General features: G+C 43.6%; 1 protein-coding gene, 1 long non-coding RNA gene and 1 other non-coding gene across 6 annotated transcripts; 2 read left to right on the forward strand and 1 right to left on the reverse strand.

Annotated features, from left to right (window-relative positions):
* The first annotated feature begins 29,015 nt into the window (after nucleotides 1–29,015).
* On the forward strand, nucleotides 29,016–37,309 carry LOC133509143 (uncharacterized). 4 transcript variants are annotated; one of them, XM_061835894.1, is made up of 4 exons: nucleotides 29,016–29,152; nucleotides 29,448–34,359; nucleotides 34,655–34,939; nucleotides 36,500–37,309. In XM_061835894.1, the coding sequence occupies exon 2, from the start codon at nucleotides 31,320–31,322 to the stop codon at nucleotides 32,478–32,480; it is 1,161 nt and encodes a 386-aa protein (XP_061691878.1). In that variant the 5' UTR covers nucleotides 29,016–29,152; nucleotides 29,448–31,319; the 3' UTR covers nucleotides 32,481–34,359; nucleotides 34,655–34,939; nucleotides 36,500–37,309. The 4 variants fall into 3 exon arrangements, with proteins under 4 accessions (XP_061691878.1, XP_061691877.1, XP_061691879.1 ...); XM_061835893.1 differs by having other exon boundaries at nucleotides 34,655–37,309; XM_061835892.1 differs by lacking the exon at nucleotides 34,655–34,939.
* A 1,454-nt stretch (nucleotides 37,310–38,763) lies between these two features.
* LOC133508904 (uncharacterized) lies at nucleotides 38,764–40,816 on the forward strand. The gene is made up of 4 exons (XR_009797180.1): nucleotides 38,764–39,164; nucleotides 39,724–39,781; nucleotides 40,278–40,300; nucleotides 40,597–40,816. It is a non-coding gene; the product is annotated as an uncharacterized LOC133508904 (long non-coding RNA).
* Nucleotides 40,817–67,375: 26,559 nt separating this feature from the next.
* Nucleotides 67,376–67,448, reverse strand: trnat-ggu (transfer RNA threonine (anticodon GGU)). The gene has a single exon. It is a non-coding gene; the product is annotated as a tRNA-Thr (tRNA).
* Nucleotides 67,449–72,089: the final 4,641 nt, after the last annotated feature.

Genomic DNA, 72,089 nt, shown 5'->3' on the forward strand with positions numbered 1-72,089 from the left:
ACCACCGTGCCGCCCACAAAATATCATTTGGGAAAAATGATTCATCTACTTCCTAAAGCGTTTGATATCATTCAGGGGGCAAGTCAGTTGCAGCCTTCGCCACTTAATGTTTTGGGGTGAGACAGGACACACACAGGATTGGTCGCCAACCAATTGACATTTTGTCTTTAAATAAGCTAAGTCAAAAGGTTTGAGGATGTTGACAAGCAACCACAGAACCCCGAGTAAAAGCGCCTCAGAGAGATATTGCAATGTAACGCCAACCCAGGCTCTACTAACTATAAGGCATACATTTTAAAGCCTTGATCCAGAACACAGCTCGTAACCAGCCAAGACTGGAGTTGCTGTCAGATCACCAATTAGTCTCCAGTCCAGAGAGATTTGGATCTAAATTGCTGTCTTTTTTGTCCTTATATCTTTGTCCCATCTTAAAGCCGATACTTTTGATACTGTATGTTGTTGCTGTTGTTGTTCTTGTGCTCTCTTTTCTCTCCTTCTGCCCCCTCTCAAACCTTATCGAGTCTGACAGCATTTCCAAGAAATATTAGACATTAATGAAGAGGATATAATTAGCCCATTTGAACCAATTAATGCTTCCAGACGGCAGGCTTATGTTGATACCACACATGCCGAGACATCTTGCTCATTTATACATTAATTACTGCAGTTTAATTAATGGCCTCATTAGATATATCCATCCATATCCTACACCGTCAATCCAATGCAGAGGCTAGAACCCATCCAGGTTGTTTATGGAGGAGAGGTTGGGTACACCCTCAATTGATCACCAGTCAGTCACAGGACTAATAAACATTCACACTATAACTTTACATTTTTGAGTTTTCAGACAAAGGAGCAGAAAGTACACAGCATTGTGTCCGATAGGAAAAGAAGTCCAATGACTTCTTACACTTGGTTGCAATTTCATGGGGTAGATGGTTGTGGTAATATTCCCATATTTACTATGTCAAAACATATATAAATGAATTTGTTCATTTGAGTTTAATGAAGATGAATGACCACTCAAATTAGCACTTGAAGAAAAAAAAATCCCCCAAAAAGAAGAATTTTCAAATTCAAATATATATTTGCAATGGCTGTCTAAATCGTGTAGGCTCTATAGCTTGAAAAAAAGGAAAATACCTCAAGGTGTTTCTGAGTTTGCTCCTATATGTCATGGTCCAAGCTGCTTATCCTCACAAAGGTTGCAGGAAAGCTGGAGCCTATCCCAACTTGCTTCGGGCTAAAGGCGGCACACCCTGAACTGGTCCCCAGGCAGTTGCAGGGCAGATAATAACACGATCACTCAGTGGGAATCAATCCCACGGTGCCCGCACCAAAGGCAGGTGTGTGTGCCACTACACCATCAGTGACTCCTTGTTCCTATATGTTGTCCCTCATTCTATATTCAAATATGACAAAGGCAAAATGCATATGTAAGATTACACATATTGAAATCAGTCAGTCAATAAACTGTTAAATTGGATTATATTCTGACATTGTTGAATCTGTGTGACTGGTTAGCGCAGTGGTTCCCCAACTTTTTTTGCAGTGCCCCCCTTTTTGGAGATGGTATTTTCAGCGCCACTCCCCGGTTTACAGCCATTATTACCTGGGAACCCACAAAAACATGAAAAAAAGCTGGGTGCCATAAAGGCGTACGACCCCTGATTGAAAACTACTGGGTTAGCACAACTGCCTCACATCTTAAATCCAGGCTCGCCTGTGTGGATTTTGCAAGTTCCCTGCATGCCTGTGTGGGTTTTCTCCGGGCACCCCAGTTTCCTCCCACATTCCAAAAACATGCAGCATTAATTGGACACTCTAAATTGCTCCTAAGTGTGTTCGTGAGTGCGACTGTTGGTCTCTATGTACCCTGTGATTGGCTGGCGACTGTTGGTCTCTATGTACCTTGTGATTGGCTGGCAACCAGTTCAGGGTGTACCCCGGCTCCTGCCCGTTGACAGCTGGGATAGGCTCCACGACCCACGTGAGGGTAAGCAGTAAAGAAAATGGAATGATGGATAATGCATCATGAAGTAAAATGCGCACTCGCAAAGTCGACCTAAAAAAAAATCTGAGAAACCCTTCTACTAACGTATAATGCGCACCACCAATTTGCTGCTATCCACACGCTCAAAATATCAGGAATTATCTGTAAATCTATTTTGCTAGATTTGTACTTTTGTTGTTTGTACTTGTATTGTTTTTCAAAAAAAAAAACAACAACAATCATTAATAATCATCTTTGTGACTGTGCTGTTGTCGCGGTAATATATCTCTCTGGATAGGCCACAGGACATGCTTGTCCTGGTCCCTGTTATTGTCAGAATAGAATCCCTTAACCAACTAAAATAAATGCTCAATGATTTCATCACCTTTTATGAATACTGTTGATAACATATTACAGTCTGAAAAAAATGAAAAATGTAACACTGTTTAAAGGAAGACTCTCCTCAAAATTGATATGTACAATAAAACCTCCAATGTCAATTAATATTATTGTTACATATATTTTGGACATTAATTTAAAATAAAAATTGCAAATAAAGAACATATTTGAAATCAAAGCAAAATCTGGGTATGTGCCAGCTTTCAGAGCCAAAAGTGGAAGAAACATCCTTGACTCCGCCCCTGACGTCTCCGGTGCTTAGCATGACAGACCATTCGTTCCAGCTGAGTCAAGATGCCGACTTGTTCTGCACCATAACTGACAAAACGCACCCAAATTAGTCCTTCTTTAACCTCCCGTGGGGTCAACCTGACAGGATAAAGCTGTGACTGTCACAGTTGAGGCTCATTCATCAGAAGTGAAATTTGCACGCATTTAATCATTACTGGTTAATAGCCTCTCGTGCTGGTAGGTAAAACAACAACGTACGTTATGAGGCGCAGCTGTTCAATCGCGGACTTCCATGTGAGGAGTTTGTGTGTTCTCCCAGTGTCTGCATTTTTGTAAACTTGCCACCTGCCCGTTGACAGCTGGGATAGGCTCCAGCTATGTAATTTGAGCTTTCATTGTTTTCATAGCGACCTAACACCACCTCAATGTTTGGGAACTCCACAGCTCTCCCTCATCCCAAATCTCTTCCATGTGCTTTTTGATTAATTATTTCGTCGGCTCGTGCGGCTAAGAAAATGTAAGGATGGATATATACGTGTAAGCACACAACACTTCCCGGTTACTATTTATGCCGATGCGCACATGCAAACCCCCCAACCCCCTCCCCACGACCCGCCGGTGGTCGAACTCGAGAAATGGAGTGCTTGAAAAGTACAATTTGGGAAAGGAAGAAAAAGTCTGGCTACGCCTGCTTGTATAATCTCTACGTTGAAACCAACTCCTCACAAAAGCATCAAATCTCCGCGGTCCATATAATGGGGGTGTTATTGTTGTCGTCAACACCACGCTCCCCCTGACACATCGACTTCTGCCTGTGTCCATTCTGGCTCAAATGCTTGAACACTGTACATAGTTATTTTTGTTTTGTTTGTTCAATGGCAGGAGTAGTGATAGCACAGAGCGTCTACTCGGTATTACACTCGCTTTGTTGGCTCTGAGCACACAACACTTCCTGGTTACTATTTACGCCGATCGGCGCGTACACCCCACCCCCACCCCCCACCCTGACGGTCCTTTGCGAGAGGTTGACTGCTTGAAAAGTACAATTTGGGGGGGAAAAAAAGTCTGGCCACCTATGCTCTACAATCTTTAGAGCGAAACCTACTCCTCAGAAAATAATCAAAATTCCACGGTCCATATAATTTGACTGTTATTGTTCGTCGTTAGTGCCACCCCCCCTCTATAACACATCAAGTGTTGGATGTGTGTATTCGGGCTCAAGCGCACAGGCTTGAACATTGTACATCATGCTATTTTTGTTTTGTTTGTTTGTAATAATTTTCCACAAAAATCATCAACAAAATGCCAGATAGTGGATGTTCTGTGTTCGGTGAAACGTATCAGCGAGCAATGGTGGATCAGAACCGGAAGCACTGCAGGTGTGGAAAATGCTGATTGGCTGTCAGTTTTCCAGATAGGCTCATTGGAATGACATGACCTGCAAACACAAAATGAGGAGGAAAGTGGCTTTGTCGGAAGAAGAAGAAGAGGAAGCCACAGAGCCTACAACTGAATGTGGGGACTATGACAGGAAAAGGTCAGGAGTTGGTTGACAGGACGATTAGGAGAAAGGTTGATAAATTGTGCAAGCAAGAGACTAGGTGGAAAGGTAGAAAGGCTAGAAGTAATCTGAAGGAGGTTTCTGACTGCAAAGTAGTGGTAGGAGAGAGTGTAGCTCAACACCACCAAGGAAAATTGAGAAGACAAAGGTAGAGCAGAGAACCAGGTGGTGGAAGCTGAGAAAGGAAGAATGCTGTACAGCCTTCCAGAAAGAGGTGAGACAGGCTCTCAATGGACAGGAGGAGGTCCCATAAGCCTGGACTACTACATCCAAGGTGATAAGAAAGACAGGCAGGAGGGTACTTGGTTTGTCTTCTGATAGGAAAGAGGAGAAGGAGACCTGGTGGTATTTATTCAATGCTTTGTACAAAAGCCTTTGCTTGCAATGAGAGGTTCAAGAAACCTCCTGTATGGAGAAACTAGTTGTGATTTTCACCCATTCTTCCACACAAGCAGTCTTGACGGTTCGGTGGGCTTCTTTTATGACCCTCGAGTTTGAGTTCTTTCTGTGTATTTTTTGATCAAATTCCAAGTCAAGTGATTGGCTGGGCCATTCGAGCAACTTTATTTTATTCCTCTGAAGCCAATTGAGCATTTCCTTGTCAGGATGATTTTGATCATTATTGAAATGTCCACCCTTGTTTCATATTCATTATCCTCTGGATGCCAGCATATATTGGTCAAGAATGTTTCAGTACATTTGAAAATTCATCCTTCATTCAATAATGGGACAATTTCCAGTACCATTTGCTGAAACGTAGCCCCACACTATCACCTCCAAACTTTACTGTTGGCATGGTGCAATTTGGACATGAGCTTGAATCCTTGCACAACCCATCCATCCATCCATCCATACATCCACCAATCCATCCATCCATTCATCCATCCATCCATCCATCCACTTTCTTAGCCGCTTATACTCACAAGGGTCACTGGAATCCTGGAGTCTATTCCAGCTGTCATGTGTCGCGATCATTTCATTTCAGGTAGGAATTATTCTTCTCAATCTCAAATTATCTTCTTCTTCTTCTTTTCCTTTCGGCTTGTCCCGTTAGGGGTCGCCACAGCATGTCATCTTTTGCCATCTTAGCCAATCTCCTGCATCTTCCTCTCTAACCCCAACTGCCCTCATGTCTTCCCTCACCACATCCATAAACCTTCTCTTTGGTCTTCCTCTCGCTCTTTTGCCTGGGAGCTCAATCCTCAGCATCCTTCTACCAATATACTCACTCTCTCGCCTCTGAACATGTCCAAACCATCGAAGTCTGCTCTCTCGAATCTTGTCTCCAAAACATCCAGCTTTGGCTGTCCATCTAATGAGCTCATTTCTATTCCTATCCAACCTGGTAACTCCGAGCGAGAACCTCAACATCTTCATTTCTGCCACCTCCAGTTCAGCTTCCTGTTGTTTCTTCAGTGCCACCGTCTCTAATCCGTACATCATGGCCGGCCTCACCACTGTTTTGTAAACTTTGCCCTTCATCCTAGCAGAGACTCTTCTGTCAAATAACACACCAGCTGTTCCAACCTGCTTGGACCAGTTTCTTCACTTCCTTACCACACTCACCATTGCTCTGGATTGTTGACCCTAAATATTTGAAGTCGTCCACCCTCGCTATCTCTTCTCCCTGTAGCCTCACTCTTCCCCCTCCACTTTTGTCATTCACACACAGATATTCTGTTTTACTTCGGCTAATCTTCATTCCTCTCCTTTCCAGTGCATGTCTCCATCTTTCTAATTGTTCCTCTGCATGCTCCCTGCTTTCACTGCATATCACAATATCATCTGCGAACATCATGGTCCAAGGGGATTCCAGTCTAACCTCATCTGTCAGCCTATCCATTACCACTGCAAACAGGAAGGGGCTCAGAGCTGATCCCTGGTGCAGTCCCACCTCCACCTTAAATTCTTCTGTCACACCTAAAGCACAACTCACCATTGTTCTGCTGCCATCATACATGTCCTGTACTATTTTAACATACTTCTCTGCCACACCAGACTTACGCTTGCAGTACCACAGTTCCTCTCTTGGTACTCTGTCATAGGCTTTCTCTAGATCCACAAAGACACAATGTAGCTCCTTCTGACCTTCTCTGTACTTTTCCACGAGCATCCTCAAGGCAAATAATGCATCTGTGGTACTCTTTCTAGGCATGAAACCATACTGTTGCTCGCAGATACTTACTTCTGTCCTGAGTCTAGCCTCCACTACTCTTTCCCATAACTTCATTGTGTGGCTCATCAACTTTATTCCTCTATAGTTCCCACAGCTCTGAACATCCCCTTTGTTCTTAAAAATGGGAACTAGAACACTTTTCCTCCATTCTTCAGGCATCTTTTCACCCGCTAGTATTCTGTTGAATAAGTTGGTCAAAAACTCCACAGCCATCTCTCCAAATTGCTTCCATACCTCTACCGGTATGTCATCAGGACCAACTGCCTTTCCATTTTTCATCCTTTGTAGTGCCTTTCTGACTTCCCCCTTAGTAATCATTTCCACTTCCTGGTCCTTCACTCTTGCCTCTTCAACTCTTCCTTCTCTCTCATTTTCTTAATTCATCAACTTCTCAAAGTATTCTTTCCATCTAATTAGCACACTACCGGCACCAGTCAACACATTTCCATCTCTATCCTTAATCACCCTAACCTTCTGCACATCCTTCCCATCACTATCCCTCTGTCTGGCCAACCTGTAGAGATCCTTTTCTCCTTCTTTTGTGTCCAACCTCGTGTACATGTCTTCATATGCCTCTTGTTTAGCCTTTGCCACCTCTACCTTTGCCCTACGTCGCATCTCGATGTACTCCTTTCGCCTCTCCTCAGTCCTCTCAGTGCCCCACTTCTTCTTCGCTAAACTCTTTCCTTGTATGACTCCCTGTATTTTGGGGTTCCACCACCAAGTCTCCTTCTCCCCTTTCCTACCAGATGACACACCAAGTACTCTCCTGCCTGTCTCTCTGATCACCTTGGCTGTCGTCGTCCAGTCTTCTGGGAGCTTCGGTTGTCCATCGAGAGCCTGTCTCACCTCTTTCCGGAAGGCCGCACAACATTCTTCCTTTCTCAGCTTCCACCACATGGTTCTCTGCTCTACCTTTGTCTTCTTAATCTTCCTACCCACCACCAGAATCATCCTACATACTACCATCCTATGCTGTTGAGCTACACTCTCCCCTACCACTACTTTACAGTCAGTAACCTCCTTCAGATTACATCGTCTGCACAAAATATAATCTACCTGCGTGGTTCTACCTCTGCTCTTGTAGGTCACTATATGTTCCTCCCTCTTCTGGAAATAAGTGTTCACTACAGCCATCTCCATCCTTTTTGCAAAGTCCACCACCATCTGTCCTTCAAAGTTCCTTTCCTGGATGCCGTACTTACCCATCACTTCTTCATCACCCCTGTTTCCTTTACCAATATGTCCATTACAATCTGCACCAATCACAACTCTCTCGCTGTCTGGGATGCTCAGAACTACTTCATCTAGTTCCTTCCAGAATTTCTCTTTCAACTCTAGGTCACATCCTACCTGTGGTGCATAGCCGCTAACCACATTATACATAACACAATTTCAAATTTTAGTCTCATCACTCGATCTGATACTCTTTTCACCTCCAAGACATTCTTAGCCAGCTCTTCCTTTAAAATAACCCCTACTCCATTTCTCTTCCCATCTACTCCGTGGTAGAATAATTTAAACCCCGCTCCCAAACTTCTAGCCTTACTACCTTTTCACCTGCTCTCTTGAATGCACAGAATATCAACCTCCTAATCATCATGTCAACCAACTCCTGAGCTTTTCCTGTCATAGTCCCAACATTCAAAGTCCCTACACTCAGTTGTAGGCTCTGTGCTTTCCTCTTTTTCTTCTGACGCTGGATCCGGTTTCCTCCTCTTCTTTGTCTTCGACCCACAGTAGCTGAATTTCCACCGACACCCTGCAGGTTAGCAGTGCCAGGGGCGGGCGTTGTTAACCCGGGCCACGGCCGATCCGGTATGGGATTCTTTAGATGAACGCTCATATTTGTTTGGCACAGTTTTTACGCCGGATGCCCTTCCTGATGCAACCCTCTGCATTTATCCGGGCTTGGGACCGGCCTACAGATTGCACTGGTTTGTGCCCCCATAGGGCTGCATTTCAATCTCAAATTATCAACAAATTATATTGCCAAATTGACTCATTTGAGAACAATGGGTATTTAAAAAAAAAATAAACTGTGTGACAGAGAGGTCTACACTGTCTGGAATAAACAGTGTAGGTATACATTTCTTAGTCACACTGAATGAATTATAGGCTAAAAATGACAAAATGGATTTCCAGCTACTGAATTAATTTGAATCAGACCATTATAAACGCAGGGCACATAGAGACAGACAACAGTCGCACTCACAATCACACCTCGGGCAATTTAGAGTCTCCAATCCATGCATGATTTTGGGATGAGTGAGGAAACCGGAGTGCCCGGAGAAAACCCATGAAGGCATGGGGAGAACATGCAAACTCCATCCTTGCACAATTCTATTTCGAATTTCAAAACAAGAAATCATATTTAGTCCTCTGGAGGCTTCTACATTGATTTCTCCATTTTTTTTTCATTAAAAAAAGATGTTTGTCTAATGTTTTGTCAGTCGGTCAGTTACATTTTTCTTCATGCAAGTTCTCCTGCTTTAGATAATATCTGTTCCTATGCCTTTCTGAGCCCTTTATTCATGTACAATGATGTAAAGTAATATTTAACGCGTTACAATATCACATTGTAGAGTTTGCATATGTATTTGCTTCTATTTTGCTTTGTTTTGTTCTGTTGTCTGCTGCCAAGTTGTCATTGCATTGTGTACACCCATTTTCCTGCACTACCCCTAAAGCAATAAGGAATCAAAATATTAAGGATTTTTTAATTATTTATTACATATAAATAATTTATATTTAATACTTATATATTTTATATTTAATAATTTAAATATTTATTATTATTTATTTATTATTTATTAATAATGATTTATGAATTAAGGACATTTTCCTTGTTGTTCCCAGAAAAGCACAGTGGAAAAATGCTGTGCGGATACAGACAGGACTAACTATCAGAAGGCATTTCAAAGTGTCCCAAGGAACAAAGTTAATTGTAACTAAATGGCATGTACCAGTCAACCCTCGCCGATGAAGTAGGACTTTCAGTTAACACATCAGGCATGCTCAAATCCGGATGTGCTTCACAAAATTGTCTGTCACTCTTATTTCAAATGCTTTTAGGAAAATGTGGTATTGGTCTAAAACAAACATTGCTTTTTTTGCATTTTTCTTGACCACTTCAGATACATGTCATAGCTCTATGTGTACTGTTGATATAGTTTATTTGACTTGGAGTAAAAACACGGGCCTGCAGTCATCCAGTATGAGGAAACATTCTCAATCTAAATAAAAGTCAAAGAGATTATTCCTTCTGGTAAATCTGCAGTGTGTGTGTGTGTGTTTATATGACTACGTATTTGTGCTTGTGTGTTTGGGTAGAGTCTTGGGGGAACGCAAAATGTAATCACAAGAGGTGATTACTTGGTAGCACTTGGGTGTGTGTTGAGGAGAATGTGCAAGTCGTAGGAGAACAAGAAAATATAATCACAGGATTTACCCAACAACAGTTAGGTGTGCACATGTGTGTGTGTGTGTGTGTGTGTGTGTGTGTATGTTTGAAGTGATAAAATCGCATCTGCAGAGTTACAAATTGCTGCTCTTGAGTTATGTCAGAGAGGCCAAAAACATCAGTACACACAACAAATCTACCCCCAGCACTGTTTCCCCCTTTTTGCAAGTTAAATTGGAACCAAGAACTTCCCTCCATACATTAATTTGTGTTTTCTGAAAAAGCTTCAGTATTTTCACACAAAAGGGTTTGTGTAAAATGTTCTGTCTTTGTGTCATGGCTGGTGAGTTCATGCATATCAATAACAGAAATTTTTAATGACATTCTTTTTCCCCAAAATATGATTAAGAAAGTCACTTATGTTGTAGTGTTACTTTGGTGCAGGTTCACCTGCACTGTCTTGTATATACAGTGTAGGGATATATTTCTTAGTTCACACTGGATGAATTTTAGGCTAAAAATGACAAAATGAATTTCCAGCTACTGAATCACTTTGGATCAGACCATTATAAACAAACCAGTATTATAATTGAATCAAAATGGCAACTGCAAATTGTGACACAAATAAAATCATTGCTAAAATGAATTGTTACACCCTTAAAATGGTAAAAATGGTTCAGATCAACTGTTTCTGTGCGGTCCAAATATGCCCAATCTGGGTTCGTAGAAAAGGGCTCTCTTTTCTTTTCACATTTAATAATGTGACAAAGCAGTAAATAGTATGGCTACCACTGCTAAAGCAAGCCAAGACAGCAACGTGTAAGGTTTGGAAATTCGATCTGAAGCCCCAACGCTACTCGGAGAGTGGACATTTCAACAGCTCTGATATTTGCAGTAGAGTGGTAGCAGAGTACACTCGGAGTATATTTCCAAATGCACCCTACAACGTGCCTCAGCAAGTATTGAATTCTGGGTATCGCTGTAATATATGAAGAGTTTGTTTTCAAAACGAGACATAGGCATTTTTTTCAGTTTTACGAAACTCGCGCCAAAATTATCCAGCTCCGAATGGATAATTTTGGCGTGAGTTTCGTAAATCTAAAAAAAAAGGCCTATGTCTCGTTTTGAAAACAAACTCTTCATATACAGTATATGACATAGTGGATAGGTATATATGTTGGTGAGTCCTGATTTGGTATTGAGATGTCAGACTTACATCTGCAGCTTACTGATGTGCGGCTAACCAGCCCCCATAAAAAGTAATAGGTATATACAGACAGTGGTAGAAATACAGAGACTGTCATAATTCCTACATGCCTTACCTCGTTTGGGTGTAAACACCCTCAAATTAAAGCTGAAAGTCTGCAGTTGAAGCACATCCTGTTGGTTTCAATTCAATTTTATATGTTTGAAGATTATTCTTTATATTCAGACGTATTTCCAACCTTTGCTCAGCCAAGAAACCCATTTTACATTACAAAAACCTTGCAGTAACCCATACAAAAAAGATAACGAAAGCATCAAAGTTATTAAATTGAACATAAAACAGATCTATTCGAAGGAAACCATGACTTATTTTATTTTATGAATGGCAACAGGTAGATATACAGCTTTATTGTAGACTTTGCTATCCAAGAGAGGAAGAGTCTTTATGTGTTCTGCTGTCACTCCATGCCAGTTGCATACAGTCACGTGAAAAAGTATTCACCCTTTCCTGATTTCTTTTGTTTTCTGTATCTATCACACACAAACTTTTCCAATCATGAAACCAATTTTAATATCACTCCGAGACAACCCAAGAAAATAGAAAATGCAGTTTTCAAATGACGATTCGATTTTTTAAGGTGCAAAAAAATACAACCCTTTCCAACCCTCTCTGAAAAGTAATTAACCCCTCCGTACAGGGCACTTAACCATGCCTCCTGAAGTTACGTCACCCCACGCGTGCTAACCTCAGACAAACAATTAGCAAAAATGGCTCCGCAGGAAGAAAAGACGAGAGCGAAATTGTCCGATTTACCAGCTAATTTCTCACTCGCATTCTTACCGAATAGTGAAATATCGTTGAAGAGCAGACAGCAGGGCTTCAAGTTTTTCAGCGAGGGGTATTTCAATGGTATTTCCATGCATATCGACGGAGAAACCATCGATATCGATGTTCGCGCGAGATCTTTCCGGAGTCAGAGGAAGACCGAGAGGCCACATAAATTGCAGTTGAATCCTACAAGGATATCTGAAGCTCACTGTACATGTCAAGCAGGATGAGTGCATTTGTTATATTTTGCATATTATTATTATACATTTGTGGAAAACAATCAACCGTACGTTAATAGATCTTAATATAACCCAAAGACGAATTCGTCATTGACAGTTTCCTATTTTCATGTTACCCATCACACTTGTGTGCAGAATGTTTACATTACCTCTTTTTTATCCCTAAAATACTACCCATTGAAGGAGTAGAAACTTTCCAAAACGTCACTGCTCAGTGCTTAAGCCATTTGTGCAGGAAAGTTGGTAGTTCACAATCTAAATGTACACCAGATTCAGTCACAGAACTGATAATTTGTCTTTGGCTTTTAGAATTTTTCATTGAGCCTCGGCCCTCTATGGGATTGTAATATAACAATGTCAATACATCCAAAACCTGTAAAGGCTCTAAAATATAATCTAAAATATAAATCTCTTATTTTTTCAGTGTTTCTGGATCCTGTTCACATATTGTTGGGCTGGCATGCATTCTTCCAGAGCAATGGAGCAAGCCAAGAGGTCACAAGATTCAGCCAGTTGCAGTTCCACAAATTGTATTTGTCAACCCCAAACTTGTAAGAAAGAAAAGACCTGTGAGGAAAACATTGACAGACTGCAGGTAAATTTAATTTGTTTCATTACACTATGACAGTTTGGTTCTGTCATCACTATAATTTCAATTTCATTTCATGATAATAATTTAATAATACCAATACCAACATGTACACATGCACCCATTTTTTATTATTCATACACTGTAAATCTTTTAAGTCTAGTTCATAATACACTCTTGTGAATACTGTTTATGGACATTTAACTGCATAATGTGACAAAAACAACCAACAATGAATAAACTTGTCAAATGTTAATCAACTGTCAAACTCCTTTATTTCACAGAAACATTCAAGTCCAACAAGAAGATATTGATCACTTAAAGTCTTTGGAAGACTGTTCAATGGCCTATGTGGTGTCCAGCCCAAGAATGACAGTGAACACTCATCTGAGTACAGTGCCTGTGGCCAGTGGTCTTGCAACATTTGTAAGTTTCACATAAAAGCATGCCTGAAAAAGAACGAGAGAATGAGAAAGAACAATTGAAAGAATGGATGAGGAAAAACTGTGAGAATGGATGGTTTTCTCCAATGTCTGGAGTGTTTGGTAACATGAATGAGGGAAACGGACAAAGCTTGTGCTAAAAGAGCGGCAGCTCTAAAATTGGATTTAGGAAAAACTAACAGGTTGTCTCCAAAAGGTAGAAGGGTGAGAGAGAATGCTGAGAAAGTTGTGGAAATGAAAGCAAGAGCAAGGATGATGGTGATGGAATGTGCGTTAAAGTTGTCCCGTTTGGCTGTCAAGGAAGAGAGTGTTGGTCTGGTACCGTCAACACCCAAAGTGCCCTCCGCGCCGCCTCCTTACTTGGAGGAGAAACATCTTTCGGCGTTGTCTCCAAATGACCCATGTGTACCACCTTACCATGAAGCCAGGAAATTTCAGGCTCCAATGTTGAATGTAACTGCTGGTCAACATGAAGTAGATGTAGATGATCAAACGTCTCTCACTCGCTTACAACAAACATCAAACATGAATACGTTTGCAGTAACTCTGGCTACTGGAGTGACCGCCGGCATTAAAGAATTAGAAGGAAAATTGGACATAGTTGTAGATTTGAGAGCCGAGCCATTCACACGTTTGAATCAGCTAGGAATGTACAAGGCGGAATTAAATAGACACTAAGAGGTTCCACAAAATATTAGAGATCAACTCGAGAGAATCACCACTGAACATGAAGACAGAGCGAATGCTAAAGTGAAAGAGCAGAAACGTACCCTCCATGCTGAACAAGAAGCAGCCCGATGGAAGAGAAGAACAGGAATTTGGTGTCTACGCTGATAGAGGCCCTTCAAGTGGGGAGGTGTAAAACAGGTTGTACATTGATCAGTTACAGAACCAAGTAACAGAATTAAAGTGTCATGTCCAGAATCTTTCAGGTGCCCACCACGACTCTGTTCTGGATCAAACCGGAGGTCCTGTGACTCGTTTCCAAATCTTACAGCCTCCCATGTTGGCCAAAGTTGATCCGGCTACTGGTAACTCTGCTATGTTTTCCAAACCTTTCTCTCCCACTGATGTGAGTGTGCTGATGCAGAAACTTCCACCTATGCGATCTGGCGGAGAGCGGTTACAGGACAAATGTTAACAGCAAGTGATATCCGTGTCCTTCTTACACAACATGTCCACTTTCACAGTTGAATACTCTGATGCAAAATTCAGATTTTTCTTCTCTCCCTGATCATCAGGCTCTTACATGAGAAAATTATTTGACCTTGTCTACAGCACTGGACGTTTTGTTTCCACTTCCTGAGTGTGTTATTTCAGATATGGTGTTTGCTCCCAAAGCAGATGAGGAGGCCGGGGCTTTTGTTGACTGAGCCCTCACTGATTATACTGTGAAAATAGGACACGCTCCTACGGCCTCCGCCTTGCATTCGCAAGTGTTCCGAGCAGCCATTTTGAAGGGCGTTCCCAAGTCTGTGGCGCAGGCCATGGAGGCCAATCCAGACCTTCCCGGTGCTGAGGTTGAACGGTGGTTGTCAGATCTTAAACATCATTTGAGCAGACATGCTAAAGAGAAAGAATCTAAAGTAGACAAACACAAAAGTACAGAAACACAACTTACTATGTTGCATTTGCAATATCTGAAAAATCAGGAAGAAGCCACTAATGCTTTGATCTCATCTCCCTCTGCCGGTTCTGAGTGCATGATGTATCAAGCAGGTTCATTCATAGGTCGAGGTGCGCCCCCTGGTGGCTGTGACATGTGCTTCAATTGTGGGTGGCCAGGTCATACCACAAATGACCTTTGTCTCTAATTCCTTTCTACACAATACCCAAACTCTTTCTGATGCTACCCATTTTCCCTATATGTCAGCACCTGTCCTGTTGGGCATGTTGCCTTTTCAGGACTAATTTGTTTGGAGAGTGTCTACCTATGAATAAAAACTGGACTGTGCACTCTGCATCCATCATTGGTTCCTCCAAGGTCAACAGGCTCTTACTTCTGGTCAGGGCAAAAAGTATGGTAAACATACAGACATTGTTATGGTAGATTAAGCTGAAACACACTTATTGGAGAAAATTTACTTCTTTGCGACCGCCTGCACTGTTTTGACAGCCAGCAGTGCTATAAAAAAGCTAAACCTAACATGCATGCATGCATTTTCTTTGCCACTTATCCTCACAAAGGTCACAAGGGAGAGCTGGATCCTATCCCAGCTGTCAACGGGCAGGAGGCGGGGTACACCCTTAAGTGGTTGCCAGCCAATCACAGGTCACATGGTGACAGACATTAGCCGCACTCACAGTCACTCCTAGATGCAATTTAGGCTGTCCAATTAATGTTGCATGTTTTTGGGATATGGGAGAAAACCGGAGTGCCCAGAGAAAACCTTCACAAGCACAGGAAGAACATGCAAACTCCACACAGGCGGGGATCGAACCTGTGAGGCCAACGGTTTACCATCTGATCCACCGCGCCGCCCAGATGGGTCTATTTAACTTTACATTTTTCTTCAGTGCCCCCCGCAAGAAATTATATATATATATAAATTGTGGGTTCGTATCCCACTGGGGCCTCCACTCCCTGAGAAGGGTTGCATCAGGAAGGGCATCCGGGGTAAAAATTGTGCCAAACATATACGTGCGTTCATCTGAGATGACACGCTGTGGCGACCCCGAAAGGGACAAGCCGAAAGAAACCATCCCATTGGTGTCGACACTAGACTTGTTCCTGATTGATCAGGTTGGTGTGCTCCTATTACTTTGACGGACCACTCATACATTATGTCTGCCACATTTCATTCCCGTCATTGCAGACAAGCCCAATTTAAGAAACAAGTTCCGGCTCAGGGCACAGATGTCTTCACCGATCACAAGATTTGGAGTACAGGTACCAAAGTATTATACTCACCTTTTCCTTAAATTGGAGTGGGCAAATTGATGTTTCTTTATTACGAAGAGTGAGTGTTGCATGCAGGTGTGTTTGTGTATCACTGGTCAACCGGGATGCTCCAGAGCCCGTCAGGAATCAATCACATGTGAAACCACATGAGCTGAGTCCCCCACGCCTTCTTTGACGGTCAACATTGCCATCTTAACATCTTTTTGTGAGACCCTTTGCCAATGTCCCTACTCTCCACAGAAGTGCCAAGTATCATCATCGAAGTCACCACTCTCCTGGTTGGCATTGTCATGGCCCCTCCATGTCTCATGCCTCGTCTATGTCCTTTAAGGGAGTGGAGACATCGCTAGGTCTGCATTCCCCAAATCTTTTTTTCTTCTGGTTGAATTCTTTGGTCTCAGCATGTTTGACGTGTTGCATAATTTCTGCCAGGCAGTTGTTTGACTAGCCACCATTAATAACTCGATCATTGGCATGCAGATGTTTGGATCCATCTTGGCCTTCTATCAGGTAACTGCTAGTGATGATGGACCCAAACTGGCAGCAAGAGCCATCTGAACAGGCTGAGAGTAGCAATGAACAGCAGCAGTTTGTGTGCATATGGGAGAGAGGGGAGCGGTTGGAAGCACCGGTGCTGCAAGCGGAGGAGGGACCCTAACCCAGCTTTTCTAGTTTACACTACGTAACAGCAACAATGCATAGTCCTTCGGTGAACATTTTGAGCGAATGTGAACCTCGGGGATGAACAATTAACTGAATGAGGAAATACTTCAATGATGCTGTGAAAAAGAACTGAATGATTCGGTCAACAAATCTTTTCAACCAACCTTTTTAACGTACTGATACTAGTGATTTAGTATTGTCGTATCCATCACTTCTGCTGTGTTTGGTTGTGAACAGTGTTATCTGCTGAGCACAGTGCGAGACCTCTCGTGCTTGTTTTTAGAATAAAAACCATAAATCCTCAGGGAACCAATTCCTAGTCTCACAGATATCCAGTTCACGGCTTCCCAGCCAATAGACCTAATCATGGCGGATTTTGTACCGATAACTAATAGTCTTCTTGTCAAGGTCCTGGCGGTCCAGCCCTGGCTGAGCGGGTGCCCACGCGGCTGCGCTGATTGGGAGGCGCACACCTGCGCCTCATGGTGGCTTATTGGCCCCGGTGTATATAGGACCATGGGGATGACTGGTCCGGGGCCAGATCGTTGCAACTCATGCCCCGTTCCTGCACTCCCGTATCTCTGATCGTATTCTCGTGTGTACCGACCTCCGCCTGTTCTCCGACCGACCCCGTAAGCGTGTCTCATTTGACACATCTGCCTTCTTTGATCGATCTCCTATGTACCGACTCCTGCCTGCCCGCGGACCTGCTCTCCACGCCCGACGTCCTGACTACCGCTGCTGCACCTGACTGCCTGCCCGATCCCCGACCTTGGAACAATAAACGTTTTTTCCAAATTACCTCTATGTCTCCCAACTCCTGCATTTGGGACCTACCTCCGTCTCGATGGGTCGTGACACTTCTACACATTATGTGTACCTTTTTCCCCAACTTAACTTGTATAAAATAAAATGTCTTTGTTTGTTGTCCAAAGGTTGAGTTTATTTTTAGATCCTGGCTCTTTCTTCAAAGAATCTATTTTCTTTTCATTTCAATTCATCAGAAGAGCATTTCATAGGGTACTCACAGTTTTCATACTGCTCAGTTTAATAATGTGCAGTCATTTTGCACAATACTTTTGGAAACGGTTTGGTATACACTGACTTTCAGAAAACAAAGTGTTTTTTCTCATTCAGTTATTTACTATATATAGACTCTATCCAATATGGCAATGAAACCTGATAAGCATGAGCTGAGCCTCAAGACTAAAAACGAATGACATTATATTTTTTGTGGAAAGACAAATGCAAACAGAGTCAGAGATTGCCTCCACAAACAAACCTTGACCGCACTGAACTGACATAAGCATCTCCTGTCATTCCATATTGCTGCTAATGCTCATACAATGAAAATTAAGGTATTCGATTCAATTTACTTCATCCATCCATTCATTATCTGAGCCTGTTGTCCTTACAAGGGTCACGGTAGTGCTGAAGCCTATCCGAACTACCTCTGGATAGGAGATGGGGTACACCCTGAACTGTTTGCCAGCCAATAGCAGGGCACATACAAAGTATAACAAACTAGCATTCACATTCACACCTATGGACAATTTAGTCTCCAAATAATACATCTTTTTGGGACGTGGAAGGAAACCGGGGCCAGCCAAGGCCAGAATTTGAACCCCAGTCCTCAGAACTGTGAGGCAAACGCTCTAACTAGTCGTGCCTCCTAATTAAATTCAAATCACCTCACTTCAATACATTCATCCATTTTCTGAATCGCTTATACTCATGAGGGTCATCCATCCATCCATCCTTTCATCCATTATCCTCACGAGGATCGCGGGGAGTGCTGGAGCCAATCCCAGCGGACATTGGGCAAGAGGCGGGCACATGGAGCCAGATAACAGTTGCACTCACAATTACACCTAAGCGCAATTCAGAGTCCACAATTTATGCATGTTTCGGGGATGTGGGAGGAAACCGGAGAGAACATGCAAAGTCCACATAGGTGGGGGTGTGATTTGAAACCCGGTCCTCAAAACTGTGAGGCCAATGCTCCAGCCAGTTGCACCAAAATGCTGCCTGTAATATGTCAGTATATTTTCATTACAATTAACTGTTTTTTTGCCTTTGCCAGTTTTTCTCCCAATAGTCAAAACAGTTGGCAAGGTTTCAATTCCACTCCAGTTTAATATGACATCCCTGCCACCTACATGTGTCCTGAATTAATATAATGAGGCTAAAGCCAGTTTTGTCATTTAGATCTATTTATGTTATTCCAGGACTGTTGTTGCAGATTAATTCATCTTAATGTATTACTTTTGAAGTTTACAAATTACACAGTAACTGCTTAAGCAAGACCAAAGGAACAAAAAATAATGCAGCTAAGGATTCATTGCAAAGACAGACGTTGCGCTTCAGTTGGCTGTGGTTTAAATCATGTAAAAGGAAAATATGAAGTCCGTATAAATCCAACTGGTCACAGAAAAAAGAAACTTGAAATCTTAATGCAAAAAAAAAAAAAAACATGGCTATCAGTGTTGCAACAGTGGCACTGATTTTAAACAGGCTTTCATCTTGGGTGCTTAAGCAATTTATATGGTGGACGATTAAGTAACACTCTGAAAGCAGCAGACAGGGGACATAATGGAAAATGCAAATGAAAGAACATCAAACTCGCGATTGAATGAGCACAGTGACAGATTTGAATATAATGATTAGTGAAAATCCTACTTGGGAGAAAGCCTATAAAAAGCTTAAAATATGGCAAGGAACACCATGTTGTGCCTCTCATATACTGCAACCCCAGCTTTAAAACAAAATCCTGCATATAATATAAAAAAGTTTCAACATCACCAACCCCCAAAAGCACAAACAGACATTCTCAGGATTCCTCTGAAAGTTAAATGCTGCGAATCCACAATTGATAAACGTTTAGTTTACATGAAAACCTCCAATTTATAGATTAACTTTTCCTTGTTCTCTTGCTTTGCTGCTGAAAGTTCAATCTCTTCTGATCTGGTCAGAATTAATAATGTAATTAGTTAATTTGATTTTCCTGATATCCCATTGGTCAGACGTCTCTAAAGTGATTCATGCAAAAGAACCATATCTACATGTGTGTGTGTGTGTGTGTGTGTGTGTGTGTGTGTATACAAAAGTTCACCAGGAGTATATGTGACTCCCCTACTGAGGGTAACTAACTCAAGAACACATTAACACCATACAAGAGTGGTTGTCAGGAGTGGGATTCGAACCCACATCTCCATATAGACTGCAACTTTAATTCAATCCCGGCTCCGCCAGTGTGGAGTTTGCATGTTATCCCCGTTCCTGTGTGGGTTTTCTCCGACCACTCCTGTTTCCTCCCACAACCCAAAAGCGTGCAATATTAAATGGACATCAAAGGTGTGATTGTGACTGTCTCCGCGTGCCCTGCGATTGCATGACAACCACTTCAGGGTGTACCCTGCCTCCTGCCCGTTGACAGCTGGGATAGGCTCCAGCACTCCTGTGACCCTTGTGAGGATAAGTGGCCAAGAAAATAGATGGATGGTTATAGATGGACAACCATAAAACCTGTGCATAAACAGTGAAGCATTATGGAGAGCCTTGCTGCACAGAGGTTTGTGTTAATGTGTTCAAAGAATGGGGGCTATCATCATAAAATCATCATAAAACGCTAAATTAAAACGACCCTGGCTTATTTAGGGAAAGGCGGAGTAACACTAACAGGCAGTTGTGTAAATTACTCAATACATAATGTTACATCATAAAGTAATTGGTATGGATTTAGTGCAGGCAGCAAGGTGGACAATTGGTTTGTATATCTGCCTCACAGTTGTCAGGACTGGGGTTCAAATCCTGGCCATGCCTGTATGAAGTTTGCATGGTCTCCCTGTGCCTGTGTGGGTTTTTTCCAGGGACTCTGAATTTTTCCCACATCACAAAACATATTTGTTACATTAAGTGAAGACTCTAAATTGCCCTAAGTGTGTTTGTGAGATTGTTTCAATATGCCCTGGGATTGGCTGACAACCAGTTCCGTGTGTACCTAGCACGATGATAGCTGGGATAGTCTGCAGCACGCTCTTGACCCTTGTGAGGATAAGTGACTCAGAAAATGGACGGACGGATGGAATTAGTACAATAAAAGCCGAAAGGAAAATAATTAAATAAATATAAAGTTAAAGCAAAACATCAACTAGAAGGACCTTCAAAACTCTCTCCAATGTACAAGAAAAATATAAATGAAAATTAGTTCGAAGAGTCAGTTAAAAAATGAACTTTTTCCAAATGTGCTTGTGTTACCTGCAGAAAAAGAGAGATGGCTCTTTTGGCTCCCCAACGATTCTTAAAGGTCTCATATTTTTGCTATTTTGACCTCCTCAGGGTAACGCCCCAAAGATTACTGGCCTTATTTTAAGGTTGAAAGAAGTCAAGCCAGTTGGTAATATATTTTAGGTGCATTGTAAAGTGTATTTTGAACACCGAATAAAGAATCTGCACATTTTTTGAAAGGCATTTTTTTTTAATCAGATGGAATGAAATTGTACAGAGCCCCTAAAGGGACATGGGGGAGAAAAACAACAACCTTGTTTCTCGTTACAATGCGAAACATCAATCCAGGAAGCTACCGCTAGTAGCTAAATAAGCTACTACTCACACTTAACTTTCTCATTACAATGAGAAACCAGTTCCGTCCCCCCTACCCCCATGTCCCTTTAGGGGCTCCATAATATTATATCATTTCCTCTGGCACCCATGGTGATCTCTCATTGGACACACAGGATGGGAATCACTATTTTATCATACAGAAACATTAAAATAAACCTAAATATATTTTACAAATATGTTAAATATGACTCGGTTTTCAGAATTTGTGTACAAATCACACTGATCGACTCCGAATGATTGACTGAAGATACCACATATCAATCTAAACTGTTATCGAACAGAACAGCATGGGTAAAACTTAACACATCACAAAAAAGCCAAAAAGCATGTGTATGTATGAGGCAGACTGCTGGCAATAACCGGCTGCAGTGGCTCAATCCACATTTGCACCTTTGAAGCTCTTAGTGCTGGCCTAACTTGATGGTATTTCATCTCCCATCTGAGCTAAATCCAGCGCTTTTATAATCTCTAAACCTCAGTCTTTCAGATGGGTACGAGAAATCCTACTTGCAATTTTTAAACTTGGAAGTGCTCATCATTACAAGCCACTCAACGGTTTTACTGAGAGGAAAACATTTCACCACCCGTCAGTTTTCTTTCCCTGATACGATTGTTGGATAATTAAAATGATGATTATTAATGATTATAAAACTTATTTTGAAAGTTTTTAATCAGTGATTTGTTATATTAGTCCCTACTGTCAAGATACCCTTGTGAAGAAAAATCAAGAGTTTAAAGTTTATCGACTTTGAAAATAATGCATTTATTTGATACGTCCACGCTGCAATAATGCAGTATGTATTGTATGTCTATATTCATCACTAACATAATCCCCGGAAGACCACTAAATCCATCTTTTTAACACACTGATTGTCATGTTGATGGCCAAATATTTACTAATCCATACAAGCATCATTAAATATTATACGTAACCTAGCCGGTTACAAATTTTGGACAACGGATCACATATAAGGCGCTCCGCATTATAAGGCACCCTGTCCGTTTTGGAGAAAATTCAAGACATTTAAGTGCGCCTTATAGTCATGAAAATACAGGTACTTCCGCCTGTCGGCAGATTACCTTTGGATTTTAGCTATTAGTTATTTTGTTCCACCAGAAATATTTTGCTTCAAGATTTATGTTTCCATTTTACCCCAAAAAGGGTCATGGGGGTGCCATGAGCTCATCCCAGCTAACATTAGGCGAAAGGCAGACCCTGCGTGGGTTTTCTCCGGGCATTCCGCTTTCCTTTCACATCTCAAAATCACGTGGTTAGGTTAAGTGAAGACTCTAAACTGCCCAGTGGTGTGATTGTGAGTGTGACTGTTGTCTCTCTCCATGTGCCCTGCGATTGACTAGCAACCAGTCCAGGGTGTACCCTACCTCCTGCCCGTTGACAGCACTTCCGCAATCCTTTTGAGGTTCAGAAAAGCGGTTCAGAAAAGGGATGGATGTATTTTAAATGCATTTATGATTGAAATGCAACAATTAATATTTGAATTTAACAACGGAGTTGACAAATATAATTCTAAATGTGCAGAAAAGTGACTCTCAAAAATTCACACCAGTTTTACACTGTTTGAGACTAAATGTAACAAAATGTCACTGTTATTTTCCGAGCGAGCCAGTTTACAAACAGCACCCATCGAAAACTATATAAATGATTTAAAATCAATGGTGACTGCTAAACCCCAGACTGTGCCTTTCATACAGCAACTGCTCGGAAATAAATACAATTTGAAATGTAGTTGTTTTTCAGGGTCTAGTTCCACATTACAAACACTTCTGAATTGCACACTATTACTCAGCGGATAGTCCTGGATAGTCCTGCGCTGATAAGGCAAGGCAAGATAAATCATTTAAAAGAATACCTCTGAGCACAACACCACGGAGAACTGAGCCCATTTCCTGAGCGACGTGGGGACCTGTAGCATCCTTTGTGCTCCCCTCACCGTTTGCTGCTTATACTGTATGTGGTTTAAAGTGTCTGACTGACAATTATTGTAATTAGATTTTGGGTGTGCTTTGTAGCTAGTTTTGGTTTGGAGTCCACTCTGATTGACAATGTTAATCATGACTCTCTCTACAGAAGTAGAATGTCCGAAAGATGTTGTTGTGCTTTCCAAACCTGTTGAAATTCCTCAGCTGGCATATCCTTACACTTGAATCCAAGTTTTATTGTGCTGTCAAACTTCAAATGAATGTGTACTCATGCCCTACCTTGTCAGGTTCCCTGTGACTCGTGTTGCAAACTGTTTTAGCAATTTCGCTCGACTTGCTGGTGACCACCTTCCCCTTTTTTTCCCCCCATGTAACTCAGGATAGAATTATCATACCAATACAATGAAAATGACAATGAAAATGACTAACATAGCAATGAAATACTTTCATTGCTATGTTTGTCCAAATAGCAGACTGGATGAGTGGACATGTAGTCGTTTAGGTTGTGGATAACGAGCAGCAGGACAATGTGGGAGCAAGTAGAGGTCCATGTGTGGTAGTTGAGCCACTGTTTCATGATTTAGGTAATTTCATTTGTCCTCATCACTGGGATGCTGTTTGGTGACAACATAATGATCCGGTGGCAAGCAGAGCAAGTGGGAATCTGGAAATGGAAATTGAAGTGGGAAGCATCTGGAAATGACCTATAACTTTTGTCCAGAGATTTCAGCAGGCTAGTTATGCAGGTGACATACTGCTGAAATCCTGTTAGCATCTTGTCACCATGACGACAATTTAAATTTCTTAGAAGTAGTTTCATTTTTCCCTTGTTTTCTTTTGCAGTGGATTTATTTTTTGGTGGGAAACAAATCTGAGTTTTCATCTTGGGAGATAAAAGGGAGGCAGCCAAAATTCCAATGACAGGATTATACTTTTCTCTGCAAGTTGAGCACCAACCAGGGTCGGTTGGAGAACAGGCGGAGGTCGGTACACACGGGTTGGCGATCAGGGATACGGAAGTACTCGAACGGGGCATGAAGCTCAACGATCTGGCGCGGACCAGTCGTCATCGGGGTCATATAAATACACAGGATAATCAGTCCGCATGAGGCGCAGGTGTGCGCCTTCCAATCAGTGCAACCGCACGGGCACCCGCACAGCCCGGGCTGGAGCGGCAGGATCATGACAGTACCCCCCGTCAAAGGCACGGCTCCCAGATGTAACCCTAACCCTAAACGAAAGAAACAGACAATAATTAACACAGGCAGGGGTGGGCGGAAGGGGGGTCCGGAGGAGGGCACGCGCCCCCCCCCCTCCCCCCGAAGCCCAGTCTGGTGGCCATCCAGGCCACCAAACGCAAGGCGTCCAGGTGGACAGGTCAGGAGGACGACCCGGACGCCAAGCACCAGGGTCCCCACGGGGTGATTTGGGTGGACGACCTCTGTGAGGAACCAAACGGCGAAGCAGGAACCAGACCGAGGCAGGCAACTGCTCCGGACGAGAACCTTCCACACCGTGGTTGCGAGACGACCAGGGATTGGTCGCCACCGAGGCTTGGTCAGGAGGCAGCCGTGGATTGGTCACCAACGAGGCCAGGTCATGAAGCGGCTGGGAGCCATCAGGAGCGAAGAAGATGATGGAGAGAAGGACCAGAGCCATGACCGCCACCATCACAGCCATCCTGAAGTCTCTCCAGCTCCAGGGTGGCTCAACAGAACGCCCCAGCTCCTGTCGCCGTCGAGACAGGGGTGTGAGACGGCTGCGGGCCGGTCGCCGCTGGTACTCCTGGACAGGAACGTGAGAAGGCGGCGGCAACATCGCGACCTCCTCCTGGACAGGAACGAGAGAAGGCGGTGGCAGCGGCATCACCACCTCCTCCTAGAAGGGAACATGAGAAGGCAGCAGCGCCATCGCCACCTCCTGGACGGAAACATGAGGCGGCTGGGGAACCGTCGCCACCTCCTGGACAGGAACGTGAGAAGGCGGCATCACCACCTCTTCCTCCTGTACGGGAACGTGAGGCGACTGGGGAACCGTCGCCACCTCCTGGACAGGAACGTGAGAAGGCGGCGTCAGTGCCACCTCCTCTTGGACATCAACGTGAGAAAGTGATGGCACCATCGCCACCTCCTGGACGGTAACATATGGACGTGCCCGTCGCCGTCGGAGCAGGAATGGGGGACGACCGCAGGCCGGTCTCCGACGAAGCAGGAACGGGGAGGGACCGCGGACTGGTCGCCGACAGAGCAGGGACGGGGAGCGACCGTGGACCAGTCGCCGACAGAGCAGGAACGGGGAGCGACCGCGGGCCGGTCGGCGACGAAGCAGGAAAGGGGAGCGACCGCGGGCCGGTCGGCGACGAAGCAGGAAAGGGGAGCGACCGCGGGCCGGTCGCCGACGAAGCAGGAACGTTGAGCGACCGCGGGCCGGTCGCCGACGAAGCAGGAACGGGGAGCAACCGTGGGCCGGTCGCCACTGGTACTCCAGGGCATGGACGAGAAGCGGCTGCGGAGACGTCACCACCTCGTGGACATCAACGTGAGACGGCATCGAGTCGGTCCCCACTGCCACGTGAGCTTGCAGTGCTTTCGTTGAAACAGCAACGTGAGCATGGTGCGGTGGCGGATCTGTTTCCAGGGCGAAGTGAACGTGAGTCAGCAGAGAGTCAGTCGAAACTGACACGTGGGCGTGTCTCGGGAGCGGGTCAGTTCCAACTGCCGCGTGAGCTCTGCTCGGAACAGCCAAAACTTTGACGTGGGAATGGCGAGGAGGCGGATCCGTTTCCACAGCTACGTGCGCTTGGCGAGGTGGCGAGTCCGTTCCTACTGCAACGTGCACTTTGCGAGGTGGCGGGTCCGTTCCCACTGCAGCGTGAATCTGCGTCAGCGGCGAGTCTGTCGCGGTTGCAACGTCAGCGTAGCTCGGCTGGTTCGCCAGTCCTTGCCGGACCTGGGCCGTGACAGCCGCCAGTTCGGCGCTCTGCCGCTCTATCTGCGCCCGCATTTCGCGGCAGAACACCTCATGATTTGGTGGCTCCTCTTCCCTCTGGGCTGGAAGCTTCGCCACCAGCTGCGGGTCTGCCGGTTTTGCCGTTGCCGGCGAGGAGTGGGAAGACGCTGTCTTAGTCGCCGCACAGCGGGAGGCACAAGGGAGCGCCCGGCCGGGGCGTCTCCTCTGACTGCCACGCAGAGGTCCCAGGTAGATGGGCAAGCGGGTTCCCACAAAGGGGTTAGTGTACTCGGACCTACCGGGCGAAGACGCTCGGGTGCTGGAAACGCGGGGAGGTGAAACAAACTGACTGGGATGAAAGACCGGGCAAAGAGATTCATAATCAAAATCATTGGAGTCGTACTCAGGCAACCGGTCATACAAATCAAGGTCCTCCTCATATTCCGAAAAGTCAGAGTTCAGAAGAAAATGAGGAGCAGGACGGGTCGTGGTCAGGATGTATACATAGCTCACTGGCGGGGCGTAAGACACGAAAGCAGAGGACGTCAAGGAGCCTACCCGGATCGGACAGGCTTGGTCCTCCGGCAGATGGTCTACCTTGCGTCAGTCCCGGCGACGACGGGTCTTCCTGCTGGGTCCTGTTTTGGCCAGATCGTTCTGTCATGACCCATCGGAACAGGAGTATGACCCAAATGCAAGGCTCGGAAGATGCAAGGTAGTTCGGGGAGAAACGTTTATTATTCCGTGGTCGGGGATCGGGCAGGCAGTCAGGTGCAGAAGCGGTAGTTGGGACATCGGGAGAAGAGAGCAGGTGAGCGGGCAGGCAGGAGTCGGTACACGGGAGATCGATCAAGGAAGGCAGAAGCGTCAAGGGAGTCAGGTTTACAGGGTCGGTCGGAAAACAGGCGGAGGTCGGTACACATGGGTTGACGATCAGGGATACAGAAATACTCGAATGGGGCATGAAGCTCAACGATCTGGCGCGAACCAGTCGTCATCGGGGTCATATAAATACATGATGGATAATCAGCCCGCATGAGGCGCAGGTGCGCCTCCCAATCAGCGCAACCGCGCGGGCACCCGCACAGCCCGGGCTGGAGCAGCAGGATCATGACATCAGTGAACACAGTTAAACTTGGGAATAATGATTGAAGAGAGTCATATTATATTATATTATCATCATATTTATTTACTTCTCTCCCATCTGGATGTTTACAAAAGACTGTCAAGAAGCTTCAGTTTGCAAGTGAAGTTCTCAATTTGCCTTAATTTCTTGTGTGGAAAATCCATCAGTAAAACCAATGAACTGCTAATCACTTTGTAAACAAATTAAAATGAACGTCTGCAGATTTAAAGTCTAAAAAAAATATTATTTAGTAGTTACACAAAAATGTAATCACGTACGAAATAATAAAGACTCCAAATTGCCATTAGGTGCGATTGTGAGTGTGACTGTTGTCTGTCTTTATGTGTCCTGGGATTGCCTGGCAACCAGTTCAGGGTGTAACCTGCCTCCTGCCCGATGACAGCTGAGATTGGCTCCAACACTCCCGTGACCCTCGTGAGGATGAGCAGCTCAGAAAATGGATGGATGGTTGGAAGGATTTACATTAAATCATCAGCGTTCTGGATGTGTGTTGACACAAAAGTTTGGTAACCACTGGACCAAGAGAAACTGGATGTGGAGTTGGTGTGAATGGACAACCTGTTGTGTGATCCAGAGTGGAGCACCAGCAGCGTGAGTGATTTGGGGGAATAAGCGGGGTAGCCTGCGAGCAGCTGTATTGCTAAGGGCTAGAGCAGTGCAGAGCAGAACTGTTGGGCCTGCAGGGAACTCAGGAGAGGGCGAAGCACCTGGCCAACACCCTATAAACATCTCTGGTCAATGCTCCATCTCCTGCCTTCTCTCATCCCACTCCAAGAATGTCTCACCATACCAAGGTCGAAGGCCCTTCTTAACACACCACTCCCTTCAACCCCCTCCCCTTCTCTATGAGGACTGACCAATAGATACTTTTCAGTGACGTCACGCCGAGCACGTGTTTTTTGTTTACAACGCCATCTTGGAGGGCAAGATCGTGTCTACTTATCAAGGCAGACTCATCGTTGTTGGACCTAAACTCGACAGTATTATCAGATGTTGCACAACAATTGGACAGTTATCACAAACAACGATATACAGAAAAGATACAAGCAATATCCTCACCACCACCACCGCCAACATACATACGTACAAAACATGCACCTACCAGAAATGAAATACTCGCTGCACAGTCGAGAGTACATGGTGGGCGCCATGTTGTCCCTCTTCATGACAGATACCCATCTATTGCACCTTTCTTTGTTGGGTGGGCATCGTTAAAAATGTATACTGTAATGTTTTGGCTATGGTCACAAATGAACACTGTAACCAGAGGTGATTGAGGCACTTGCGCTGGAGTGAAGAATAAAGAAAGAAGGGAAACAAGAAATGTGAAACTCGAGAGCAAGTATTGTCTCGACAAGACAGCAAGATAAGGAAGTGAGCTAGAGAGGCCTTCGGGGGGGGGACAAAATAAATATCACCCATGTTATAAAGTACAGTTGGACTCACGTCTATGTTATTCAATAACACGGCAGCAAGATCATAACATGGTGTCAGAGTGATGGTAGTATAACTAAGGACTCACGAAAAAAAGGAACTCAGGGAAAAAAAAAAAACAAAGACAAACTGGAAGCGTTCAGTGTTCCAACTCATCCAATTTACCAGATGCGCGGCGGAGAATCAAGCAACACTGTTCTGCCCCAAGTGTTTAATATGTTAAGAAGATCGATTTTATTAGAAAATATCTGTGTTGTTAATTTTGAGAGTGCATTGCTGAGCTTTTATTTTGAAACTGTAGAATGCAGGAAGTAGGAAGCGCTGAGCAGAGCGAAAAATGGTAAAAAGCATATCAACAGTTGAAAGATGTAGCACGTTGAAATCAGCTTATTCCTGTGCATGAATCCGTCAGAAAGCAATGGCTGTGAGTAATTTATGTTCTTTACATGTTTCAGAAGTATTGTTAGTAACTTTAACAGTATCTTTGTGCATATTTGTGAGCTGCACTGATTTAGTAACTTTACATGTTGTGTTCATTCTCATGAGATAGCTAGCAGCAGTATGTGTATCTGCTACTCACTTCACTAGAATGCTGTTGCTGTTTGTGCTTAGACTTACTGAATGTGAATGTTTAATTCATATACTAATGGAAGATGTTGATACTCCATACTGATTTGACATTGCAGTCTATCTAGTATGTTTTGTATTTCTTTTTCTAGTTTCACTCCATTTTCATTGTGTCACCCGACTTGACCTGTTAAGAAGTCATTAAAGGAGCAAGCACGCTCACTTCCTGGCTCTTGAAAAGGAGTTTGGCTGGCTGTTTAGTCATGTTAGCACTTTGGAAGTAAAACACATGAAGAGAACAATACAGTGAAAAGCCAGTGAATCAGAAGGATTTGTCTGCCATAGTTATGGAAGCACAAGCAATAGAAAGGGAGGAGAAAGTGGCATTAGTGTTCAGCTCCAACTCCAAAGCCACTTCCAAGTCTTCAGTAGTTAGTGCTGCTGCTAGAGCTAGAGCTAAAGCCGAAGCTGCACGCACCAGATCCACGTTCACTCAGAAGGAGTTAGAACTGAAAAGACAGAGCTAGATTGGATTTGGAAAAGGCTACACTAGAAGCGGATTTAGAAGCTCTAGGACTGGAAAAGGCAGCTGCTGCTATTGTAGAGGCTGAAGTTTTAGAAGCTGCAGCAGGACCAGAATATGAGGATAGGTGCAGCGCCATGAGTCACATCTCATCGCAGATAACATGTCAGCATACAAAGGCATATGTGGAACATCAGGCTCGAGCCAGCTTTGAAACTGCATCGTCTGTGGATATAACTCCTCATTGTTTTAAAGAAGCGTCGCCACTAAGACAGCAGGAAGCTCCTGAATTAACCCCTGCACACAACTGTGATGCCACGCCTACAAGGAACACACAGCAAAGTGAGTACTTATCAGCACCTCAGCCTCAGACAAGCCTGTTTAAGCGCTCCAACCCACACTCTCAGCCTCTCAGCTCGCAACCTCAGAACCCCCAGTCCTCCTTTAAAGCCTATCAGGAGCAGAGCTCTCCCTCATTCAGTCATGCTAGCCAATCAAACCACTTCATACAGAGCAACCCACAGCATTCTTCTTCTGCTCCAGCCGCTAACATGATAGACTTCGCTAGGTACCTCACCCGCAGAGAGTTGGTAACCACTGGGCTCACTAAATTCGATGACCAGCCTGAGAGCTCCAGAGCATGGGAGTCCTCTTTCCTTAACGCCATTCAGGGCTTAGAGTTGACAGCCAGTGAAGAGCTGGACCTCGTGGTAAAATGGCTGGGAAAGGAGTCATCTGAACATGTTAAAAGAATACGTGCTGTCCACTTCACCAATCCTCACGCTGCTCTCGAATTAGCCTGGACAACACTCCAAGAATGCTATGCTACCCCTGAAATGATTGAGAATGCTTTATTCAAACGATTGGACAATTTTCCTCGGCTACCCTCCAAAGATAACATCAAGCTAAGAGAACTTACCGATCTGCTCTTGGAACTATTCTCAGCCAAGCAGGATGGCTATCTACCAGGACTGAGCTACCTTGACACTCCTCGAGGGATTAAGCCAATCGTGGAAAAGCTGCCACTAAACATACAGGAAAAATGGCTGTCTGCTGGCTCAAACTACAAAGAACGGTACAGAGTGTGTTTCCCTCCTTTCTCGTTTTTTTGTTTTCTTTGTCAGATGTCAGGCAAAGGCCAGAAATGACCCTAGTTTTGTGTTGGTGAGCGGTAACCACAGCCATTACCATAGTGAAAGATCCACAACCAAGCATGATAGTGCTAGGAACAGCTGTGTTTGTGCATAGAACAGATGTGTCAATAACAGATTCAAGCTTGTTACACAAAACATCTACTGACAAGAAAGGTAGTGATGACCCAACCAAGTACTGTCCTCTGGAAAAATGTAGAGCTTTTAGAATGAAGCCGCTAATGGAACGCAAAAGGCTGCTAAAAGAATACAGACGTTGTTTCAAGTGCTGTTCTGGTACTCATGTGGCTAGAGAATGTCCAGCAGAGCTGAAATGCAATGAGTGTGAAAGCAATTAACATTGCACTGTCATGCACCCAGACACTGCTGTCTCCCCTGCACCATCTCCTCCGACAGAATCAGACATAGAACAGCAAAACAGCTCTCCTCCAGAAGTGACCTCCAGGTTCACCAAGGTCTGCGGCGAAGGTCTCCCACCAAGGTCCTGCGCCAAGATATGTTTAATCCGGGTTTTTCCCCAAGGACAACGAGAACGCTCAATCATGATGTATGCCATCCTCGACGACCAGAGCAATCGATCACTGGCCAGATCTGAGTTTTTTAAGCTGTTTGACATCCAAGGGGACCATACACCTTACCTGATGAGGACCTGTGCTGGAACCACGGAAATGACTGGGAGAAAGGCTGTTGGTTTTCAGATCGAAGCATTGAATGGTGAAGTGTGTTTGGACTTGCCTCCGCTCATTGAATGTAATGAAGTTACGAGCAACAGATCGGAAATCCCTTCTCCAGAGATCGCTCACTCCCATGCTCACTTGAGATCCATGGCACCTCACATCCCAAAGATCGATCCTAAAGCACAGATCTTAATCCTACTGGGGAGAGACCTCATACAAGTTCACAAGGTGAGAGATCAAATCAATGGACGCCATAACGCTCCCTTTGCCCAGCGTTTGGATTTAGGATGGGTTATAGTAGGGGAGGTTTGCATCAATAGTACATACAAGTCCACTGTATCAGTCCTTAAAACCCATGTCCTACAGAATGGACGCCCATCTTTTCTGATGACCTGCCAGAATCACATCAGTGTGAGAGAGAGAGTAGGCTACGCCGGGGAGCACAGACAGTCTACCACCGCACAGCTGACAACATATCCTGCGTCTGGTGTTACTGCAAAAGATAAACTCGGACGAGATGTGTTCGTGAGAACGGAAGATGATAACAAACCTGCCTTGTCCTTTGAAGATGAGACCTTTCTGGAGATCATGCAAGCAGAGTTCAAGAGAGATGAGCAAAACAATTGGATTGCTCCTCTACCATTCAGAACACCCAGACCTCGCCTTCCAAACAACCGTGCTCAAGCTCTCTCCCGCCTTCATTCATTGCAACGCACATTGAACAAAAAGCCTACAAATCAGAATCCATCTGATTTAGCCACCAGACACTATGTGGTTTACAGGGCCAGAATTCCTTCACAATCCACACCAACCAGAAACACCCAGATCCTTTGAGCTGGTGGATCCTGAGGAAGACGTGGATGTGAGGCCTCAGCTGACCACTCTTGCAACTTCGCTCAGAGAAAGTGAACTCACCTCAGAATGATTCCAACGGTTCTCGACCTGGGAGTCCTTGCTGAGAGCAGTTTTCTTCTTGATCCATCCGATTCGCTCACACAGGACAAACTCAACAGTTACATGTAAAGGATGGCATCAGTGCAACCAACCTCTCACTCCAGAAGAGTTAGAAGCGGCAAAGATCGTCATAATCAAAGCTGCCCAGAGAGATGCTTATCCAGAAGTGTGTGTCACACTACTAGAGAACAGGGCCATACCAAAATCCAGCACGATTCTGAATCTCGACCCTTTCGTGTGTGATGGTCTCCTGCGAATAGGAGGACGTCTGAGACATGCTTCAGTCAATCCTGAGGTCAAAAACCCAATCATTCTCCCGAAACAAAGTCAGGTCACAAGTTTGCTCATGAGTCATCACCATGTGAAGGTGAAACACCAAGGACGGCAGTACACAGAGGGAGCAATCAGGGCTGCTGGTCTGTGGATTGTTGCTGGCAAAAGATTAATAGGCTCAGTTCTTCATCGCTGTGTCACATGCTGCAAGCACAGAGGAAAACTTGAGACACAAAAGATGGCTGACCTCCCTTCAGAACGTCTGAGCTCATCTCCACCATTCACGTATGTAGGGTTAGATGTTTTTGGACCCTGGAATGTGATCAGTCGACGCACAAGAGGCGGAATGGCTCAAAGTAAGCGATGTGCTATACTTTTTACATGTATGAGCACCAGGGCTGTACATGTGGAAGTTATAGAGTCCATGGATACTGCCAGTTTTATCAATGCCCTGCGAAGGTTCTTCGCCTTAAGAGGGCCAGCTAAGCAGCTGAGATCAGACAGAGGCACGAACTTTGTGGGAGCCAGCTCTGAGCTGTGTATGGAACGAGCTGATCCAGGTCAAACCTCCACTCTTAAGTTCCTTCACGAGAATGGTTGTACCTGGGAATTCAATCCCCCACACACATCCCACATGGGAGGAGTCTGGGAGCGCATGATCGGCATAACCCGAAGAATTCTCGACTCCATGTTGCTGGAAACCAGACATACTCACCTGACCCATGAAGTGCTTTGCACCCTCTTGGCAGAGGTATCTGCTATCATCAATGCAAGGCCTTTGATCCCAGTCTCTTCTGATTCCACTTCTCCAATGATGTTGACCCCTGCTATGCTCTTGACCCAAAAACCGGGGATACCTGCTCCACCTAGAGGCTTCAATGAAAAGGATCTCTTCAAGTGTCAGTGGAAACAAGTGCAAGCATTGGCAAACGAATTCTGGTCTCGATGGAGGGATGAATATCTCCACACCCTTCAGCCAAGATGCAAATGGCACACACCACGTCGTCACCTGCAGGTTTGAGACATAGTGCTGCTGAAGCAGAGCCAGACACATCGCAACGAGTGGCCGATGGGGCTTGTCGTCTCCACCTTCCCAAGCAGTGATGCACAGGTCCGCAAAATTGAAGTCAGGACGTAGCAAGACAAAATAAAGACTTTCTTGAGGCCTATCTCTGATGTTGTCTTGCTCCTGGCAAAAGAAAATCAAAGTTAAAGTACAGATGCTTTAGTGGCATTAGTGCCAGACGGGGAGTGTTCTGCCCCAAGTGTTTAATATGTTAAGAAGATCGATTTTATTAGAAAAGATCTGTTTGTGTTGTTAATTTTGAGAGTGCATTGCTGAGCTTTTATTTTGAAACTGTAGAATACAGGAAGTAGGAAGCGCTGAGCAGAGCGAAAAATGGTAAAAAGCATATCAACAGTTGAAAGATGTAGCACGTTGAAATCAGCTTATTCCTGTGCATGAATCCGTCAGAAAGCAATGGCTGTGAGTAATTTATGTTCTTTACATGTTTCAGAAGTATTGTTAGTAACTTTAACAGTATCTTTGTGCATATTTGTGAGCTGCACTGATTTAGTAACTTTACATGTTGTGTTCATTCTCATGAGATAGCTAGCAGCAGTATGTGTATCTGCTACTCACTTCACTAGAATGCTGTTGCTGTTTGTGCTTAGACTTACTGAATGTGAATGTTTAATTCATATACTAATGGAAGATGTTGATACTCCATACTGATTTGACATTGCAGTCTATCTAGTATGTTTTGTATTTCTTTTTCTAGTTTCACTCCATTTTCATTGTGTCACCCGACTTGACCTGTTAAGAAGTCATTAAAGGAGCAAGCACGCTCACTTCCTGGCTCTTGAAAAGGAGTTTGGCTGGCTGTTTATTCATGTTAGCACTTTGGAAGTAAAACACATGAAGAGAACAGTACAAACACGCTGAACTCATGTTCACGGGGCCGCTTAAAAACACAGCTGAAGAGGAAAAGTGCAGTTTCTTCCTGCTGTGGATTGGCCATATAGGACGAGATGCCAGCAATACGGGGATACTGACTGGAGACGAAGTTAAGTTGCTGAAAACTTATTAAAAATAATTCTCTGATTACCTCACTCCAAAAGCAAACCCCGTATTTGCGAAATATAAGTTTCATGAGAAGACGCAAGGTAACTGTGAGTCATATGAGCACTTCGTGACAGAAATCAAGCTGTTGGTTAAAGACTGTAACTACACAAACAGCGATGAGCTGGTCATTGACCACATAGTTTTCGCTAGCAACTCACCGTGTATGCGCGAAAAGTTACTCAGCCAGAGGCCGGCGCTCACGCTTGAAAAAGTGCACCTCAAGGCTATGGCGAGCAACAACCACGAAGTTCACGTTATCCACCGCCAACACTGTGGGTGCTAGTAGGCATATTGATAGCCCAAAGACCAACGTAAAGATATATAAAAAGTGTGGAGGATATCACAGTAAATTGGCTGAATGCCCAGCAAAAGGTAAACAATGCCTGAAGTGCCTGACCCCTTTTTCCTGTCTGTTCTTACAACCATTAGCCACACAATAAAATACCATGATAAAAAGGCTGTAAGACGCTTATAAGCAAGCCAATATTCGCAAAAAGATTGCTAAAAAACGCGAGTTGTATTGTAGTTTTGCCGTCCAGTGGGTGTCGTAAACAAATGTTATGTGACTCATGACATCAGGTGAAAAGTATCTAATGTGAGGCTTTTCATCCAGCAAGGTTTTTGGAGATTTCTTAACCTGGTCACAGGCAGCCCATTGTTTTCTGAAGGTCATTTTGGTATTGCCCACTGTGCCCCAATAAATCTCATCAATGTATCTACTTGTCTCTCCTTCCATCATAAATGCAACTTTCAGATAGACAATATTGCTTTACAATACCCCAAGTCCTCTTTTAATGTCTCACGAGCAATGGGAAGCACATATGAGATTTCATACACAGTCACACGGACTCCCTCATTGTTCCTCCAATAAAACAGTGCCTCCAACAAGCAGGCCTTTTGTTTCTGCCACGCTCAGTCAGTCAGTCGACATAATCATGAAAAGATTTTTGAATAGCCCCCTTTCCTCTCATAATTCAGAAGTCATCTAGAAGGTGTTACAAATATTTCAAAAGGCACAGAATGGAACAGCAGTATGAGCCTCACAAACACGTCATCATTATCCTCATTTTTGTCCACTCTTGGAGGACTGTGGTGTTTTTCATGTGGATATACCTCTATACATGTCTGCATGTGTGTGCGTGTGTGTGTGTATCTGAATCTGGCATTGACAGAAGTCAGTTTCTTTAACCACTCATGGCCTATTTGTGGAGGGTTTTGGCAGGTGGTGGTACACTACTACTCACTACTTCTGGGATAGAAGTCATTTTTATGGAGAGATAAATAGAGAGATTATTTGTCCTTGGTTAGTAGATATTCTTGCAATCAATTTATAAAAAGAAAACTCACCCTGAAACAGAATGTTTGTTTTATGTTTAACTGTGAGCACCGATCACCAGAGGATTCAGTTGTGTTAATGCAGTAGTTTTGAAATTGGGGAGCATGTCTTGATATCTATTTATTGTTTTTGAAGAAATGTACATCTATTTTAAATCGTTTACAGAAAGACATGCTAACTGCACCAAAGGCAGGAAGAGGCAGAAGCCCATGTACGACATGAACGTGCCTGAATTGCCGCTGACAGGCCACGGTGGAGTCATGAATGACAGGTGCGAGTAGCTCTGGGACGAACATTCAGATGTGCTGTTTCCGGAGGATGCTGAGCTGTAAGTGGAGTAAGCTTCCCCCCAAGTAGTAACAGCGATACCTTGTTGAGGCGGACTGTGACAAGGAATGCTGCATGTGGGACCAAAAGATGGAGGCATACAAGCATTTCACCAGGAAGCTCCACAAAGAAGAAGAAGCCAAGCGACACAGAGGCGATATTGCGAAACAAGGGGCCAACAAGGCTCTGTATGTAAAAGATGCAGAGGAGGAGGACAGAATTGTGTTTAACTTCCCTTTTTTGGAACACACAAATTACTGGATCATGGACGGATATTTACGGCATGTCCAAGTTGAGCCTTACGTCTAACGTCTTCCGAAAAAGAAATGTAAATACTCTGCTAAGGCAATGAAGATGATTCAACCTCTCACATCTATTATTTTCTCATTTTTAAATATTCATTTTCAAACGTGTAATTTTGTGGATCCAGACAGAATTGTATCCTTTGAAACACTCAAATGTTGTGAAACAATTACCAACATTCAACAAATCTCTCCAGAGGGGAATGTGTGTTTGTATTCTTTACAAATAACAAAAACAAATAACTTCTAGTGGTTTGTGCTTTGTAATTATTTGTTGAAGAATGTGACATTTATTTTCTGTAAACCAAAGTGGTTGTGTTTTCAATAAATGTAAGAAAGAGATGTATGTTCAACAACAAAAAAAGAAGAAATTCAACAATATGTGTTTGTCCATGGACCACTGGTCCCATTTGTGATTTTTATTCTGAAAATAACAAAACAAAAAACAGATTTTTTTTTTTTTAAACGATAAACAGAAGATGTCATGGTGGACCTATAGTACTGCACGTTCTATTTCTGAATAACTGCCTTAGTTTGGACTAGATGTTAGAGTTCTCCAGGAAAATAAGTGAGGACAAGAGGACTTTTGCAACACAATTGAAGTAATGACAGAGTGAAGACGAAGCAGTCCTCTCAATCTCAAAACCTCAACTCCTCCAATTCATCTTCCATGCAAACCTGTGAGCAAAGTTTCACAGTTTTTTTTTTTTTTTTAATTTCCCTACTCACAAGCAAATTACTTACAGTTAGAAATGGTGTTGCGATGACATCAGTCTGTAAGTGTAAATTACAGTATACTTTTTATTATATACGCTATAAATATTTTATTGTCACATGCTACTATGTAGGCGGCACAGTGGATCAGCTGGTAAAGTGTTGGTTTCACAGTTCTGAGGTGCCGGGTTCAATCCCGAACCCGCTTGTGTAGAGTTTGCATGTTCTCCCTGCCCCTGTGTGGGTTTCCTCAGGGCACTCCGGTTTCCTCCCACATTCCAAAAACATGCAATATTAATTGGACACTCTAAATTGCCCCTAGGTGTGATTGTGAGTGCGGCTGTTTGTCTTTGCATTCTGTAAACCCTTTTGCATTATGTTCACCCATTTTGGATTTATCAGCATTTGGCCACGACATTCTTCAGCTTGCTGGTTGTGTGCTCCCTGACAGCGCCGTTACTTCCCCCCATACACTCTTCACCCTTTTTGTGCCACGCTGGGCTGTTTGCACTATTGCAGTGGTCTGGCTGTGAGATTTTATTGAGTGGAGAATATCAGCATCAGTGGACTCTGGCCATTTGTCTACAATGCTGAAACCGTGAGACGATTACCCCAGCATGACGCTCCCTGGCCGAAGTCCACTGGGTGAAAAATGCATCCCGGAGGAGATTTGGAGACCAATGAGAGCCAGTGATATAGCTAAGTGAAGCGAGCAAGAAAACTAAATGGGCCAGGAGAATTGAACCTTTCGTTTTGTGTGTGTGTGCGTAAGTGTGCTCTATACTTGCTAATGAATGAACTATTGGCTGCTGAAAATTGAAGTTGTTTGTTTACATTCATTCTCATAGCAAACGTGAGCGATGTTATTGAAGGTGTAATCACCAGATTACAATTTCAGTGTTTGGACTCAAACCAAACATTCTGATCTACAATAACAAGTTACAATTTACAATTTACTTTCTGTCACGGACGAGACTCGGGGGTGGACCCAAATGCACGACTCAGGTGAGAGGTAAGCAGTGCGGAATAAGCCTTTATTTGTTCCAATGTCGGTTACCAGGGAGTCAGTCCAAACAAGCAGCAAGATCAGTAACGGCAGGCTTACGGGGTAGGTCGGGAGACAGGCGTTGGTCGGTACACGGGAGGTAGACGTCAGGAGTACGGTAGTGCGGGAATGAGGCATGAGAGGCAACGATCTAGCAGAGTAATAGTCGTCCCCCGGGTCCTATATGTACTGGGTCTTAATCAAAGGTCATGAGGCGCAGGTGTGCACCTTCAGACTAGCTGGCCACGCCCAGCCCTGGCTGGAATCCAGGAGCATGACACTTTCGACAACATTTGGACTGTGCAACAAGGAGGGAGGAAAAACTACAGCTTCTATGGGCTAAATATCAATTGTAAACTGATATTTTCTTCTCATTCTTTTCTTCCGTGGTTATTTTTATAGTTAAGCAAGCTGGTGAAAAGTTGTGGCGATGCTGTATGAGGTTTGTTGTTTTGTGTTTTAAAATCCTGTTGAGAACTTGCCAAGTCTTCAGGCAGCCCAGTCAACCAAAGTCTCATTGCTTTGCTGCAACAAATGTAACCACTGTAGTCTTGAAAGTGACTTTTGTCATTCCAAGTAGGGATTTGGCGGGGGGTATCTAAATCCTTCTCATTCATTCTTAGTTGAAAATATAATTTAGGCATTTGAATAATTTGGGCATGCATTTGTTGCTGAATTCTCATAATTTAGTTTTAGTTAGAACAAAGCAGATTTGTATCACACACGTTGACCCAGGATCCCCATCATGCAGCATGGTTGCTCTTCTGCAGTTTCCTTTGGTTGTGGAAAATAACGATGAGTATTTAATCAAAATAGCTTGAACAGTCTCCAGCACACCTGTTACCCTTGTGAGGATAAGACTGTGAACAGATGGATGATACTTTTGTTTCTTTTTTTTCTTTTAAATGTAATTCAGTTTGAAAAATATGTTGATCTTGTAACCTTATTTTGTCTGCTTAAAATATGTGCCAATATGAGACACCGATCTCTATGTCTTCCAGTCCTGAAGCGTGTGGTGTAGAACCAGGATTGCATCTCAGTCGATGGACTTCAGAAGTGGTACTAAATAGGCAGACCCTGGGCCTTAATATTTAAAAATATTTCAAAAGTATTGCTCTTATTTAATACAAATTCAAATATAATGTGCTCATATGATATTTGCTCCTCAGCTCTGTTCTTGATACTTTTGATGCTGAGACCGGCCAAACCTTCCTGGGACATGATTGACCTCGAATAGAATTTTAATCATTAGACTTTTGAAAAGGTCGTCTCCTCTTGAAAAAGTGACGGGAGGAACGAGAGCAATTCTGAGATGATCACAACGGTTAAACTATATGTGTGAGAAATCATTTCCATGTATGAATTTAGGAGACAAAGTTTGCACTTTGTTGGGAATTTGGGTAGATTCTTCACCTTTTGCTCACGCACTTTGCTTCCCAGATTTGAATACCCCTTGAAATGCAACATGGGTCCAATCACCTCATATTTTCTGTAAACTTCTCATCATAAATGCTTGGGAAATGTATTAAAACAGCATTTCTGTCCATCATTACAGTTAATCTTTCCTGCATAGCTGAGGTGAGTGTATCCACAATGACACGGAAAAATGAAACTTCTAGCTTCTTCTGAGCATCACTGGCGGGCTCATCACTGGCCTGATAGGGGAAGTTGTACTTGATCAATCTTAAACTTTTGGTTTCAGCAAAGCCTCCACCTTCCTGTGGTTAATGAAGACTATTTTACTTTTGTTGCACTTTCATTATTTGCTTAAATCTGACCTTATACATTGAATCAATAGATAAAGTGTTGTCCATTTGCTAATCAGACAAGGATGTGTTGTGGAGCCGGTGGTTGTCCTTGATCTTTGTACACAGAAAACCGTCTGGCGCCATCCTCCTCTCCCAGGCATTGCCGAGGAGACGAACGACACCAGATAAGGAGCGGAAAGTTACTATCCTGGCCCAGGACCAGAATGTGGGGGGGCCAGCCAGTTTTACCATGGACCCATACAAATAAAAACATTGTGTTACCGGGCTATGTTTGGCTATCCTCCCAGAAGACACATGTCTCGTGTGTGGCAGATACCTCGATAAAACCCGGACGTCTGTACTGGACATTACTTTGTAATAAATCCATTTGCTGTTAACTTTTTCTAATCATTGGTCATATCTTCCTCGACTCGTGAACACGCGTAGGGTCCAAACTCGCAAATCCCTACATTATGCACGTGTGTTTGTTTACCGCCCAAGAAGATCTCTTGCCAGTTGCCCTGTGGGCCTACTGCTTGAGACTTTTGTTGATTATTTTCAAAAGATTGACTGCAACATCCACTGCCATGGTGTAGACTGCGTGCGTGAGTTGACATGATGACTCTGGGAGCCCACGATTGTCGTGAGGATAATTGTGTCAGAAATGGATTGAGGAATCTGGTAGGGGAGGTTGTAATAAACAACTGTGCTGATATTTAAGTGGTACAATACAGCCTCCTCTGATGAAGACTAGCCTTCAAACATTATTGTAGGGTCTTTGGTGGGTTCTGTCCCCTTGATCAATGCCTCTGTCACTGAAGCAGTCTCATGAGCTTAGTGGTCTTTAATTTCCCCCTCCCACCTTGATTCTTTTGTCCACATTTTGGAACTGAAGTTCACATACCTTATCAAAACAGATTAAACAAACAGATTAAAGCTTTTGAATGACTCGAAAATAGCTTGTGACTTCAATTGCTTCCTTGGCAGGATCAGAAATGACCAAGTTCAAAGTGTGTGCTTCATTCACATGGCACTGAAAGAGCGCTGGGAATATTTTGTTCGTGTGTGACTTGATCCACTTTGTTTTTTCCTCCCTCATATTTTGCCCCATTGTCAGAAGGCAGTCCTCTGCGTCCCTCAAATTCAATTTCTAATTCCTCCAATTTATTTAAAAATCTGGGGTGCCAAATGTTTGCTCGAGGTATTAAAAAAAATTCCCATGAATTGTTCTTGAAACAAAAAAGGCTGTCAATTCTACTGCCCATATCCAAATAGGAACTGACAACTGTTCTTTGTGGTTGGTTTCACCAGTGTAATCAGAATCATGAAAACAAAAACAAAAAAGAAAAAACCTTGACTGCTTTATTTCACTCGCTATTGTTGAAATGATCTTGCATCTCTAAAAATAATCAGGCTAACTTGGGAAATGGTGACCAAAGCCACTGGTGTGATGGGCAAATCCTCTTTCAATATAGAATATATGTTCATCTTTGAATCAAACATGACTATAAGGTCAACATCTTAAAAAAAACATTGTTGTGAAAAGTGTTTTTGGTGTACCGTGTGCCAAGATGCAAACTAACATTGACTGTTCAATAACCCCCGTTAACCATGCAGAAGGGAGGAGGAGGTCTGGCAGGCAGGACCAGCAATGACACTTGAGCCAGGTGACGTGAAAAGCCGGATGAATCCACACGGATTTCGGGAGTATTAACTTTCATAGTGACTGGGTTGATCGATCAACATCAGTGGGCAGGCCAAGTAATCTGAATATGTTGCTCATCATGAGCTCAGCTGTCTGCTTTGCGGAGGGGAGTTTTGGTAGCGCGATAAAGTGTCCCATTTTGGAAAATCAGTCAACTACAGTATGAACAGTGGTGTGATCCCGTGACACCGGAAGCCCCGTCACAAAGTCTAGCGAGATATGCGACAACATACAATGTGGCACGGATAGTGGGCGTTACTCCCCAGCGGGGTGCTGCCGGGAGGGCTTATGTGCAGCGCACGTAAGACAGAAATTGATGTACTCCCTGGCCTCTTTCTTACTATTCGGCTACCAAAAGCATTATTCTACCACGGACTGGCTATGCCAGGGTGACATACGGTGCGGTTGGTGTTGGCCCAATCAATGAAACAACCCCGTAGCGGAGGACAACGAACAGCTTGCCTTCGGTGCATCCTTCTGGGCTGCGAGAATCCCCAAGTGCGTCTTTTACTGCTGTTTCTATTTCCCAGGTAAACGATGATACAAACATGCTTTGGGGAGGATGAGCGCCGGTTCGGATTCTATCTCGCTATTGTGAATTTGCGACATTCTTAGATCCCAGTCGATAAGACAACACAAATCGAAATCGCATCAAGAGCCCACCTGTCTTGCCTGGCATTAAGTCGTTTGGTGGATTTCAGGTATTTGAGATTTTTGTGGTCTCTATATACCATGAAAGGAATCTGAACCTCCTTCAACTAGTGTCTCCATTCTGTTCAGCGCCGTTTTAATTGCTAAAAGCTCATGATCTCCAATATCGTAATTATGTTCCGCAGCAGAGTCCATGCGGACCTCGCCCTACGCCAAGACAACCCCCAAAAACGACACCAATGTTTGGTGGAACTGGCATTTCTCTGCTTTGAAATATAGACTGAACTGCTCAAACGTGCTTGAAATGAGATGCTTCGTCTGGAGAGAAGATCAGGATGTCGTCTAAATACACGAAGATATGCCAGTTGAGCATTTCACGTAGCACATCGTTGACAAAGTTTTGGAAAACCACTGGTGCGTTAGTTAGTCCAAAGGGCATCACCAAATATTCATAATGCCCAGTGGATGTGTTGAATGCCGTCTTCCACTCATCTGCTTCTCTTATCCGCACCAGGTAATACCCTGCTAAAATATTCTATAGAAGATTTCAAAAGGAATTCAACAGAAACATTCCATAGAAATGCTATAGAAATTCAACAGAGCTTTAGGATTCGAGTTCTACAGAACTACCCTAAAGAAATTGTTCTAAAGAACGTTAGGACCCAAGTTCTATAGAACTGTTCTAAAGAAAGTTCTATACAACTGTTCTAAAGAACTGAAACAACATTGCTTCTATATTGTATTCGTAAATTACATTAACCTGACAATCCCACATACAATCAATCTTACCTGAGAACATAGAAACAACATTGCCATGCTATATGGAAATTAAAAAATTATGGATTGAAGCCTTTATTACGCATTATAAACAATTAGGTTATTCACCCCACAGTAAAACATGTATGTTTTAACATTTAGAACAAATAACTTATTTCTGTCATTTCTTCTTCTTCTTTTTCTTTCGGCTTGTCCCGTTAGGGGTCACCACAACGTGTCATCTTTTTCCATCCAAGCCTATCACATGCATCCTCCTCTCTAACACCCACTGTCCTCATGTCCTCCCTCACAACATCCATCAGCCTTTTCTTTGGTCTTCCTCTCGCTTTTTTGCCTGGCAGCTCGATCCTCACCACCCTACCACCAATATACTCACTCTCTCACCTCTGAACATATCCAAACCATCGAAGTCTGCTCTCTCAAACCTTGTCTCCAAACCATCCAACTTTGGCTGTACCTCTAATGATCTTATTTCTAATCCTATCCAACCTGTTCACTCCAAGTGAGAACCTCAGCATCTTCATTTCTGCTGCCAACAGTTCTGGTTCCTGTTGTTTCTTCATTTTTAGAAAACAGCGGTGAGGTAGGCCATGATGTATGGCTTAGAGATGGTGGCTTTGAGAACCTCAGCATCTTCATTTCTGCTACCAACAGTTCTGCTTCCTGTTGTTTCTTCAGAGCCACCATCTCTAATTCGTACATCATTTATAAATTTTGCCCTTCATCCTGGCAGATACTCTTCTGTCACATAGAACACCAGACACTTTCCGCCAACTGTTCAAACCCGCTTGGACTTGTTTCTTCACTTCCTTACCACACTCTTCATTGCTCTGTATTGTTGACCCCAAGTCTTTGAAGTGGTCCACCTTCGCTATCTCTTCTCCCTGGAGCTTCACTCTTCCTCCTCCGCCCCTCTCATTCATGCAGATATATTCTGTTTTACTACGGCTAATCTTCATTCCTCTCCTTTCCACTGTATACCTCCATCTGTCTAACTGTTCCGGCCCCTGTTCCCTGCTTTCATTGCAGATCACAATATCATCTGCGAACATCATGGTCCAAGGGGAATCCAGTCTAACCTCGTCTGCCAGCCTATCCATTACTACTGCAAACAGGAAGGAGCTCAGCGCAGAATCCTGATGCAATCCCACCTCTACCTTAAATTCTTCTGACACACCAACGCCACATCTCACCGCTGTTCTGCTACCCTCACACATGTCTTGTACTATTCTAACATATTTCTCCGCCACACCAGACTTGCGCATGCAGTACCACAGTTCCTTTCTTGGAACTGTTTCTATTGAATTTCTTTGGAAATTTTCCATAGAATATTTTTAGCAGGGTACCACCTGGTGCGGATAAGAGAAGGAGACGAGTGGAAGACCGCATTCAACATGCCCACTGGGCATTGCGAATATTTAATGGTGCCCTTTGGACTCACTAACGCGCCAGTGGTTTTCCAAAACTTAATTTTTACTTAAATTATGTTACAAACAAAATAAAATATAATATTCTACTGTGTGAACTTTATGTGTCTCTCATATTTACTGTCCATCCGGGTTTCTCCCGTCCAGTTTCCTGCCACTGCCACCACATCTGTCAGGTGCATATTTCAAGCGTGACGTGACCGCACCTCGTACATCTCTAAGAGTCCTCTCGTGGTTTCTCAAGACACATTCTGAGTTCAAAATTAAGATACTTGGTTATTATTTTGTCTGCCAAACACTATAACTATCAGTTAGGAATCTATCAAACGTAAGAATCCATATTTTGTTTACAGAAAGAGCAATTGAAGTTCCATAATTTCTCATACAAAATTCGCAAGTTTTTCCCAAAGTAAATTCAAAAAGTTAATTGAGCACTGGTGTAGGGTGGATGCACGGACTCCCTTGAGCTGCTTTGACATTCCCAAAATCGAAATCTTCACCCCTATTATCCTCTAATCCTGCAACCAGGGAGCAGCTTTGCCCATTTCTGAGGCCGGTAACAGTTTCCAGAGCAAAATTAAATAACCAATGACGAGCTAAGGATAGCAATGAGCTAATGATAGTCATGAGATAATGCTAGGGATGAGCTAACGCTCGCAACGAACTAACGCTAGTGAGGCCTACATTGGGTCACAACTTCAACTTGCTCCACTCCTGCAGAGTGAAATCTCTTTTATACCTCTTTTTCTTCTATCTTCATTAGGGTTCGAACCTTTATTTTAACTTAGCCGAGGTAGTATGTGAAATGTGTACATTGTGTGTTGCCCTTGTTTATTTGATTGTCTATATTTTATGATCTGGAGCTGGAAATCCATTTTGTCATTTTTAGCCTATAATTCATTCAGTGTGACTAAGAAATATATACCTACACTGTTTATTCCAGACAGTGTAGACCTCTCTGTCACACAGTTTTTTTTTTTTTTTAAATACGCATTGTTCTCAAATGAGTCAATTTGGCAATATAATTTGTTGATAATTTGAGATTGAAATGCAGCCCTATGGGTGGCACAAGCATGTGCAATCAGTAGGCCAGTCCAAAGCCCGGATAAATACAGAGGGTTGTGTCAGGAAGGGCATCTGGCATAAAACTACCAAACACAATGAGCGTTGATCAAATGAATCCCATACCGGATTGGTCGTGCCCCGGGTTAACAACGGCCGCCCCTGGCACCGTTAACTTGCAGGGTGTCAGTAGAAATTCAGCTACTGTGGGTCGATGACAAAGAAGAGAAGGAAAGCGGCTTGGTCGGCAGAAGAAGAAGAGAATGGCACAGAGCCTACAACTGAATGGAGGGACTTTGAATGTTGGGACTATGACAGGAAAAGCTCAGGAGTTGGTTGACATGATGATTAAGAGAAAGGTTGATATATTGTGCATCCAAGAGAGCAGGTGGAAAGGTAGTAAGGCTAGAAGTTTCGGAGCAGGGTATACATAATTTTACCATGGAGTAGATGGGAAGAGAAATGGAGTTGGGGTCATTTTAAAAGAAGAGCTGGCTAAGAACATCTTGGAAGTGAAAAGAGTATCAGATAGAGTAATGAGGCTGAAATTTGAAATTGAGGGTGTTATGATTAGTGGCTATGCCCCACAGGTAGGACGTGAGCGAGAGTTGAAAGAGAAAATCTGGAAGGAACTAGATTGAGTATTTTTCAACAGAATACGAGGGGGCGAGAAGATGCCAGAAGAATGGAGAAAAAGTGTGCTAGTTAGCATTTTTAAGAACAAAGGGGACTTGCAGAGCTGTGGCAACTGTAAAGTAATAGAGTTGATGAGCCACACAATGAAGTTATGGGAAAAAGTAGTGGAGGGTAGACTCAGGTCAGAAGTCAATATAACAACAATACAGAGCAATGGTGAGTCTGGAAAGGAAGTGAAGAAACATGTCCAAGCAGGTTGGAACAGCTGACGGAAGGTGTCTGGTGTGTTATGTGACAGAAGAGTCTCTGCTAGGATAAAGGGCAAAGTTTATAAAACAGCGGTGAGGTAGGCCATGATGTATGGCTTAGAGACGGTGGCTTTGAGACAAGACAAGACAAACTGAGACAACAGGATGCAGTACTGCAGGAGGCAGAAATGAAGATGCTGAGGTTATCGCTCAGAGTGAGCAGGTTGGATAGGATTAGAAATGAGCTCATTAGAGGGACAGCCAAAGTTGGATGTTTTGGAGGCAATGTTCGAGAGTCCAGATATCGATGGTTTGGACTTGTCCAGAGGCAAGAAAGTGAGTATATTGGTAGAAGGGTGCTGAAGATGGAGCCGCCAGAAAAACGAGTGAGAGGAAGACCAATGAAAAGGTTGGCAGATGTTGTGAGGGAAGACATGAGGACAGTGGTTGTTCAAGAGGAAGATGCACGAGATAGACTTAAATGGAAATTGACATGCTGTGGTGCCCCCAAACGCGACATGCCAAAAGGAAAAGAAGAAGATGTGAACAGTTTAAAAGTGACGTTAAGTCCTTCAACCCAATACAATTAATTTACTGGTCTGTATATGTTCTATATCAGGGGTGTCCAAACTTTTTGCAAAGAGGGCCAGATTTGGTAAGGTGAAAATGTGTGGGGGCCGACTATTTAGCCTGACATTCTTTGAACCATTAACATTAAATACAAATTAACTTTTGGGGATTTTTTTTAACTTAATTACAAATGGCATACTTTTACTTTTACATTTTTTTTACATTTAGGTTTTTACCGAAATCACAAACCACAAAAAATTAAGAAAACTATAAAGGATATCTAAGTTCATGTGAAACATTACATATTATTCACTATTATATGCTCACTGTAGGAAAAGTGCTGAAAACAAAACAATGATCACTGCATATTCAAACTGTGATTTTGACCATCACAAAAAAATTAATTAACTGAGATTTAAGAATTTATTCAACTCAGAGGACTTAACAAAGGTCTTGCCTGCACTAATGTGAAGGGTGATACTGGGATCTTGACTGCAGTATGTAGTCCATGTCTGGCTCAAGAGCAGTGGTTTTGATGCGCAAGACGTCACGCAGGTGAGAGTCACTCAGTCTCGTCCTCATGCGGCTCTTGTTAATGTTCATAACGGAGAATGTCTTCTCGCACATGTATGTGGAGCCAAACAAGCTCAGCATTTTCTTAGCAAATGTCTGAATTGCTTGGAACCTGCCTTCATCCAGCTGGCGGTAGAAGTTGACAAGAGGGAGCTGTTGGTGCCGACTGCGATGCTCGGCGTCACACTGCAGCTCAATGAGCTCCAGTTGCAGGTGGTCTGGAGCGTCATCAGGGTCCACGGAGAAAGGAGAGGAAAAAAGCGTGATCTCCTTTTCAATAGCTGCAAAGTCCCGAAAGCGCTGCTGAAGCTCCTCTACCAGAGATGAGATGTCTGCTGCATACTTTGTCATTTGCGCACTGATATTGAACTGTGGGAAACTGGTCACAATTTCCTGCAGCGACGGGAAATGTGCGGTATTGGGCTGCGCCTGTGACAGGTGTCTTTGGAAAAGTAGCAGCTTGGTCCGAAAGGCTTTGATGTGTGAATACAGTTGGCTTACCACTGCATTTTGCCCTTGAAGGCTTGTGTTCAGCGCATTCAGATGTCGCGTTATGTCAACTAAAAATCCCAAATCAGCCATCCAAACAGGAACATTTAATTGTGGCATGGGTTGTCCCTTTTTAGTCAAGAATTGTCCAATTTCCTCCCTGAGAGAGAAGAAGCGCTGCAGCGCAGACCCCCGACTGAGCCACCTTACGTCGGTGTGATACAAAACATCTCCGTATTCAGCCTGGATGTCGAGAAGAAACTGTTGAAACTGGCAGTGGCACCGCGCTTTGGAGCGAATATAATTAATAGTCTTTATCACCGGTTTCATAACATTATCATATTTCATATATTTGGCACAGAGAACTTCTTGATGAATAATACAGTGGAGTTTAATAGCGCTGCCTCCTTCTTCGCTGACTTTGTTACAGACAAGGCTTGATAATCCACTCCGCTCGCCAGCCATGGCAGGTGCGCCGTCCGTAATAATCCCGGTGACTTTATTCCACTGTAGTTTCATGTCATCTACGGTGGAACAAACAGAAACAAATAAATCCGTTCCTCTTGTTTGGCCCTTCAGACTCTGGAGGTCCAGAAGCTCTTCACTCACGTTCATGTCATTGTCCACTCCTCTTAAAAAGATCAGTAACTGAGCGGTGTCGGACGCATCCGTGCTTTCATCGCACGCTAACGAGAAAAAGTCAAACTCAGTTCCTTTTGCCTCTAACTGTCTCTTAATATCTAATGAAACGTCTTCAATTCTCCGTACCACAGTATTACGAGCCAGGCAAATATTGGCAAACTCTTGCTTCTTCGCGGGACAAATTTTCTCAACCATTTCCATTACACAGTCTTTAATAAATTCACCCTCAGTGAAAGGTTTGCAGTGCTTTGCAATCAGCGTTGCCACTTCGTAGCTTGCCTTTGTGGCATTTTCATTTGACTCACGGACTCTTGTGAAAAAGCTTTGCTGTGCCGTTAAAACAGCTTCCAGTTGCTTCACTTTTTCACCGCGTTTGTTCCCAGTTAGCTTGTCGTAGCTAGCATGTTTCGTCTGGTAGTGCCTCTTGATGTTGAATTCCTTGAAAACAGCCACAGTCTCTTGGCAAATTAGGCAGACACAGTTGTTTCGTATTTCAGTGAAAAAATACTCAAATTTCCACTTGTCCTGGAAGCGGCGGCCCTCGCGGTCAACTTTCCTTTTTTTGTTTACAGACGCCATGTTAGAAATGGGCTGGGCTGAAACGATCACGCAAGGTCAAGGGTCACGGCGGCCAGAGTGCGGCCACAGGGCTACTGCCATCTTCTGGTGAAATGAAAAATATGAAAAATAGCTTTTTGTACACATGTATTTTATACTGTGGTCAACAGTGCTGGCGGGCCGCATATTATTGATTTCATGATAGAGGCCGCAGGCCGGTAAAAATTTGTCCACGGGCCGCAATTGGCCCGGGGGCCGGACTTTGGACATGTCTGCTCTATATTTATCACTTGGTAAGAGTTCATTAATGACCTTTAGAAATGTGTCAGATCAGATCTGTGCTTTGTGGTCATGATGATTCAGAGGAGGATTTCATTAGTTTGCTACCATTGTAATATTTTTCATTGGCATTTCTTTTCTTGTTAATAAAGCTCGTATTTTATTCATTATGTTTATCACATTTTTTTTTGTCACACTTATCTATCATTCTATTATTTGTGGTCACCATAAGTAACCACTGCTTATCCACCTCTACCCTTAGTTGTGGTATTCCACAAGGTTTGGATGGCACAGATGGAAACGCTGTGGCGACCCCAAACAGCCCACGGCAAAAGGAAAAGAAGAAGAAATAGAGCACATTATGGAATGGATGAAAACTAAAAAATACAATCACATTGTACAGTCGGATATAGGAGCATGGAGTGGTAAAAATGGTATACGTATACATTTCGATATGGTATGGTATTCGATTCGATGATTGTATGATACACACATATATATATATATATATATATATATATATATATATATATATATATATATATATATATGTATAGTACGGTAATGTGCAGCACCAACCTTAACTCTGACCTCACGGGATCTTGCCATTTTACATTCGTTAGCTCAGCATATTTGTTGCTAATGCATGATCAGAAACGACTGCCTGTGAGTTTGTTTTAACTTACACTAAGACAAAAAATGTTGACTACAATGGCTAGTTGTGCAGCTGCTTTTAAAAGAAATGTGTCATCACCCCTGCCGATGTCACAGCCAACCCCGAAGCAGCATGGCAGTCCAAAACAACGAGAGTGCAATGACTTCAAGTGGCTATCAAAACAACATGAGCTCAAACTATGTAGTACGGGCGTAATGGGCACATTTTAGTATAAATACAATGTTATTACATTGTTGAGCATTTATTTTTGTTGGTTGAGGGACTCTGTTCTAACAAAATTATAGGGACCAGGACAGGCCACACGATGGGCCGAGATATATATTACCAAAGGTTATTATTAATGATCGTTGTACGGCAATTTTTTGAAAATCAATACAAGTACAAACTATAAAAGTACCTTGCAAAATAGAAATATAGAACATTCCTAATATTTTGAGGCTTTGGCTAGCAGCAAATTGGTGGTGTGCATTATACATTGGTAGAAGGGTTTTCCTGATTATTTTAGGTCAACTTTGGGGGTGCGCATTATACGAGAAATTACAGTATGTTGTTTACCTTCCAAAATCCGATATGTTGTGGTAACCCCAAATCTGAACTTTACCCGCTTGCATTGAAAATTCATCCCTGACATGACCTCATTGTTCAGAAGTCTGCAAACAGCACACAGAATACTTTCAATTATATTAATAAATGCAATATCATTTGAAAGTTAAAACAAGTACAATATCTTCACCTGATTCTCAACTGTATATTATTGGTAAAAAAAATTACAGTCTGTACAAAATATATATTTAATATTCAATTACTTCTTCAGGATCCATTTGATATTTTCCTTGAGGGTTACCACTCCAACTTTCAACATTTGGAATTTCTGCTTATCAAAAAGAGCAAAATTAGGAATTAGTTTGTTGTTAAAATTAAATTCTACAACTTTTTACATACTTAATCATACCAGTTCTGCAAAAGCAGAAGGGTCTTCCATCACCTTCTGTTCAAGGACAATGAAGTCGGCCAGAGATTTTATCTGTACAATGTCGGTCCATTTTTTGTGCTGCCCTATGGTCTTGATGCCTGACGGTGTCACGTATCTCAGTAAGCAACATCAGCACTTTTTTGGAGCCCTTAACAACAACATGCGCACAATCCAAAAGCACAAATATGACAAAATGTCTTAAGACGAGTTATTCGCAGACATTTGGCTTAATTGCTTCTTACATTGGCCAACTCTCTTTGGAGGAATGGGAAAGGCTCATGGTTGGTGGTGGATGGCTCGAGATTGATGGTAGATGTCTTGGTTTTGAATGTCCTGCCTAAAACAGTATGAATAAAACAGATTATCGTAACCATAATTTTTATTGTGCTTTTTGGGCCAGATTTCTTCTTATAAAGTGCTTTAAACAGAACATGTATTTACTTTGATGGTCTTGCAGGGAATTAAAGGACTGGGATCACTTTCCGAATCCTCCACTTCAGGTGTTCTGGAGGTTTTCGGAGTTGTAAAGAAAATAAACCATGACCTGCAATGTCAAATCACTGAAAAGTCGATAGATATAGTCATAACATAAATTCATTGAATTCCTGGACTCTCATTTTCATGAAAAATTAAAACAAAACATCCCAAAGTATACATTTATATAAAAATACTACAACAGTGAATAACACTGTTTATATGCATGCGATGAGAGATTGAAATGATACATGCCAATTATGGTTTCCCCAGGCACAACTTGAAAAATAACTTACTGGTCACTTTTACTATACCCGTCTTATTCTGCGTAAAGGAAGTTGGGTGGGTACCATAATCACTTGTGTTAGCTGAAAAAAGAACAGATATTTTTGATTAATTATAAATCCAATTGTTACAAGAAAAAATGTTGTACTGGCCAATATTAAATGAGCGAACTGCTCTGAAGAAGAAACAGAATCCAGTTCAGGGCAACAAATGGTGTGAAACTCCTTAAAAAAAAGTTCACATCAGGTATTAATAGAAAATATTACATTTCATTAACAAATGTCCTTTTCTCTACCTAGAACCAATTTTACAAACTTGAAAATTTTTTTTTTCTTGGTGGCGCTATGAGGTAGCAGGCTAGATTAGCTGGCTGGCTAAGTTAGATAGCTGCACATTCAAGGTCTGTGACCAATCCAAAGAAACCGTGAAAGCCGCCGGACTCACCGCTCTCTTGCGTGTTCTCCATGGCGAAAAGCTCACATGCGCTCGTGACTCCTCCGTACAGGGCACTTAACCACGCCTCCTGAAGTCACGTCACCCCACTGTTGCTAACCTCAGACAAACATTAGACAAAATGGCGTCGCAGGAAGAAAAGTCGAGAGCGAAATTGTCTGATTTACCAGCTGACTTTTCACTCGCATTCTTACCGATTAGTGAAATATTGAAGAACATATCTGTTCCGGTTGATTTTTAAATGGATTCAGTTGATCATGCGGTCTTCCACAAAGTTTGATCCATCGAAGACATTTTTCGTACTCGGTCTTTGGTTTTGGAAAGGATACAAATTGAACTCCAACAACTAGCCTATCAGGATACCTGTCGTCACTATTACAAAGGCCGTGACTACACCTCTTAACCAAATCTATTGTTAAGGATCCCTAAGACGTGATAAAACGCAAACAAAAGCTCTACTGAACCATGCGACTTTGTCTGAAGTTATGGCGGACGACAATAAGGGGCGTGGTTTAGGCACATCTCTGGCCTCTGATTGGTCAGCGACGCGGCCTACGCAATTTCTACGGAGGGGGTAGCTAGCTAGCTGGCTAGCCTCCTTGCAGCAGATGTTACAGCATTCATGACAGATGCCTCAGGTGGTGTGTGGAAAAGGTTCATTAATTGCCTTCACAGCAAGAAAACTCTGGAAAATAAACAACGGCTTGCAAGTCCACACAAAGCAACAACCGCTCCAGGCTCCTCTAAATTTGCGGGCTATGACCATTGGCTATGACCTAATTTTCTTCTCCTTCAGTCAACTGCTTCAGCATACAACTCACCGCCACCTGCTGGCAGGCGAAACATGCAAACCTATCCTCATAGAGAGCAGTTGGAAATGTATGTCTGCGTACCTCTGCAAACTTTAATACTCGAACTTGAAAAAAAGAAAACATGTCAGCTGTTTATTTTTGTTGGTCATGTTGGTACTCAAGATGTAATGGGGAAAAGTTGATTGAGTGGTTTTCAAAACCCGCATCTTTAAAACTGTGGAATAATGGTTCAAAGTCAGATTTAGTCAGATGATTTTTCCTTGGACTATTGTTGGCCAATTGGTTGATATAGATTGAAGGTTTGTGAACGTAATGCCCTCTTCAACACATTGACAGCTGGTTTCGGATTTTTTTAGATGTAGGCTTTATAATAGTGGCTTGTCTTCCACGATGGACTTGCATGCCCTAATTTGAAATCACCATAATCATGACAGTATTTATATATTGTAACAAATGCTTCATGCATTTTATTATGCGACTTCAGCATGTGTATTAGCTCGGATGTTGCAGGAAAATTCTTCTAAAGAAATTATTTTCTGTATAAATTCTATAGAAATTTGAGCTCAAGCATTGTGCCACTTTCTGTCCGTTAAACCTTTTCCATAGAATTTCTACAGAAACATTTTGTTCTGTAGAAATTCAATTGAAAGTCCCAAACGAAGTTCTATACAACGAGTTGTTCTGATCAAATTCTATAGAATTTTACAGATGTCTATTGAAATTCTGTAGAACATTTTTTGCAGGGTAAGAACATCTCAAGTCCAACTTGGTAAAGATTTTGGCCCCCTTCAGGAGCTCAAAGGGTGTGGAAATGAGGGGGAGAGGGTACTTGAGGGTGCCGTTCTTGACTATAATACTGTTCAGTCCTTGGTAATCAATGCAGGTCTGTCGGTTTTTGTCCTTGTTTTTCAGAAGAAGAAGCCCGTCCCAGCCGCTGAGGCCAAGGGTCAGATGAGTCCTGCCGCCACCGACTTCTCCAAATACTCCCTCATGGAGTTGGTGTTCCGGACCTGAAAGAGAATAGAGTCTCCCGAGAGGGGGTGAGGTGCCGGGCAGCAAGTCTTTTGCGCAATCATATGGCCTGTATGACGGAAGAGAGTTAACCTTAATTTTGGAAAACACTTCCTTAAGATCATGATAACAAGGAGGAACGAGGGATGGATCTGCCTGCTATGGGGGTTATGTAGCCTCAGCCATGGACTTCACTGGGTCCTGAAAACATGAAAGCTGAGACGTTCTGAATGCGAATCCAGAAATGTCATGGTGAGCGTGTGGGTGCGGTGGATTATTTTTCAGAGGAATGTGCCATTTGTCGCATATGTGTTACAGGGGCGTTGTACTTTGAAGGTCTTCAGACCCATACTGCTAATGAAACGAGAATTAAGGAGGTTGGTGTCTGAGCCTGAATCGATGAAAACCATCGCCGTGCGGGACTGTCCGCCTGAACTTAAGGTTACACAGAGGAGTGCTCGAGTGGGACAGTCCATGACGTGGTTAAGACTAACCGTTGTGGACATTCTGAGTGCATGTCCCACTGGCTTCACTGGGCAGCGAGCCATGGTGTGACTCGACCGCCCACAGTAGAAACAGTGTCCCTCCCGCAGGCATCATTGACATTCTTCGGGTGACAGGCAGAGATGGTCCAGTTACATGGGTCTTCCGTATTGGCAGGTTCCTGTTGAAGAGCGGTGGATTCTTTAAGTCACCGCAGGGAGTACCCCCGCCGGGCGCTGTCATATTCCTAATTCCCGAGCCCCCGGTCGATTTTCATAGTGAGCGGTATGAGGGAGTCAAGGTCTTTTGGCAAGTCTATTGGAATTAACCGATCCTTGATAGTGGGTGACAGCCCCTGAACAAAAACATCTAGGAGCGCCCTGTTGTTCCACAATCTCTCGGCTCCCAAAATGTGGAACTCGATGGCATAGTCGTAGACTCTGCGCTGGCCCTACTGTAACATGATTAACGAATTCACCGCCTCACATTCAAGGGTTGCACATTGAAGATTCTGCTTCACGGCCGTAACAAAGGACGCCCACGTTTGGCACATGTCGGATTGCCGGATTCGGACTCGTGTTGGCTCCACTGGAAGAGGTTGCAGGCAAAGATTCCATCCAGGTCATTCCATCCTCCAGCTGGCGAGCAATCATCTGGAGGACCCCTTCGTGTTCGGCGAGACGTTAACCTTGGACCTAGAGGGCGTTGCGCACTGGATCAGAGTCGGCTGGGTCCATGTTTTGGTCAGATCATTCCGTCATGACCAGAACACAAGGCTGAACCCAAAATGCATGACTCACAAGACCAGGTACAGTTTGTGAGATGTTTTTATTCAATCCACAGTCGGTACCCGGGCAGGCAGTCCAACGAGGCAGCAGTAACAGAATCAGCGGGCGTAAGTGGAGGTCGAGAAAGAGCCAGGGTTCGGTACATGGAATAGCAAGGACGTAGACGAAGGGTTGTAGGAACGTGACATGAGTCCAACGATCTGGCAAAGACCAGACCGCACGCATGGCAATATAGATATGTGAGCCGTAATCACTAAGATAAGACACAGGTGTGCTTTTCTTCTGATTGGAGCAGGTGCGTGCCTCATCGGGGACAGACGCACCCACGACAGAGATAATATCTACCGTTAATTATTTTTTTTTCTCTGCAAAATATTTACACACACACAAAAAGACAAAGGAGGGTTGAACAACCTCACGTTGTCATCAATGCTACGGTGATAATAGTCAAGTCTTTGACTAATCATTGACATTACTTATGTATTTTTTTTGTCGTCAGGCTCACTCACACTCCCCACCATCGACGGGCCCCATCCCCTGACTCTTTCATCCAGTCACATTCAGACACACTTATCCAATCACTTTTCAAGATACCTTCATGGCCTCACACAGAGCCACAACTGGTGAAACACGAACGTAAAACAACTTTTGGGTCAGTATTCACTACACTATACAACATTAGTATAAATGTAAAAACACAAGAGTGAATGCTTTGCAATAATGCACTGTCGCGTGTTGCAGTTGTGTTAAGGGAACAGCAACAAGAGAATCAAAAAATTTGATTGCCTTTGAGACCATGATGTTGTCTATCATTTGATGAGTGTGTCAAGGATGGTGGCAGTGGAAGGAGGTAGATGATTGCGAGTCTCAACTTGGGATGAAGTTAGTAATGTGGCTTTGAATTTGGAAAAATTAAATGGATTCAGGCGGCACAGTGGAGCAGCTGTAAGGTGTTGGCATGACAGTTCTGAGGACCAGGGTTTGATGCTTGCCCCACCTGTGTGGAGTTTGCATGTTCTCCCCGTGCCTGTGTGGGTATTTATCCGGGCAGTCTGGTTTCCTACCACATCTCAAAAACATGGAACATTAATTGGACACTCTAAATTGCTCTTGGTGTGATTGTGAGTGTGGGTGTTTGTCTCGATATACCCTGCAATTGGCTGGCAACCAGTTCAGGGTGTACCCTGCCTTCTGCAACTGGACTGCTGGGATAGGCTCCAGCAGTCCTGCGACCCTCGTGAGAATAAGCAGTTAAGAAAATGGATGGATGGATTAATCACTCTGATTTTAAGTGGACTTGAAGTGCCCAAAATACATCTTCATTTGTGTAATTTTCTGCTTTGGTGCTGGGATTATGTTTATTGTGCTTTGCATTGTATTATCAGTGCAATTTTGGTTTTAAATGTGTAATGTATTCAAAATACATATTTTAATTTCAGTGAGGGTTGAAATAAATCAAACCAAAATAAATCTTTCTTGAAATTATCATTCATTGTTTCTTAGAATTGGCTTTATTACCAAAAATGTGTGCAATACGACCAAGATATTTCATCCTGAGTGTACCACAAATGCAATAATTAAAATAAAACCAAAATTAAACTAAATGGTCTTTTGCAATACTGTTAACAGGATACTAAGAAATCTCAGCTAAAAAAATATTTTGTGTAAAACATATTTTTGAGAGTGTGAATGATAGTTTGTTTCTATGTGGCCCGAGATTGGCTGACAACCAGTTCAGGGTGTATCCCGGCTCCTGCCTGAAGATGGGAATGGCTCCAGCACCTCTGTGACCCCTGTGAGGATGAATTGCTGGATATTTACACATTACCAGTGTTGAGCAGTTGTGTGTTTCCAATTAAAGGCAACCAGCTTCTAGCACTCTCCACAACATACTTGTCTGGAGCACAACACGTCATCCAGCAGAGCAGGGGAGGAGCTCCTGTGTAGTACAATGGGTGAAAGGCCTTTGGGAAATAAGAACGACTGCTCACTGAGTCAAACCCATTGGAGAGCAGTATTGTGTGTATAACAGAAACAGGGCTTCAGGGGCACTTTCCAGATCAGAGTTACTCCACACTGAGCCCTGGTTCTATTCAGAAGGACACAGGCATCACACTGACAGGAAGAAAGGACATAATGTCCCCAAATACTTAAACACGGGCAATTTTTGAGGGGAGTGGTAGAAAAACAAAACATTGAACACTGAGATTGAATGCCTTCGAGTGGATAAAACTTTAGCCTAATAACTGATGAAAAATTTCATATAGTGAACAAACAACATATTTATGCTTTGAAATAAATGAGGCCCAGAGAAACAAATTGTGCCACGCACCATGTGCTTAATGTAATTAGGTAAGCTAAAATATACAGAGATATTTTTATTGTAGAAAAGTTGCCGATAATATGGTCCCACCCATCTGGCTCATCAACAGATGGATCAATCACAGTGGCAGTCTTCTCTTCTGTAGTGTTCGTCCGGCATCCATACGAGCCACCACCGCTGAATGAGTCAGTATCAGTTGACCACCACAATCAGTAACGCTTATTCCTGTGTTGACAGTTTTTCATAACAGTGGCCGAGGTGTACCTGTAGTGGGTGTCACTCTGCGTGTATTTCTTTTTTTTTCTTGGGATGAGGAATGAGAAGACATACATGTTGGTTGGTCTCAATCTGGTTTAATCCTCTCTCTGTATTATGAAGGAGACACATTCCTGGATGTTCACAGATTTCTCTTCACAATTACTCTCAAAACTCTTACACTCAGGAATTTCACAAACAAAAGGAAGTGTTTCCTCCCGTGTGTATAATATGTGTGGCTTCAAAATAAAGCATGCATCCTCCGCAATAATCTCTGGATGTCCTTCTTCGTTGTACCAGGGCAGCGTCATCATTCAGTCACAAAGTCTCTCTGTCACATGAACCTGTTGGCGCTGCCCCCTGGTTGCCACAGATTCTGCACGTGGAGGCGGTAAGTCAATGGGTGGCATGCCATTGGGCGGTATTTTGTTGCATTCAGCGAGAAACGTTGCCGGCTCTGGCCACTGTCCATCTTCAAAGTGGAATGCTGGTTTGCAGGGATTACTTGTTGCCATTTGAAAGGACGACTTTGTCGATAAAAAATAGGCATGGGAGGACATATTAAAAGTTAGTAGAACAGGTTCACTGTTTCTTTTAATGACAAAATCATCAGCACATTTTACATCGAGACATCTGTAAATTGGAAAACTATTTTCGAAAATGCTGCATAATTCTTTTCTTAAGAGATTCCGATTATCCATGTCTGCAAAACTGACAGCCAGTCAGTGTTTAGCATGCCACCAGTGGTTCCTGATCTGACCCCATTCCTCTTGGATACAGTTTCACTGAACAAACAACGTACACTCTCTGGCATTTTGCGGCCATTTTTTGTGAAAAATAATTACAAACAGATGAAACTGTCACGACCCATGGGAACGAATGTAGGACCCAAATGCAGGATTTGGGAGATGCATGGTAGTTCAGGGAAAAATGTTTATTATTAGAAGGTCGGGGATCGGGCAGGCAGTCAGGTGCAGCAGCGGTAGTTGGGACGTCGGGCGTAGAGGGCAGGTCAGCGGGCAGGCAGGAGTCGTACACGGGAGAACAAGCAAAGCAGGCATGAGTATCAAGGGAGTCAGGCTTACGGGGCCGGTCAGAGAACAGGTGAAGGTCGGTACACAAAGGTTAATGATCAGGGATACTAGAGTGCTGGAACGGGACATGAACCTCAACGATCTGGTGGAGGACCAGTCGTCATCGGGGTCCTATATATACACAGGGAATAATCAGCCCGCATGAGGCGTAGGTGTGTGCCTCCCAATTAGCGCGACCGTGCGGGCACCCACAGAGCCCGGGCTGGAGCGGCAGGATCATGACAATACCCCCCCCAAGGCACGGCGTGCCTAAATGAAAGAAACACAGACAATAATTAACACATGCAGGGGTGGGCAGAAGGGGATCCGGAGGAGGGCATGCCCCCCCCACCAACTCCAGTCTGGTGGCCATCCAGGCCACCGAACACAAGGCGTCCGGGTGGACAGGTCAGGAGGACGACCCGGACGCCAACCACCAGGATCCCTACAGGGTGATTCGGGTGGACGACCGTGGTGAGGAACCGAACGGCGAAGCAGGAACAAGACCATGGCAGGCAACTGCTCCGGACGAGGACCTCCCACGCTGGGGTTGCGAGATGACCAGGGATTGGTCGCCGCTGAGGCTTGGTCAGGAGGCAGCCGTGGATTTGTCACCAACGAGGTCAGGTCATGAAGCGGCTGGGATCCATCAGAAGCGAAGAGGATGATGGAGAGAAGGACCAAAGCCATGACCGCCACCATCACAGCCATCCCGAAGTCTCTCCAGCTCCGGGGTGGCTCGTCAGAACTCCCCAGCTCCTGTCGCCGTCGAGACAGGGGCGTGGAACGGCCGCGGACCGGTTGCCGCTGGTACTCCTGGACAGCGTTGGCCTCACAGTTCTGAGGACCTGGGTTCAATCCTGGCCCCGCCTGTGTGGCGTTTGCATGTTCTCCCTATGCCTGCATGGGTTTTCTCCGGGCACTCCGGTTTCCTCCCACATCCCAAAAACATGCAACATTAATTGGACACTCTAAATTGCTCCTAGGTCTGATTGTGAGTGTGGCTGTTTGTCTTGACGTGCCCTGCGATTGGCTGGCAACCAGTTCAGGGTGTACCCCGCCTCTGCCCAATGACAGGTGGGATAGGCTCCAGCACTCCCCGTGACCCTCGTGAAGATAAGCAGCAAAGAAAATGTATTTATGTATGGATGTTCAAGCCTATGCATTTAAGCCAGAATACACAGTCGGAACTTCACATGTTTGACAGAGGAAGTGACGCTGACGATGAAGCACAACAACAGTTCCAAAATATGGAGATTTTCCAGACAGGCCAGTTTTGAAAGACCGGTGTTTGTGTTCTGTTTGTGACCTAATGCCAACTGTGGTGGAATGCCATTTTTGTCATGAGTTTGAAAAGGTCAAACTAAAAATGTAGTGTATCTGAATGAACTTAGATCCTGATCACCATGTCTGTATCACTTCCCGTGTTGGTATACAAACATCCATCATAAAGTATCTCGTTGCTTATACTGCCACGTTGGGGCAACTAATAATAATAATAATAACAATAATAGCGCACAAAAACAACTTACCGCTATTGTTCGGCATTTCCTTTGTCTGTTTATCAATATTTTTCTCGTGGCTGACCATTTTTTATGTTAAAAAATAGTAGGACTGTTAGTGTTTTCTTCTGCTTGGTGTAAAGATGTGGTGCGATGGAAAATTTAGGTTCCTGTTCCAGAAACCGTTCTTTGAATGATTACTGCAGATGCCTGCAGGTTTCCCTGGCTGAAGAACAAGCCTCAACTGTGACAGCCACAACTTTATTCAATCAGGTTTACCCCACAGGAGGTTAAAGAACGACAAATTCAGGTGGGATTTCTTAGATTTGTTAGTTTGGTGAATAACATATTTGCATCTTGGCCTAGCTCAAAAGATTTGTCAGGAATGCTAAGCCCCGGTAACGTCACGGGGTGGGCTCATGGACGTTTGTTCCGGGTCTGGCTGTGAAACCTGACAGGTATCCAAATATTGCGTGGATATTACTTCAGATCGGAGGGTTTATTGTACGTAGAAATTTTAGAAAAAAATCCTCCTTTAAGTACTTATACAGCACTCGTCATGAGTAGGATTGCGCGTGACGTGGAGCCAATCCCAGTGACTTTTGGTGAGACCGGTTTCCAGCCAATCACACAGTGCTCATTCATGTTTTGGGAAAAATTCTTTAACATGTTTTTGGAATCTGTGAGAAAGCTGGAATCCCTGAAGAAATCCCACACAAGGAAAGCCTAGCACCAAATCCCAACTCCCCGTTCCTAGAACCTTGCTTTTATTTGGTGAAGATTAGGTTGACTTGAAGTTGTCGTGAGGTCACCTCTCATTTCGATGTACCTGCAAAATGTGGTGGTGTGTTGTTTAGTTGTTTTGTCAAACAATTTCCTACAACACTGGTCGGTGGGAGTTACTAAAAGTACATTGGAATTTTTAATGATCTCCTGACCACATTTAAAGGAACCTTAACAAAAGGCCAGGCCTCATAGGGCCATTTCATTGCATTTAATAGAACACATCCGCTTTAGGAGAAAGTAGCCCTGGTTCTGTCGACAGCATTAGTGTTTAATACTGCACCACATTGACAAGTTTGTATTTTCAAAAGCCAATTACTTTGAACTGACCTCACATCTCCCACTGGTCTTGACACTTTTCTTGTTTGTCTGCTCTTCATGTGCACAGGGAAAACCCTGTAACACAGCCAGAAAATGGTTTACTTTGATGGAATCCATAGATGCTCTATACACGATGTATCATGGGTAATTTTGAAATGTCGGAAACAATAAGATCAGACTTTCACCTTCTGACCCCAATTTGGTCCTGGATATTATAGCTGTTTTTATTGTGTTGTGTGCGTGTGTGGGTGCGGGTGTTTGTATGTGTTTCATGTTTGAGTGAGGCGACGTTAAGATAAATGTGAACCTGCCGCAACGCACACACTTGCTGGTGAGGCAAGTGAAGGTTTTAGTTACTTTTGGAAGAATAGAAATGGGATGCATGAAGTGAATTACAATTCTTGGTCTTTGAGGCATTTTGTTGTTTGACACTTGCCATTAAAGAGCAATTGACACCAATATATACATTTTAAAATAGGTATTGGCAAAGCTACATACAATATTAATCACTTTGATGATAATACGAGTCTGAAGCGTAGCGTTTTATTAAAGCGCACATTAGTGAAAGTCTCATTCGACATCCTACTGGCGGCCATGTTGCCTGCAACGTCATTTGCAGATGTCACACTGGCCGACCCACCTGCGCGTCGGGGCCACCAGTGAACAGTGGCCGGCGGCAACCGACGAACGGCAGCCACCAGTTAATGGCAGCCATCTATCGACACATTTAGCACCCCTGACTTACATATATATTAATTATTATTATGCGGCTCTTTTATGATGTTCTGAGAGAAGGATTACATCATCAGACGTGGACGGAGCTTATTAATACTGCTGCTTAGTACAAGCAAGTACACGGACATTGCACTGCCTTCCTGGAACCTTCACTGGAAATAACATTTGTTCGAGTTTGGTGACTATACGTCGTTTGGCTAGTTAGCTCATGTTACACGCTAGTAAACTATCTTTGTACTTCTATTTTGTTATTTTTTTGTCTTATATTGTATTGTGTGTGATTAAATTGTCCATCCTCCCAAGTGTTCAAGCAAAATCCAGCAATACAACGAGCTGGCATTTTGGCTAACATGCAGAAAAAAACAGGTAATTTCTCACAAGAAAATGGGAGAGAAGGTAGAGTAGAAGAGGCAAGCATTGATTAGTAAAGGAGAAGTTTGAGTGGCACTGAAGAGAATGAAACATGGAAAGACAGTTGGTCCTGATGACATACCAGTGGAGGTATGGAAGCAATTTTTCGAGGTGGCTGTGGAATTTTTGACCAACTTATTCAATAGAATACTAGCGGGAGAGAACATGCTATGTGTGCTAGTCCCCATTTTTAAGAACAAAGGCAATGTTCAGAACTGTGGAAACTATAGTGGAATAATGACCATAAGCCACACAATTTAGTTATGGGAAAGAGTAGTGCAGGCTAGACTCAGGACAGAAGTGAGTATCTGCGAGCAACAGTATGGTTTTATACCCAGAATGAGTACCACAGATGCACTATTTGCCTTGAGGATGCTCGTGGAAAAGTACAGAGAAGGTCAGAAGGAGCTACATTGTATCTTTCTAGACCTAGAGAAAGCCTATGACAGAGTACCAAGAGAGGAACTGTGCTATTGCATGCACAAGTCTGGTGTGGCAGAGAAATATGTTGGAATAGTACAGGACATGTATGCGGGCAGCAGAACAGTGGTGTTATGTGCTGTTGGTGTGTCAGAAGAATTTAAGGTGGAGGTGGGACTGTATCAGGGTTCGGCGCTGAGCCCCTTCCTGTTTGCGGTAGAAATGGATAGGCTGACAGATGAGGTAAGACTGGAATCCCCTTGGACCATGATGTTCGCAGATGATATTGTGATCTGCAGTGAAAGCAGGGAACAGGCAGAAGAACAGTTAAAAAAGGAGAGGAATGAAGATTACCCTAAGTAAAACAGAATATATGTGCGTGAATGAGAGGGGAGGAGGAGGAAGTGTGAAGCTCCAGGGAGAAGAGATAGCGAAGGTGGACGACTTCAAATACTTGGGGTCAACAATACAGAGCAATGGAGAGTGTGGTAAGGAAGTGAAGAAACGGGTCAAAGCCGGGTGGAAGAGTTGGCGGAAGGTGTCTGGTGTTCTATGTGACAGAAGAGTATGCACCAGGATGAAGGCCAAAGTTGATAAAACAGCAGTGAGGCTGGCCATGATGTACGGATTAGAGATTGTCATGATCCTGCCGGTCCAGCATGAGCTGTGCAGGTGCTTGCGTGGGTGCGCTGATTATGGCGCACACCTGCGTCTCATGTGGGCTGATTAGTCTGTGTATTTATATCACCCCGATGACGATTGGTCCCCGGCAGTTCGTTGAGCTTCATGTCCCGTTCCAGCACACTCGTATCCCTGATCGACAACCTGTGTGTACCGACCTTTGCCTGTTCTCCGACCAACCTTGTAAGCCTGACTCCTTCGTTACTTCTGCCTGCTTTGATTGTTCTCCTGTGTACCGACTCCTGCCTGCCCGCTCACCTGCTCTCTTTGCCCGACGTCCCAACTAACGCGGCTGCACCGGACTGCCTGCTCGATCCCCGACCTCGGCATATTATAAACGTTTCTCCTTGAACTACCTTGCATCGTCCTAGTCCTGCATTTGGGTCCTACCCCCGATCCAATGGGACGTGACAGAGATGGTGGCTCTGAAGAAACAACAGGATGCAGAACTTGAAGTAGCAGAAATAAAGATGCTGAGATTTTCGCTTGGTGTGAACACGTTGGATAGGATTAGAAATGAGCTCATTAGAGGGACAACCAAAGTTGGATGTTTTTGAGACAAAGTTAGAGAGCCTTTGATGGTTTGGACATGTTCAGAGGCGAAAGAGTGAATATATTGGTAGAAGGATGCCGTCTCGGTGCCTCTGCCTCGATTTGGACTGCCTTTTGGTAATGACCTATTTTCAGAATAAAACCAATCTGAACATTATTCCTTTGCCTGGAAGTCCTCCATTTGTTTCTGGTTGGTTCTATGGACAGGAAGGACACGAGTCTGACTATGCGGAGGCCAAAGCGCGGGACACACCATTCATCCATCCTATTGATTTTGGAGTACGTTTAGGCCAGCCAGCAGAGGACTGCACTGAGGACAGCACTCGTAGCCATGAAGTATGGTAGAACCCATCAGTAAAAGGTAGGCCTTATATTGTGGGAAAGGTTGTTTTAGACACCACGGTGGCCGTGATAATGAAATGATCTTTGGCTTGGTTCAAGTTAATACTCCCTCCACAATAGCTCAGCTGGTAAAGTGTTAGCCTTATAGTTCTGAGGACCTGGGTTTGATTTTTGTGGATTTTTTTTTTTTTGAGGGGGGGGGGTGGTTGTGTGTGACTGTGGAGAATTGTGGAGTTTGCATATTCTCCTCGTGCCTGCGTAGGTTTTCTCCGGACATTACGATTTACAGTCCTTAAGTGATTCTTTGTCTTACTGGGCAAAACTTGCCATGGAACATTTCGAGGATTTCTTCCATCAGAATTCTGGCAAAATTTCGCGATACAGTAAGGTATTTTACTGTGTCCGATCGTGGTGGTACCGCATGTGAAGACACTTCAAACCGGAAATGCTTCCTTTGTTGCGGAATGTAATATGTCCACATCCGCGCATGTAGGTCATTTGACTCGCTAAAATGCCGGCGCCCATGAAAATTCGTAATTGCCGATAAAAATCTTCTCAAAACACCATTAAATAATAGAGGATTAACCTCAAAATTTCAAGGTACAGTACATATGACACATCCTATTGGATACGTTGCTAATCCAAATGACCGGACTTCTCCTTTGACAACATACAAAATGTTATGTTTATGTTTTATGTGGCACTTTAAGAAGCCTGACAATTGTAAAAGTTGTGGAAAATAAGAATAAATGAAAGCCACAAAGAACCTCAATCATAATTCTTGCTTCAAAATTAGGCATGAAAATTTTGCTGAAGGGTGTAAGGGGATTTGATAGTTTTAGGTTAACAAATTAATTGAGGCCTAATTCTCATGAGACTTTATAGAATATAAATAAATGATTCACCAGAAACTATTGAACGTGTAATCCATTGATTTAAAAAAAGTGACTGTGGCTAACACTGAGTAAATTGTTCAGAATTCAGCCTGGGATTTGGGAATTGTTGTAACAGCAGTTTATCACCATGTAGCAAGTGCGTATTAAAAAAAAGAAAGAAAGCCACAGAAGGATTTGCCTAGATTTGCCTTTCAGGGTTTTTTTTTCACTTCCACATCTTGCTTAGCATTATTTTAACAGCTGTAAATCTGTTGGGGTTTAAATGTCAAAATTTTTTGAGATGAGGACTGGAATTGTGAGATGAAATATATTGATGTGTTAAAGCTTGTAATAGTGGAAAATAACATGAACATAGGTCACTGGTTGCTGGACTAAAGTAAAAGTAGTTCGTCCCGTGTTTACTCACTCCCATACAACAATGATAAATCAAGCTTAACAATACACATTATCAGGTAAAGCAGGTGGGCAGACAAATGCATTAGCAAATAGCTGTAAATCATTATAAATGGCTTTTCCTGCACTGTACCTGACTCGTTATCATGTTAATGATGCACTAGCATGATCATTTTTATCTGCCTGTGCATATTTTGTTGTTCAGTTTCTTTGGCGAGAGTTGGTGGGAAGATTCTTTTGTCACACCTGCTGTCTGTTGCAATCAACAAGTTTTATAAATGCAGCAGTGGCAGGAAGGTGTTGTTGTTTTCTTTTTCTAATTAGTTTACGTCATGTGGGTTATCTATGGTTCCTCATTAGATTACGTTATATTTTATTGTCCATTTGGTGTCAAGTCTGTTTTGGCATTTTTGGACTAACACACCATGCATTTCAGCAACCTTAGCTACTGTAACTGTTATTTACCTTTACAACTGTAACTGCGCACTTGGGGACACAAAAGAAAATAGAACAGTAGTATAAAATTATTAGGTGTCCCTTTCGGGAGGGGGGGGAACAACTTGTCTTCTCATATGAACACATATATATGTTTGGCACAATTTTTACTCCAGATGCCCTTCCTGACACAACCCTTCTCAGGGAGTGGAGGCCCCAGTGGGACACGAACCCACAACCTCTGGTTTACCAAACCAGTGCTCTAACCACTGAGCTACGGGGCCTCATAGTGTAACATTATCAGGTAAATAACGGATTTTGAGAAGAGGGTCCCTGGATTGGTTTAATTTTTTGCTTGTAATGAAAAGAAAAACAATGGCAAATACTCTTGGCAAGATTGTAAGTGTTTTCATTGTGAGCAGAATCGAGCAAACCTCCACCATCCTTATCCTGTTCAGGTAACAGGACTGGATTCATTTGTAGAACATCTGGGCCCTCTCTTGGCCGTTAGATTTTGCGATCTTGAAAGGATGACAGCCAACATGACAGGGGGTTAACAACTAAAACTACACCAAGGAGAATGGTTGCAAAGCATATTTTTGCATTTGCAAATGTATGAAAAACAGTGATGTTGCTCCACATAATGGAAAGTTTGATCAGATGGTATGATTGTTGTTTATCCATCCATCCATCCATCCATCCATTTTCTTAGCCGCTTACCCTCACAAGGGTCCTGGGAGTGCTGTAGCCTATCCCAGCTGTCAATGAGCAAGAGGCAGCGTATACCCTGAATTGGTTGCCAGCCAATCGCAGAGCACATAGTGACAAAAAGCCACAATCACAATCACACCTAGGGGCAATTTAGGGTGTCCAATTAATGTTACATGTTTTTGAAATGTGGGAGGAAACTGGAGTGCCCGGAGAAAACCGACACAAGCACGGGAAGAACATGCAAACTCCACACAGGCGGTTCCAGGATCGAACCCGGGACCTTAGAACTGTGAGGCCAACGCTTCCCAGCTACTCCACCTTACCGCCTTGTTGTTTATTGCTGTTGTCATTTTGTTTAATAAACAATGGGAAATAAATTAATGTAAAAAAGTATAAAAATTCAAATCAAGGCAATCCAGTTTTAACACAGCATACCATAAAAAAGAAGGTAAAAAAACAGCAAGAGGAACAATATATGAAAATAAGAATAAAATGCGAGGGAGGCAAAACCCATGCAAAGCAATGGTAAATGGACAAATTTAACAAATAGCAAAAATAATTCAACAATGACAATGAAAAATAAGGCAAGTTAAAAGCGAGAGAGGATTTATAAACAGTCTTGACAGTGTATGTAAAACCGTGGACCACAATATGGTTAATGGCAGTTAATTTCATCGAGAATACTTACTCTTTTAATTGTCAATTTCTCACCTGTTCTTCCTCGGCCACCTCTTACTTTTACCCAGTCCTGCTGATTATTCATAGTGAAATATAAAATCATGAGGTACACGTCTGATCAATTTGGAATTGCTGTTTTGAAGACAGGTGGCAGGGTGGAGCATCTGTAAAATGGTTGGACTCACATTTCTGAGGACCTGGGTTTAATCCCGGGCACAACTGTGTGGAGTTTGCATGTTCTCCCTGTACCTGCATAGGTTTTCTCCGGACACTCTGGTTTCCTCCCACAACCCAAAAACATGCAACACTAACTAGACACTTTAAATTGCCCCTAGGTGTGATTGTGAGTGCGGCTGTTGTCTGTCTCCATGTGTCTTGTGATTGGCTGGCAACCACTTCAGGGTGTACCCTGCCTCCTGCCTGATGACAGCTGGGAGAGGCTCGAGCAATCACATTACCCAAGTGAGGATAAGTGGCTAAGAAAATTGAGGGATCTGTTGAAGTTCAAACATCAGTGTCCTAATTTAGTTTATCTTTTGCTGCCAACAACACAAGTGCAAAAATGTGTTTTAGTCGGTGAGTGTATGTTTTTAATTTAAGTCTACAGTGAAGAGAACAAGTATTTGAACACCCTATATTGCAAGTTCTCCCACTTAGAAATCATGGGGGGGGGGGTCTGAAATGTTCATCGTAGATGCATGTCCACTATGAGAGAGATAATCGAAAAAGAAAAATCCAGAAATCACAATGTATGATTTTTCAAGTATTTATTTGTGTGATACAGCTGCAAATAAGTATTTGAACACCTATCAGATAGAATTCTGACCCTCAAAGAGGTCGTTAGCTGCATAAAGACACCTGTCCACCCCATACAATCAGTAAGACTCAAACTTGTAACATGGCCAAGACCAAAGAGCTGTCCAAAGACATCTGAGACAAAATTGTACAACTCCACACAGCGGGAAAGGGCTACAGAGAAATTGCCAAGCAGCTTGGTGAAAAAAGGTCCACCGTTGGAGCAATCATTAGAAAATGAAAGAAGCTAAACATGACAGTCAATCTCAATTCGAGTGGAGCCCCATGCAAGATGTCACCACTTGGGGTCTCAATGATCCTTAGAAAGGTGAGGAATCAGCCTAGAACTACACAACAGGACTTCGTCAATGACCTGAAAAGAGCTGGGACCACCGTTTCCAAGGTAACTGTTGGTAATACACTAAGACATCATAGTTTGAAATCATGCATGGCACGGAAGGTTTCCCTGCTTAAACCAGCACATGTCAAGGCCTGTCTTAAGTTTGCCAATGACCATTTGGACGATACAGAGGGGTCATGGGAGAAGGTTTCGTGGTCAGATGTGACCAAAATGGAACTTTTTGGTCATAATTCCACTAACAGTGTTTGGAGGAAGACGAATGATGAGTTCCATCCCAGGAACACCATCCCAACTGTGAAGCATGGGTGTGGTAGCATCATGCTTTGGGGGTGTTTTTCTTTGTGGTTGTGAGTGCAGTTGTTGTCTGGTCCTGACAAAGTTATTCAAGAAGTGAGAGAACTCTTCAATTGGCTCAACGTGCAGAGAGAAATCCAACGTCACGTTATCTGTCATTTCCCTTGTTTAAAACAAGTGTTCCAGACAAAGCTCTAATGGATTCAATCAAAACATGTGCCGTGTCTGAACTTGTATCAGTTCACTACAATTATGAAAATTGGGCAATTCAGAATACATATTAGTTTTGGTAAATCATTTCACACATTTTACGCAAGCTTAACCAACAAGAAATAAGTCTGGAAAAAACAGATTGACCAGACTGGTGAGACAGAGCCCTTGCAAGTTGAGGGGGTCCACGGCTCCCAGAGGAACAACAACGTCGCCGGTGAGAGGGTCGCTGTTACTACTGTGGACCGCAGGGCCACCTCGTGGCTCGCTGCCCAGTCAAACCCGTATGACCCACACTCAAGGTATCCACGACGGTGAGTCTGAATTACGCTGCAGGCGGCCCGACGCGGTCTCTGCTTCAGGTGACGTTAAGCGCAGGAGAACGTTTATACACAGCTACAGCATTCATTGATTCTGGGTCTGACGCCAGTCTCCTGAACCCCCGATTTATTAGCCTTGGAGACCTTTAGAACGCAGTGTCTCTGAGACGCTTATGCACACAAGGGCACGTTTTTGTGCCAGATTACTCACCGCATTCAGACCTTATACATGATGTTCCCAGACGCACACACTGAATGCTTGAGTTTTCACGTGTTCGATTCATGAAGCAGTGACATCATCTTGGGGAACCCCTGGCTCAGGCAACATAACCTTCTCATTGACTGGCCATCCGGACAAATCAAGTCGTGGGGTTAGAAATGCGAAGGCATGTGCTTCGCATTGCCTGATAAGGTGGGTTCGCAGGTTGCTTCGGAACCTCCCCAGAACTCTCCGCAGGAGCCGGATTTAATCTTGGTCCCTGACTTCTACTCTGATTTGAAGGAGGTGTTTTCTGAAGCAAAGGCCAAGTCCCTTCCGCCTCACAGGCCTTAAGACTGTGCTATTAATTTACTGCCTGGCACCTCACCCTCGCGGGGGAGACTCCTCTCTCTTACAAGCCCAGAACACACTAATCGCCACAGCCTTCGAACTGCTGAAGGGAGCCAGGATATTTACTAAGCTGGACCTGAGGAACGTGTACCACCTGGTACGTATTAGGGAGAGAGACGAATGGAAAACTGGCTTTAACATGCTCACAGGGTACCATTAGTACCTGGTGATGCCTTTTGGACTGACAAATGGACTAACAGTGTTCCAGAACTTTGTCAATGACGTTCTACATGAGATGCTCAATAAGCATGTTTTCGTAAATCTTGACGACATACAGATTTTTTTCCTGGATGAAGATTCCCATATCAGGCGCGTCTGGCCTGTGCTGCAGCAGCTGTTGCGGCACGATCTCTATGTGAAGGCAGAGAAGTGCGAAATCCACCAACCCTCCGTCTTGTTAATGAGCTTTGTCCTCACGAAGGAGAAAATCCACATGGATCCCGGCAAGGTCAACGCCGTCCTTCAGTGGCCCACTCCCATGAATCGCAATGAGGTACAGAGATTCATTGGGTTTGCCAACTTTTATCGCAAGTTTATCCTGAATTTTATCACCATAGCTGCCCCCTTGCATGCACTTACCTCTCCCCGCAGTCCCTTCGACTGGGATCGGGCCTGCCAGGCGGCTTTCAGCAAGCTCAAGGCCGGCTTCACGTCAGCCCCGGTGTTTATCCTGCCGGACCCTTATAGGCATTTTATTGTCGAGGTGGGTGCATAACATTCTGGCATAGGGGGGTCCTCTCTCAGAAGCGTTCGAGGGATGGAAGACTACATTCCTGTGCTTTCTTCTCCAAGAGGCTGACGCCGGCGGAATGTAACTATGACATCAGAAAACGGAAGTTACTTGCCATCAAGACGGCCATGGCGTAGTGGAGACACTGGTTAGAGGGGACTCAGGTCCCATTCCTAGTGCTGACAGTCCATAAAAATGTCGAATATCTAAAAACCG

Source organism: Syngnathoides biaculeatus, chromosome 11, assembly GCF_019802595.1.
Source record: "Syngnathoides biaculeatus isolate LvHL_M chromosome 11, ASM1980259v1, whole genome shotgun sequence".
In the NCBI taxonomy this organism is placed as follows: Eukaryota; Metazoa; Chordata; class Actinopteri; order Syngnathiformes; family Syngnathidae; genus Syngnathoides; species Syngnathoides biaculeatus.

Excerpts from the sequence above, each read along its gene's own strand:
- LOC133509143 (XM_061835893.1), top strand. The coding sequence starts at position 31,320 with ATGCACCCAGACACTGCTGTCTCCCCTGCACCATCTCCTCCGACAGAA.